The 72,089-nt window shown below is 44.6% G+C and overlaps 1 protein-coding gene across 1 annotated transcript; it reads right to left on the bottom strand.

The window, feature by feature from the left end:
* Positions 1 to 41,867: 41,867 nt before the first annotated feature.
* Positions 41,868 to 53,752, bottom strand: LOC127206117 (leucine-rich repeat-containing protein 53-like). Its single transcript, XM_051165409.1, is given in 6 exon segments — positions 41,868 to 42,960; positions 43,016 to 43,241; positions 43,244 to 43,810; positions 46,435 to 46,950; positions 50,774 to 51,589; positions 53,665 to 53,752. Coding segments are annotated over 6 exon segments (3,306 nt in total).
* Positions 53,753 to 72,089: the final 18,337 nt, after the last annotated feature.

Below are 72,089 nucleotides of genomic sequence, written 5' to 3'. Positions count from 1 at the left end.
TTTTCTTCACAATCCACCAAGTCCAGTTAGCGCTGCCTATATTCACAGCAGTGCTGGTCCACCCGTTGGAGCTTGGCCAGCCTTCCAGTAACCACAGCTCTGAAGGAAACTGGCAAGAGCTCCTCAGCTAGGAGAGGGGTCTCCCTGTGCATGCTGGGATGTAGACTGATTTGACTCTGCACAGGTCTTACGCAGGCAACCACAGCTGCTGTAAGTCCTGATTGCAGCTACCTCATCTGCCCAGAAGACACTGTTGCATGGCAGTTCTCCCCAAACTACTGCTCTTCCCATCTTTCTGTTTCTTCTTCTGAGATGTTTCCTAGCATGCGTGCATGTGTGTGTGTGTGTGTGTGTGTGTGCCTATGAGAGAGACTCACAGATCTCACAGATATCCCAGCTAATTACTCTGTGCACTTTGACTAGTTGTGAGTCTCAGTTTTAACCACTCACTGCGCATTTTAAAAACGAGTTGCTCCAAGGAAGATTGAGAGCCACATAAGTCTGCGTGTATAGAAATATGTATTTAGAAGGCAGTTTGAAGCTGTATCCATATAACAAAATAATAGTAGTAGGGTTTTTTTTTTTTATTCAATTGTATTTCTGAAGCCAGGGTCCAGGTATATGGCATCCTCAGGCTTGCTCTCTCTCCGGAAGGTCTAATTGTTCTGTTATTTACCTCTTCTGGCATCTGGTAGTTTTCATCCTATTTCTCTACTTGCATCTTTCATCATCTGCTCAATCCGAGCCCTCCTCCTGTCCCTCAGAGGAAGGCTTGTCATTGGCTTTACAGAGATCACTGATGATGTCCACTTTACAGAGTGACTTGATTACATCCATGAATATCTTTATCAAAATAACGGAACATTCACGGGGTGGAGACTCCTGCCCCCATTCCACTCTCTGCACCATTCATGCTTTAACAGGTGCATTTCTTCTGAATGATGAATAAGTTCCCAACATGTGCTAGCTTAAGTTAGTGCAAATCACCATGCTCTTGTCACTTCTTGGATACAAGTGCTATTCTCTGATATTTCAAAAGGAAGTATTTTTCTGTGTCTATAACTTAGATACATGGTATGTGTAGTGAGATGGTATAACACATTGTATTTTAGGCTGAAGTTTCATTTTATCAGTAAGAAAACTTTGACAGAGTATTAGTAAAGTAGTATATTGAACAGAAAAAAAAGTGAGAAAAGCAAACTATTGACTCATCTGCTTCCTATGCACACATTTCTGGAATGAACATCATACTGATAATTAAGACGATGAAGGCACATGCATATTCTTGAGGAGTTCACATCTTAGAAGAAGTAGCCACTATCTTTCAAAACAGAAGGTAAAATGTATCCAAAGAGAGGCACATTAGTTACTTTTTAATTTCTGTAATAAGACCAGGAAATAAATTCCCACTAGCAAGGCAACTTAGAAAGGAAAGCACCTAATTATGCTTGAAATTCCAGAGGGTTAGAGCCTGTGATGGTAGTGGGAAGGATGGTGGCCAGAGGAGAAGTTGAGAGCTCACGTCTTGATCCACAAGCAGGAGACAGAGAGCACACTAGCAGTGACAGGAGACTCTTGAAAGCCCGCAGCCTACCCTCATTGACACACCTCCTCCAAACGTGCCATGCTCCTGTCTTAGCTGGTGTTCCATTGCTGTGAAAAGGAAACAGCTCTTACAAAGTGAGGTGTTTAATGGGGCTTGCTTCCAATTTCTGAGATTGAGTCCATGTCATCATAGCAGCAAACATGGCGACACACAGGTAGACATGGTGCTGGAGAAGTAGCTGAGAGTTCTACATCCGGGTCTGAAGGAAGCAGAAAGAGAGAGACTCTGGATTTGGAATAAAACCCCAAAGCCCAACAACCCCAGTGACATACTTCCTCCAACAAGGCCAGACCTCCTAAGGCTTTCAAACAATGCCACTTCCTGGTGAACAAATATTAAACTTTATGAGCCTTTGGGGACAATTTTCATTCGAGCCACCACACCTCCTAATCCTTCCCAAACAGTTCCACCAACTGGGGACCAAGTATTCAAATAGATGGGCCTAAGAGGGCTTTCTCGTTTAAACCACCACAAGAAGGTGAAATAAAGTAGAGAGGAGTTTGGAAAGAGCAATGCACAGAACAAGCTAGGGGAGATACACACTTAACTTTATTTCCTAGACAGGGAAAATGGATGCAAAAAATGTGCACATGACTACTAGAAAAATAAAGATCCTTACAGCTACAAGTCAGCATGTCACCCACAAGATGACCTCACAATAAACAGCATATATCACCCACAAGATGACTTCACAAGAACACAAACATATGTCACCCACAAGATGACTCGACAAGGACAGGACACCTCACACAACCTCGTGGCCTCCAGAATTCCTAGTCAGGTTGTAAAGCAGCTTCAAAAAACTTGAGTGGCCACTTGCAAGGTCAGCTAGAGACAGTGGCCCACACCTGTTACTTGCAGGAATGGTTATGATAACAGTCAGAGACAATATGCAGGGTAACACTCGGAAGTTGACAGTGTATCTTTCAGAAGTATTTGTATCTTTCAGAAGTATTATCATTAGAAGTAATTGTTCACCTTCAAAGGATAAAGCAAACTTTGTGCAGCTGGCGAGATGGCTCAGTGATTAAGAGCTGCCCTTGCAGACAACCTGAGCCCTGTTCCCAGGACCCAGGTCAGGTGGCTAAAAGCCATTAAAAGTCAAGCTTCAGGGGAATCCACACTCTCTTCTGGCCTTTGCAAGCAACTTTCTTCTTAAGCATATACACACAACAAATATTTAAAAATAAAAATAAATCTTTTAAAATGCATCACGTTTATTTGCTATTATTTTTGTTCTCTGTGTGTGTGCATGCGTGTGTGCGTGTGCGTGTGCCTGTGTGTGTGTGCCTGTGTGTGTGTGCCTGTGCGTGTGCCTGTGTGTGTGTGCCTGTGTGCCTGTGTGCCTGTGTGTGTGTGCATGCGTGTGTGTGTGCCTGTGTGTGTGTGCCTGTGTGCCTGTGTGTGTGTGCCTGTGTGCCTGTGTGTGTGTGTGTGCATGCATGTGCCTGTCTGTGTGCCTGTGTGTGTGTGCCTGTGTGCCTGTGTGTGTGTGCCTGTGTGTGTGTGCATGCGTGTGTACGTGTGTGTGCCTGTGTGTGTGCCTGTGTGCCTGTGTGTGTGTGCATGCGTGTGTGCGTGTGCCTGTGTGTGTGTGCCTGTGTGTGTGCCTGTGTATGTGTGTGTGTGCGCGTGTGTGCTTGCATGCTATAGCACACATGTGCATGTTACAGCACAACTTGTGGCAGTCACTTTTTTTTCCCCTCCCACCATGTGTATCCTGTGTAGGAACTGGTAGCCAGGCTTGGCAGCAGTCACCTTTACCTGCTGAGCCATCTCACCAGCTCCATTTGCTTTTTATTATATCAAATAAAGTTTACTTCCATCCACAGTGAGCTAGTTACCCACTTGCTTCTAAGTGGAAGAGCAATTGCTGGGACCTCCTCAGGTGCCTCTGTGGCATTTAAGGCCTCGTCCATCTGTTATGCCTTACGGCTGTAAGTAGAGGCAAAAGGAAAGCAACAAACCACCATAAGTCCCTAGAGGTTTAAGTAGTCAAATCGTCATGTCCTAAAAAAAAGTGTTGACTACCATTATTGATGTGCTTCTAGCCGAACGTGGAGCACGGTGTGAGGTGCACAGCAGCTGTGATACCTGAGGCTTCAAAATCTTCAGGGTGTGACTTCTCATTCAGCCCTTGCAATAACCTGGCAAGATGGTTCTCACACACAAGAGACATTGAGATAATGTGCTGGGAAGTGAACAATCTGAGACAAAGCATTTCTAAAATTATTCATTGGTAGAACTGGACCATAATGAAGACCTTGGATGTCTGAGTCTCCTCCCCTTTTAGTACACAGCATATGCTAAGGGCCATAGCCTGAATTAGAAATAATGATGACTTCACAGTTCAGATGCATTGACTAGTGAGCTGCAGGAATAAAAAGATCAGAGAGGTACTCAGGGGGACAAGTGCTGGGCATTCCAGGTCACACTGTAGCTTCCACCCTGGGCACTCCTTCAGGGAGTGCCTTGTCAGCCACAGAGCCCTAGTGATCAGCATTCTGTGGGCCTCTATTTATCCTGACAAACTTGTGGAAATGGGCTGTAACCTGAAAGTCAGAAAGGAAACAAGGGCCTTTGTCCTAAGAGCTAGGTTTTCCAATGGAGCGGATCCAATCTCTCTGCTCCAGAAAGAGAGAGAGAGAGAGAGAGAGAGAGAGAGAGAGAGAGAGCTGTTTAAACAGTGTGGTTGGAACCATGAAGTGCAGGCTGACTTCATGGAAGACTCGCCCCCTTCAAATGCTTTCCCCAAAGGTGGTCTGTTCTCTGCAAGGTTTTCCAGGCATTCTCCTTCTGGGTACAAGATGCAGGAATCTGCTTGTTTTTCCTATTGTCCCATGAAGACTGCCACTGTTGGTTTGCTTGCCACCCTTAGTCTGTCTGTGAGAAACCATCTAACAGATGCCCAGCCATGGTGTTCACTGTCATTGTTTACCTCTCACTGGGGAGACGTTGCGTGTCAGACTTGCTTGTAGATGTTTGTTCACAAGCATGATTCAGTTCATCTTTACCCAAAGCTACCATATTAAAAAAGAAAAATTTGAAACTTCCTACAGTAATTTCTTTCACAAATTTTGCTATAAACAAAACAAACAACAACAACAAAACCACAAATAAATAAACAGAGCTGACATTTGAACCCAAGTATCCTAAGTCCAGCCCTATCATCTACACTAGAAACTGAACATCCCGATGTAACACCACACATTAGGCCACACTTCCTCATTCAACTCTAGGTCAAACCACCCTGTGTGGACCAGCAAACACACCTGTGAAGGAAAGCAAGTGAATCTGGAAGAAGCCACCTCACTGGGGATGATGATTGGGACTCTGACCGCTTTACCGAGTGTGTGGCTGAAGAAGCATTTACAGATTTTCAGCATCAATTTTTCAGCTGTCAAGTGAAGTATTGACACCACATATAAGATTGCCAGAGAAGGTCTGGAGGCCGACTCATCAGGAAGAGCCCTGCTCTTTTAGGGGATCTGGGTTCCCTGCACCCACACAGTGGCTCACAATCACCTGTGACTCCAGTTCCAGGAGATCTGATAGCCTGTTCTGACCTCCATGGTCCACATGGACCATACCTCCTCCTGAACGGAAGTTCTCTGTAATGTGCTCTTTTCTACAGATGTCTAACTTATAAGTCACCTATAAAAGAGGAACCATTACCTTCTACTGAATTGGAGAAGGCACAGAAAACACAAGAGATTGATGAGAATATCTTCTGTAAACATAATTTATAGGGCGTAGAGACACTTTGTGAGGGGGTTAAAGAGGAGATAGAAGCAAAGGTGGCCTCGTGTTTTCACTTTGTGGCTTGTGGCACCAAGAGATCACGAGCCAGCTTTGGTCATGAGGAACGGCTCAATGGTGTTTTGTGGTATATTGACCAACACACCTGGAGAGACTTAGTGACAACCGTTCACAGAAGAATTTAAGGGGCAGTTGGGAAAAGTGAGACTGTGGTTTGTAAAAGATGCCAAAGCAGAAAAGGCTGCAATAGTATTGACAGAGAAGAAGGAAGTGAATTGCTGATCAGAAGATCACCTGGAAAGGACACAAAGGTATTCTACTGATCATACTGAATGCTTCTTGAGTGGCTGTAATTTTTCTAATCCTTGGATATAAATGACAAGCAGTGGCTTACAAGTGTTTTTAATCTGCCCAGGGAAGTGGGCTATGTTGAGCATAAGATTGGACACAGTAACATACAGTCAAACCATATCCACTAACAGGAAGTACATTATTTGAGTAAGGCTATAAAAAGCAGGCTGGCCCTATGATGGCTGTCTCCTGCACAATATGAAGCCGTAGACTAAAGACAAATGAGTACCATTCAAATATTTGTTCGAGAAATGATGACCGCATACAGATAAGAGTACACAGGGAGGAAATAAGGCTTAAAATCCTAGAGCATTGGAATCACAAATATGAATATTTATAAAAAGCATTAAACCACAATTTGGTCTGAATAGTGTCAGAATTCCACCCTGAGCATCTGTGGATTGCTGTCCATCATGCAGCCACCACACAAAACTTCCCTGGCTTGCTCATGCTTTCCTATGCCGTAGTCCTCCAGCACCAAGGACAGATTTTGATGCAGGCTTGGTGGAGTCTGTCTGATTTCCCAGCTCTTGAGAAGTAGTGACAGGAGTTTAAGTTCATCCTCATCTGCACAGGGAAACTGAGGCCATCCTGGGCTAAAGAAGATCATATTTCACCACCCCCAGATACAGAGTGTTGGGTGACTGTTCAGGCAGTAAACTGTCAGTCGTCTTTTGTTTGTTTCATTTTGGAAACTGCTAACTGGCACTACCGGGTCACTCAGGCATTTAAGTTTTATTCCTGCTCAAGTCTCTGATGGGGGTTGAAGACCAGAGAGTTTAGTCTTATAATCAAATTTAGTTGGTTAGGGGATAAGATCTTTTTATATCAAAATAAAGGATTTAAGTTAATAGAGATGAGATATGATAGATATTGATTTTCATTCAGAAATTTAGACCAAACAAGATAGGAAAGATGTTTACTTTAAGTCTGATAAATACAAATAGCCAAATCACTATGAATGTAACATTTATATAACTCATGATTGTCTCATGGTTCTTCCTGCTGTATGTAGTTTTTTTATTCATGTGTAATAATATAACTGCATATGTTTTAAAAAAGCAATGTAATAAAATAATTTTTAAAATAAATTTTAAATAATTTATTGGCCACCAGTAAGTTCGCTGGCTCAGAACTCTAGCCTATGGCATCTTACTGTATTACAGGTAATAAACAATGAGCTCTGAGAGGCAGGAAGGGAATCAAACCAGGAGCAGAGACCAGAGCAATGTGAATTTTTATTTAGGCGGGAAGATAGAAGTAGATCCAACTTGTAGGACGCAGCATAAGCAAAAGGAAGAAAGCAAGAAGGAGACTAGCAGTCACACACCCCAGCGCTCAGGCACTGCAGCCCTTACCCTACATCCCCATGACTAATACCTCAGCCCATGGGAGCAGACAACCTAGTGTCTGCAAAGAAATCCGCAGTACATCTCCCTGACAGCTGCAGAGACGCTGAGTGCTTCAGCAAGTCTTTAAAGAATAGATTTGTCCATTCATTTTGAATTTTCAAAGTGCCCTTGATGGAAAGCCTGTGAGACTAAGTACATTTTTAACCCGTGTCCGTGTAGGAGTGGGAGCATCGAGCCCTCCCTGTGTTTGCTGAGTAGGGATGAAGGTGAGTCAGGAAGCATCCAGGTCAAATACTCCAATAGGCAAGGAGTTTCAGTTCCCAGACACTAATCCTTGTTGCTGAAGAGCCGCATACAGATTCTTCTGAAACCGAAACTTAAAACCACCTACTTGTGGGGCCTTCTGAGAGGTGCGGAGGTGCTCACTGGAGGGCAAGCTGTGTAGGAGCAACGCCTACTACGGCCAGAGATGGCGCCCTTCCCTGTGTGCCTACAGCAGCTTGTCCAGGCCCAGGCTCTTCACTTAGCACAGGAAACAGAGTTTGTTGATATAGACTAGCTGCTTCCCAACTGCTAATCCTGTGCACCGCCACAGTCTGCTTAGCACAGACACGGTGCCGTATGATGTGGGCTCCTAAGGGCCCAGGGATGGCCTCTATTTCCCCTTCTCCATGGGTTTAAAGAATATGCAGGCAGGAGAAGCAGGGGTTCAGTGTTCACCCACATTTTATTAAGGTAAGCACACATATGCAGCAAGGCACAGAGACAGAGGAAAGGAATCTGGATCATCAAGAGAATCTGAGTTTACCTGATCACCCCTTTTCCCCCAGGGGGATCTGGTCCTTGCTTAAAGGGCCAGTAGAGGAGATAAGAAGTTGTGGAGGGGAGGGAGTGAGTCAGGGGGAATCGTCAGGGGACGTTCACTGCTGTGACTAACTAGCAATAAGGGAGCTCTTTATTTATATAACAAAGACAAACTAATGATTACACAAATGGTACAAATTGTGAGTTTGAGTTTTCATTACATGTCCAAGTTATAAGTTCAGTTACAATTAGAAAAACACAAACAGAACAGATATCGTAGTTGTTCTTGTTGTTGTTATCATTATTTTCCCTATAACTACAATTTAAATAATCTAAAGAAATTTCCTTCACAGCAAATACATTTATTATATGGCATGCTACTTTTTAGTGTTTGTAATCTGAGTGCACTCCAGACAAACAGAAAAGGTCTGAACTGGTCTCTATATGAATAACAAACACTAATACTTAACTTTCTTTACTACATGTTTCATCATACATGTTATGAGACAGAAAAAGCTTGTTTTAGTCCATCTGTCTTATTTACTGAGATTTATTCCTTCAGGAGTGTACCCTGTACACCTCTATGTTTATATTACATTTTCAAATAGCTCTAAGCCTCTAATAAAAGGAGACCTTGAATCTTGTAACCTAGTCTCCTGGCCTGTCAGCTTGTCAGTTCTCTCTGTTTATCCTACAGCAATTATAATGTATAAGTTAACCCAGGGACAGATACCCCAGGAGGATTCCTGGAGTGATGGTCTCATCTAGCTGTGTACTTATCTGTGCTTAGTGATCTACAGGGCATAAGGAAGACTGCCAAATAGTGGCCAGATAAAGTTAATTTTAGGATTTTCAAAAAAAAAAAAGACTCAGACATTAATTTTCTCAGGAAACAAGACATAAAACGAATCAAATTGCAGAAAGTCCCAAAGAATGCAACACACAGAGACCACAAACCAAAAGTCAGAGATAGAATGACAGCAATTGCATCATTTAGCTCGTCTTGCTGGAACTGCATGGCTGTTCTGGCTGCATGACTCATGCAGTTTCCAGCAGCTATGGCTATGCCACCCCAAACTTTCACGTGTTTAGGGATCAATTGTCTTCCCCTTTCCCATCAGAATTGGCCGATTAGATAGCAAGACAGAGAAGGAGAACTTGCTTGGTTCCTACCACAGGAAGTTACCTCTCGTGGAAGGTTTGAAAGCCCCAGGCCTCAATTCTTCCCTCTAGGAGAGGGTGCACCAGAAAATGGGCCATCTTCACAATTAAGAGAAAAGTAAATTGATCTAGCTGTGGCTTCTCTTCTCTGTCTGTCTGCCTTCTGGGATCTGTCTGGCTCCTACTCTTTCTGGTACACTGACTTCAGGATGTTTGGGAGGGACTTGAAGCAGGAAATGTGGTAGACATGACTTCATTAGCATCTCCCACAACACATGTACATGGTTTCCCTTCTCAAGACCGTCTTTCCCTTAGGTCGTTTGACACTTCCATCCATGACCTTGATCCCCACTCCTCATTTCCTTATTGCTATTTGGGGCTGAATTTTAATATATTTTATACCCGAGTACGAAGTCAGTACTCAGAATGTCCCTGGCAAATCGGTGTCTTGAATATGGCTTCTGATCTGCAGGTGAGAAGATCCTTCGAGTTGGCTTCGGAGTACCTATCTCCTCTTAAACTGTGGTGGAGCACAGGGATCCATGGGGCTAAAGGGCCAGTAGGGGGCGCTGAGCAGGGGAAGATCAGTCGCTAAGCTAGAGGCCTAGGGAAAGGATGTGCAAGGTTCTCCTTTATAGAACAAAGATCGTCTAAGAACCGCTGATCTTCTAGTTTCATTTACTTTATTGTAATAGAAAACACTTTGGCAAAAAAAAAAAAAAAAATAGGAAAAAATATTTATTTGGTTTTTATTTCCAGGTCTTGGTCCATTGTTGAGGTAAGTCAGAACAGGATCCTGAAGGTTGGGTCCTCACACTCAGAGCTGCGCTTTTCTGAGAAAGTTGATGTCTTTATTGTTTCTACAACTAGGAGTTCAGAAAGGCAACACAGATACTGTTTCCAGGTCACAGTGAGAGACCACATTTACAAGTTTCTTTCAGCATTTTGGAACAGTGACTTTCAACAATAAGACTGGCTACTTGTTTCTTTTACATAAACAGGTAGCGCTGGTTATTTGGCCTAGGTGCTTTGTGCAAAAAAAGATTCTTCCACATTGGCTGCCTGTGACTCCCAAATTTAGGTCTCCGAGCCACCTACGTGAAATCACAAGTAGTCCCTGTTCATCCATGACCTCAATGCACTGATTTCAGATTGAAGTACGAGAAATCCTGTGTGGCAAACTCCCAGCTGTCATGTGAGGCATTTCCTGACTGATACCTCAGCATCTGAGAATGTTCCATTCGTAGTTTTAGTACCTAAGCGTCCCCATGAGACTAATCTCTACCAAAATTGGCCAAGAAGTATCTCCATCACTTGTTCAAAGGTAGGATCAATCGCTGTTCAAATGATGCTTGCTGGTTGCAGGATACTCGCATGCAGGCTGCTCTCAGCAGGGGCACGTGTGGGGGTCCAGGTCATCTCAGTTAGCATGCTCCCCCGCTTGCATCTCACGCTCTGGGCAGATGTTGAGTGAAGGGGATGTGCTTTCCACATTACCCTGAATAAGCAGGTCGAAGCACAACGCAGGCCTCATAATCTATAGCTTCAATCCCGCTGGCATTGGGACAAATCCAGAGGCTTTGAGGTAAGCTTTCAAATATACTTCTGCTGAGAGATGTTGGTTTGTTTTAGGAGGAGTAGAGGCTCTGCAATCCTTTGCGTTTATTGGAGTGTTCCGTTTCCATGGTTTCCAAGGGTTGGATGAAATTAAGCTTTTTGGTGTTTAGAAGTTCATGGTTCTGGGCTTTAGGAAAGCTGCTTCTCTCTCACCAAGATTATGTTCAGACCCATGCACTGCCATGGCCAGTCAGCTGTGGGCTGCCAGACTCCATTGGGAAACAACGAAGTCAGTCTGCTTGAAGCCAGGCTAAGTCGGTTCTACGCAGTTGCAGAATGATGTTCTATGAGAGGGTAACATTTTGTCTTTAAGGAACTAACGGAGAGACCTAAGCGCTCGTTCTCTGAGGCTTGACAAGAACAAGGCCCCTGGTAAAATAAAATCTAAAGGGAGCCCCATGGACTCTATTTATACTGCAAAAGAACAACAAAGAATTGTTTGGACACAATGGAATTCCTGGAGTACAGAGGTGCACAGTAGGAACCCTGATGTAGTGTTTGGACACTGTAAGAGCCTTTGGGTAGGTAATAGTGAGCTCTGAGGGAAAACATAAAGAGGGATTCAAGAATGGGAACAAAGTTCCAGCTCATTTGTGAAGCAGAGCTCCAGGGTTACCACAGAGTGGGAACCAGGTTCCCAGGAGCAGCCTGCATTGGCTACTTTTCTATCAACAATGGCGACTGAAGGAAGGCGGAGCTTATGTGGGCTCATGGTTTCAGAGGGAGAGCCCGTGATGGCTGTGGGGCGTGAGAGCAGGCTGCTGGAACAAGAAGCTTGGCAGATCGCCTCTCCAACCACAAACCTGAAGCTGAAATAGTGAACCAGAATGGGTGGGGCTATGAGCTCTCTCTCTTTCTTTTTTTTTTTTTTTTTTTTTTTTTGGTTTTTGGAGACAGGGTTTCTCTGTGTAGCCTTGGCTGTCCTGGACTAGCTTTCCTCCAGTGACTTACTTCCTCCAGCAGGGCCCTCCCACTCTCCCAGCCCCTTCCCACCCCCGTCCCACCCCACATCCTGTCCAAACAGCCCCTAAGTGGGGAACAAGTTCTCATTCAAACCACCGCACAGTCCAAACCTGGGGCCACTCCCAGTCACCGCAAAGCATCAGTGAATGTCAGGCAAGTCCCCAAGTTTCAGTGTGCTTCTACATCACCCTAGAGATCAAACCCAGGACTTCTATTAGCTTAGCCACAAACCGAAGGCACAAAGATATCAAAATCAAGCCATTAAAGAACATGTGTTGCTACTAAGAACTGAGCAGACGACTCCAAAATAATTTTTTTACAAAAGAAGCAAAACTACAAAGGTAAGTAGTTGTGAATGGTGCTCATATCAAAGGCTCAGTCAACAACACTCTGGGTTACATGTGAGTTACTGGAAGAGGTTCGGTATATTTGGGTTCTGTCTGAGAGGACAGTCAGCTTGACAGGACCAATGCTCAGCAGGGAACAGTGTGACTAACTGCTGAAGGTCTTCCCCTGTGAGAAGGCTGTTCTTGGAAGAGACCTGCCATCTCGCAGCCCTGCAGGCGGAGAGGGGTGGCGGGCAACAGACCCAGGACACCTCATCTTAGGCTGCAAATGATGGCTTGTCAAGATGGCACTTATAAACTCATGACTTTCACAGTGTGATGAGATTGGAAACCAAGCCTGATTGCTTCCACTGGCTTAACCCTTGGAATGTTTCCAGGCAGGCTGGTTGCCAATTCTTTAATCATGAGTTAATCACCTTCAAGGATACCTCAGAAAGCTGGTCTGTCGCATGTCTGGGAGGCTCTGTGCTGTTACTATGTTTACTCAGCAGTGCAGTCATCTCTCCAAAGAAAGATACTGAGAGGTGTCTGTGGGGCCCTTAAACTGAAGATTTTTAGCGCAACTGATGCAGGCAGATGGCTTTGTAATTAAGAAAAAATTAAATTAATATCTACGCATTGTAACGACTTTTTCCTAAAGTTCGTAATGGCAGTGGAGTGAGAGTAGCAGCCAGTTACCTTGCTCCTTTTTAGACTAACCATGAATTTCAGTCCAGATCTGGGAGGAAATCAGAATTGGGATATGGCCTAATAATCAGGCCAATCTGATTAATAGTGACAATTAGCATTGGGCTACAGCGCACAACCAACTGATTATGAATCATTTGAGCACTTTAGGTAAATTTTCAGTACAGGCAATTACAACGGAAAGATTCCCGATCTTCACAAAATGACTTCATTAAATTAATTCAGTTGTAAGGTTGGAGAAATTTTTCCTTTATGGAAAAGAAACCATAGCAAAGAGAAAACTCTTTAAAAGATCTCTCTCTCTCTCTCTCTCTCTCTCTCTCTCTCTCTCTCTCTCTCTCTCTCTCTCACTCTCTCCCTCTCTTGCTCTCTCTCCTCCTCTGTCTCTCTGTCTCTCTCTCTGTCTCTCTCTCTCTCTCTCTCTCTCTCTCTCTCTCTCTCTCTCTCACACACACACACACACACACACACACACACACACACACACACTGCAGATTGGTCACTCTTTTCCAAGACTGTTACTAGCTAGAAAGCCATGATGTTTAAAGCACAGATTCTGCTTTCAGCTTTTCTGGATGAAGCAAATGTCACCCTGGGGTTACATCTTGTACTCTGCCTTGCTGAGGTTAAAAGAGCCTTGTGGGAGTAATCTGTGAGGGGGCATCTCAAAGACCCAAACATTCTGTTATGTAAACAATGTCCTTTGCTTCATGGTTAAAGACAGAGCTGCTGCCACATCCAGATATCACAGATTCCTTGCAGTTGGAGGGACAAAGATTGTCTTAGGTGAGGTGAAGGCGAGCTTTCAGTTAAAGAAGCAATAGCTTTGCAAAGTCAGACAGCAGGGATGGAATCAGATAATTTTCCGAGCTAAAATAATCCCATAGTAAAGTTGGTTCTCTTGTAAGTGCCACCGTATGTCCAAACACACCCCTTAGCTGTGACATATGAGGCTTTATCCAGGACAAAATGCCTCACAGGTGATTTACAGGCATGGAGGAGATACGGAGTTCCCAGATTTGTCTCTTATTTCTAGCTTCTGATGCTGCTGATTAGCTTCCGGGCCCTAACACCAGATTGGCTAGCTTCCCAGGTCTCCTGCTCCTAGCAACTGCTTTTCCTTTGTCTGTGGGGAGGAGGAGGGCTGGTCTGTGCCTACTGGCTCATACTGGTACAGAGATACACTAGAGTCTCCACTGACTCTTTGCTTCATTATTGATATGAGGTCCAGTTGACTCTGAAGGCTGAAATTTAAGTTCTGGTTGCAGCTGTTGGCAGCAGGGCTGTGGGGCATCTGACTTAGTCCCCCTGTGTGATTATCACCTGCAACAAGGATTTCTAATATAGACTCCTGTGAGACTCTGGAGATGAGGTTGGTGCTCTTTGGTAGCGCTTGCCCACTTCTCACTGTATTGCCTTCTTTTCCACCACTGCCTCTAAGTGCTACAGTGCTCACACTCCTTTAAACATACACTTCCCTGTGGTGTTCAGCTCACACCAGCCTCATTATTGACAGTAATGGCAGCTGAGAGGCCCGGCTGGCTTCAGGTCTTAGCGCACACACATTCTTCTCTGGAAGTACGCAAGCCTGGGTCTGCTGTTATTGGCCATTCAGGAGGCCTCTCTAATGTTCACAATTCCATCCTACTTCTACGCAAATATCCCATCATTTTCTAGTATGTACTCTTTGGTTTAGTAAGTCTACTTTTATCATTCCTCTCCCATATACACAACTCTTGCCATTGCGAAGATCTTCCCAGGATTTGATTTTCTCTCTTCTCAGTCTCTTCTTGCTTGGTCTCCTCCCTCCACTTTAAGCCCAGCCCCAACCTGCCTGATTCACAGCTGGAAACTCTCCAGCATGTGACAAAGTATCAGTACATATTTGTAGATGTAATAGCTGACTGGCTTTAAAAGCCTCCTTCATATCCCCTTCTTAGCCCATGCTATTTTCTTGGAAAACATTCATCTTTGTTTTCACTAGTGGATTATAAGTTCCATGAAGGGGAAAGCCATCACATGTGCATGTACGCTTTGCATCTTCAGGCGCAGCTGCTATCAGAAAGCACGTAAACATCATGCTTTGGGGACACCTCACAAAACACCACTCACGGACTTCCCACTGATTCAGCACCTGAGTTGATAACTAAAGGAAATAAATTCGAGGTTCATACTCTACAGCTCTGCGGTGTGTGCTGACAGGCCAGAATTCTGAGCTTTGCACCCCTCCCTAATGTCTCTCTGCACCTCATCACTCTCTGAATCCTAAATATCCATGTGTAGGTCAATGAACGGTATTTAGCAGGCAGTAAATTATGCCAGGATATGACCTTTACTCTACCAAGTTGTGGCTGTCACCTGCAGGAGTAAGATCCATCTTCAGTGTCACCTGGTTTGCTTATTTGTTCAATAAAAATGTACTGAACATGCTTATATGCAAAACAATACAGTGAAGGTGCTAGGGAACCATCAGTGGAGTAGATCCAACCCTTGCCCTCAGGTTCCCCTTCCCCCTCACCACAATCCCCAGAGCAGAGCATAGGCCAAGCCATTCTCTGGCATACTCCACCCTGAGGCTGGTACTGTTGGCCAGGCATGACATTTATTTCCTGGGAGAGTATTTTTTAACCATTCTGACCTAAGTCTAGCTAGCCGGTATCATTATTCTTGGTAAAATATTTGCATGAAGCAAAGTTTAACCAAATGAACCATGATTGCCCAGTGCCCTACAGCCACAGTTTTGGTTCGGCAGCACGGCCTTGAAGCTTAGACTGGAGAGTCATGGAAAGGTTACCCGTTCCTCCGTGTAGCTACCTCAAGTAGCTGCATTTGCAAAACTATCCAGGAAAGGTTTTGCTATTAAGGACAAGGGTTCAGTTGTTCTTCCCACTCTGTGACTGGAATTAACAATAAAATAACTGGCAACGGCTACCCGTGGTTTTACTTTGGCTGGTAGAATTTTGCTCAACATATATTTAAGTGTTCTGGGTTAATTTTAACACACTCACACCCACTCCCTTGACAGGCCGTGGGCCGTGCTGCTCTTCGAACGAGCCTTGTCATATTTCTATTAGTCTGAGATTTTTTTGTTGTTGTTATAACAGCATTGTCCTCACCACACATACCAGTTTGTAATTTAGGGATAAAAATAACATCTCAGGCCTGCCTGTTTTGACATCCTCAAATATTCCTATGCTCTACCATCTCACTTTAAGCACATACTAAGTTTTAGAATTTACAGTGTATTGTGTCTATGCTCCAAGCTCCTTCACAATGCAAAAGGCTTTCCACATGAATGTTCTCACAGAGTCAAGTAAGCATTAGGAAGCATTGTATAAATCAGCAAGGATCGCCCTGTTCATACTGAGTACCAAAACCAAGATAGGCACCTCCTGACTTGGAAATGCCTCCTCCATCAGCCAAGCACAGAACCAACTCTACATCTAAACCCCTGAGGTATGGTCCTTGTTCAGGTCTTGGTTAGGCAGCCATATTGATGAGATTTCATGCATGTGGCCTTCCTGACCTTTCTAGAAGATGCAGCCTCATAGCAGCCTCCCTGTTCCTCTGGCCTTTACAATCTTTCTGTCTCCTCTTCTGCTATGGCCCCTGAGACTTGAGCATGGGGCATGCACTGTAGATGTATCAGTTGGGTTAGGCGCCATATAGCCTTTACTTAAAAGTTAAAAACCAAGTACAGTCCTCCAGAACAGTGTGCGTCACTCTGTGCTTCTTCATCAGTTGTTCTGTGAGCCAGCTCTCTGTGGGGGGAAGGGGTGACCCAGAGATCCAGCTCTCTGTGTGGGGGAGGGGTGACACAGAGAGCCAACTCTCTGTGTGGGGGAGGGGTGGCTTCCCCTAGGCTGCCCTCACTTTGGTCTACCTAGCAAGAGGTACCCAGTATCATGGAGACAAGATTGCATTAAAATGGTAACTTGGGTCCAGAATATCTTCCATAAAGACTCTTTACTTTAAATATATACATATGTATGCAGAATCATTGTTAATCATTAAAATATGGACTCATATTTTTAGTAATGCAGCAGTTACTCTTTAATAAGCTATTTTTCCAAATAGGCACACAGAGAGACTATGATTTTTTTTAATTAACCTAGAGCACAATACTGAGCAGTAATTACTTCATCCTAAACCTCCAAGCGAGTCTAGTTTCCTCCCATTCAGATTTTCCCAGTAGCACTTGCTTTTCATTCATGTCCTAACTCCCTGTTCACTCCTCCTGGTGTTTCCTGGCCCTCTCTTCATGTCTCAATCTCCTACTTGCTCTCCTCTTTCCCCCACCCCTCACTGGTCCTGGATGCCCCACCCAGTTCTCCATATTGCTCCTCATTGGCTGCTTAGCAGAACAGAGAACAAATGGTGGGCATGTTTACACAACCTTGACACAGGAAATACTTACAGTATACATCACAATGCCATTTTCCTGATTGAAATCGGACATTGGGGCAGAGAAACCAGCATTTGAACAAACAAGGATAAACTCTACACAGTCCACAAAAACATGCCAGCATATTCACATTTATTTAGTGAGAAGGGGGCTGGGAGTGTGCACATACACAGGTCACAAAGCACATGTGAAGGTTAAAGCGTAGCCTGCAGGGCTTACTCATATCCTCCCATCATGTGAGCCCTGGGATCTGAGTCCGGTGACTGTTCTGGACAGCACTTTCACTGCATGCCTCTCTGTGAAAGATCCCCAGGCCTGAGATGCAGCCAGTTCAACCCTGTCTTTCCTACCCAGAGCTCAGTGTTCAAGCAGGACTCCGTGAGCCATGGAGCTTTTCATCAACCAACAAGGCCCTCTGGCCAGCTGAGAGGGGAGGGAGGAACTCTTCACACTGCTGACAGGAGCTAGATCATGACCTCATTTGTAAATCTCTTTTTGAGTCAACAAATACCAAGAGCATCAGAGTTTGTACATTTTATCTCTGTGGAGAGCAAATGGTGACCCGAGACACTAGCTGCTTAAGACTCACTAAAGCCCACACGGTCTGCGTCTTTCCCTGTCACAATATTCTTCTCTGTGAGGACGGCCATGCTGTGGCGGCAGATTTTGGAGGTAAGAGTTCCAGAAAAATACCCACAAATAGCATTCTTTCCTCATTCATACTTGTTGCCTGGTGTTGTCCAATAATCTGGAAACAAATTTCACATCTTTAGTATTTCTGTTACTTAACTTTCAATTTGATCTTGCACTTTGAATGCACGCCATTTGCACTTATCTTTTTGTCTTTGCTGTGGAGGCTGAAGTGAAAATTTGAATAACACAAAGGCAGAAGTTCTGGGCTTTCGAAGCTTTTGCTGTGGTCTTGGACACAGGCTTCTGGACACTTCCTTTGACATGCACATGCTTTCTCTTTTCTCTAGAATCAAGATTTCTGCAGTCCCTGGATAAAGACAACATGACAAAGCAGCCAGGGGTCTGTGACTCTCCTGCTCTTGTTAAGCAATTAAAATATGTAAACTTGTGGGTTGGGGGTAGGGGGTGGGGAGTGGTAGATGGGGATGGGGGTGGAATGGGGAAGGGGGAAGGGGGGGAGTGGCACAGTGGGAATAGCCCTAGCCAGGAAAGGCCTTCTTCTGTGGCCTAGGAACCTCTCCTGTACAGGAACACTGCAGATCACTGGCTGTCATGCAGGGCAACCCCATGTAATGTGCCAAGGATGAAGGCATTTGTGCAGTTAATAGTATGTACCTGATTTCAACATAAGGCAGATTGAATTACCAGAGGCAGCACTACACACAGGGCTTTCCTAAGGATAGTTAAAGAGTGCCTGCTTGCCCACTTGCCCATAGGAAGGTGATTGGGAAAGTTCATTAACAGGGTGCAGAGCTGGGTGACCTCAGAGCTGGAACTCTGGGGAGGGAGAAATTGCCAGGTCAGCAGAAGAGTCAAGTCGCAACTGTCATTTCATAAGGCAGAATCTGGTGCTCTGGCTTTTGAACTGCACAGAAACCTAATTTATATATTTTGCCCTATCACTAATAGAAAGGCTATAGCTCATGCCACCATGTAGTTGAGACTCAGCATGGGGGCGGGTGCTTTGTAACACAGTCATTAGCTTGCTTCCTGAAGCATTGCAGACACTAAAATCATAAAGTTGATCTTACCATACTGGATGGCTTCTCCGTGGCTCTCTCTGTCCTCCATCCTGAGAACACAGTAACGGGCCTAATTTAGTCACTCATTTACTTGGAACCCGGAGACTGAAACAAGGCGAGGTGCCTCCCACAGGGCAACTCGGGCCAAGGGAAGGAACTATTTGGATGACCCTGTTGGTGGGTCTGCTCTGAAGCCTTCAGGTGGTTGGGTGCAGGAAGAAAGAGAGAAAGCGCAGCTACTGCCTCGAAGGCTTTATTTGCCATTAATTGTGGAGGTGTCTTGTAGAGTATGGATTTTGTGATCTTTCCATCGTTTTGTGTTTTCTTGAGAAACTAATACACGCACATAAAGATGTGCTACTTTCATTACATTGGGGGTAGAGCAGAGCTGTGGTAATTTCCTGCCAGTGCTGCCTGAGAGCTTTGGCGAACCTTCTCCAGCGCAGGCTCAGAAGCCAGCTCTGCAGGGTTGTTCTGCGCCCAGTCACCTTTGGTATGTGCAGGACCTGCGCTGGATGGCCCCGGAGGTGTTCACACAGTTCACGCACTACACCATCAAGGCGGATGTCTTCAGCTATGCCCTGTGTCTGTGGGAGCTCCTCACGGGCGAAACCACTTTCACGCATCTCAAGCCAGGTAAGAACCTGCCGCACCGGAGCAGCTCTGGTTCCCTTGTTCAATGTGATCGACAGGAATTTTGTACAACGTCCCTCCCCATAAAGATAATTATTCCTGGCGGGTGGAAAGAGAGCTCGCATTGTTTGAAGGTGAATGTCCCAGTCACAAATGTAACGGCCTCACTTTGCCTTTAGACATAGGTATGTGCCCAGATGTGCAGGGAGCTTTATTCGGGTTTCATTTATCTATTTCTAGTAGAACAAGCAAATAACTGTTGCCCTGAGTGTAGAGGGACAGATTAGGGGAACAATGCTGTCCTTTGAGCGTAGACGTTAAAGATGTCTTTTAAATGTGCACCTTGGGATGTGGAAGTGTCAATGGGGAAACACCCTGCCAAGACTGAAAACACATTTTCCTGATAATTTTGCATTAGGTGAGGCTACATTCTAAAAATCAAGTTTCTTGAGTGAGTCTAATTATCACTGACGGTGTAAAGTATACTCCATTTGCATGTAGAACGTGGAAAAGAGCGATCTAATCAGAGTAAAGTGAGCACAGAACAGAGGACTCAATGTCAACTCTGTGTGTGTGTGAAGTAGTGTGTGCAGACACACACCCAGAGGCCTTCCTAGCTAGCATCCTCTGCCCATTTCCTGAGGCGGCATCTCTCCCAGAACCTGGGCTTGTGTCTTCACTTGGCTGGAGGTCAGGCAGCTCCAGCAATCCTCCTTTTCCTACCCTTCAAGAAGCAAGAAGCTGGACTAGCTGCAGGGGTGCTGGGGGTCTGAAGTCCAGGCCCTATGATTGAAGAGGAAGGGCTCCTCGCTGCTGACCCCAAATCTTCACATTTACCATGTTCTCCTGCCACCTCACACTGAACCTGAAGGCATTTAAAGACCCTATGTCCCCAGAGTTAAACCTGTTTCAGGTAAAGCTGTGTAGTACAGTTGGACATGAGTCCTGAATGAAACACAACACCAGCAGTGATGGTCACCTGCAATGGTATAGCACAGGGCAAAATCAAACTCTGCTAAAAAGCTTTACCGAGGGCGCAGTGCCTACCTGTGCTGATGTACAGAGGGTGTGCTCGTGTCTTGGACTCCTTTTGTAGTGTTTATTATTCACATGTGGGTGAGTCAACTAATGACGTCACTGCCGCTGGTTATAATAGGGAAGTCAGTTGCAAACTGGATGAACAACACCGTTTGGAGGTTGTAGTTGACTGTGGCTGTCTTGGTGACTAAGGGTGAATCCTATAATGACACTTGGGTATTTGACAATTCTTTTCTGATTCTAGGTACATGTGATGTGCTCTCTTAATAGTGACCCATCTGTCTTTTCCTAATCCCATGTACCAGTCCATTCATTTGGTGCAGCTAATACCAACCTTGGAGTTATCTGCCATTTGCCATCCTCCATCACATGCGTAGTTCAAGCCACAGTGTTTTGTTTAAGTGGCTGCTACAGTATCCTTGAAGTCAAGCTTATTGCAGCCTAACGGAAAACTGTCTAACGGAAAGGTTAACAGTCAGTGCATTTTCGTGAATGGGTGTACTAGTATAACCACAGCCCTTCAGGTGCAGCGCCCTCCCACACTCCAGAATGTTCTGTGACATGTCCTTGCAGCAGTGCCTATGCCCCAGCTCTGCAGCTGCCATCTCTGGCCTCGCTTCTGTGTCTACATCTCCCAGAACGCTACAGAAATGGGACCGTATCGTCCTGTTTCTCTGTAACTCATTCTTTCTGACTTCTGTGTGATGACTTTGATGATGCAGAGGCCAACTGGTAACCTTTTTGTGCGGCTCTTGTTTAAGGCTGTGGGAATGAGAATTGCCAAAAGTATCTGTTCGTTGTTGCTTCTCTTATGTGTTTGTTCAAATGTACAAGGCTGACTCCTGGACCTGGTGATAAACACCCCCATACTCTGCATACTGTCATGGAGACCCCTAGTTGAATCTGACAATTTATGCTCAGATACATATCATATTAACCCTTCAAGCTTGGTTATGCTTGGAGCACTTTGTTGTTATTGACACGACCCTAAAATTACTGGCTTTCATAACCTAATGACATGCATATTTGGCATCGCTGCTTCCTCTTTCCTGAAGTGTTTCCACATTGTCTTAGTATTTAGTTGTAAGAAGGCTGTGACTCTAGGTGGAACCTAATGGGAAGCTGCAATGGCATCCTCGCATCTGTGAACTGCTTAGCGCTGCCTTCAAAAAAGACCAAAGATCTGTCATTTCAATAAAGTCCCTCTTATCAAACTTTATTTCATTTTAATGTCTTATCCAAAGTATTCCCAGAGATGTCTTCCTTTTCTGTGGCACATTATATGAAAACCAGACACGCTTAGGTTTTATATCCATAACAATTGCTGTATCTTTATGGTTTACATGTGAGATGATTTTCTATCTTTTACTTAGTTGGTTTTTTACTTTATCCGTGTTCAATTGTTTCAGTATGATTTGTTGAAGTAAACTACACTTTTTAAAATAAATTATTTTAATGTTTTGTTAATAATTGGTAATATATATATAGCAGTGTTCCTGACACTTTTGTGTCCTTGACATTCGTCCACACGTACATAACTTGAACTCTCTCTCAACAGCTGACACCCAGTCAACATTAGGCTTACAACTTTCTCTTTCTTAGTAAAAGTAGTTTTAGTTTTATGAGCTATTTTTGTTTTCAATATAAATTTTAGAAGCAGCTTTTCTGCCATGTAAAAGGAAGCTTGGAAAGGGGGAAGTGAAGCGCAGGGCATTTGGCCCTTAGACTTATGCTCTATAGTTCTGGGTTAATCCATGCTTCATTCTCGCTGTCTCTGCCTTTGCTAAATTCTACTTGAGTTTCTTTCAACAAACTTGTAATGCTATACAAATCTTACACAATTTTTAGATATAACTATCAATTTTTTGTCTCACATGCAATTTTGTTATTTTTTTAAAGTTTTTTTTTGAAAATTCCATACACAAGTACGATATCACATGATTTCCACCTCTAATTCCCCCTTTCAACTCCTTGTATGTCCACCATTCCCTCTCAAATCCATGACTTCTTATTCTGTAATTATTACTACATATATATATATGTATGTATACATATATGTGTGTGTGTACAATAGACATACATGCACTTAGACATGTATGCATACAATTTACTGAGCCCATTTAATGATGCTCATACAAATCTGTGTTTAGAGATGATGACATGGGATTGAATGGCCTATGAAGGGCTCAGCCCCGGCAGAAATGGATTCTCTCTCTCTCTTAGCATCTGTTTATTGCCTGTATCTCTTCATCTAGAGGTGGGTCTCTGTGAGGCTTCCCCCACATACATCCTTTCTTTGTGCTTCTCTTCCTCTGTCATTCCTTCTTTCACTTTAACTTTCCTTTGCAATTACTTAGCTATTTTCATATAATTTCCCAATTTGAAATGTAGCCACTTACCTCCATCTCTACTACACAGTGTATTCCTCATTTTTACATGCAGAATACTTCACAGTATGTGGATTGGTTGTTAGTTCTTGCAAACTCCTCGGAGAGGTATAAGAGTAGAACTCCATTATTGGCATTGATTCTAACACTGTGATAGGGGCATACCTCCAGGACCTCAAAACTAGGAAGAGTCTCTTTCAGTAGCACATGTTTAAATTAAGCTTTTAATCCAAGTTTTAATAATGATTGGAAACCCATCACTTCTAACACATGAGGAGGAGATTGAGCAACAAATGCCTGCAGGGCCAGGGGACAAGTGCACATGCTCGGGCCCTGGGGTGATGACCATGGAACTACATGCTCAAGCCTCAAGGGCAGTTGCCTCCCAGATGCTGCCAGATCTTGCTGAATGTCAGGTAGCACAGATGTGCTTGCTCAGTTATCAGACAAACTGATTTTAGTTAATTTATTTCTTTAGATATAAAAAGGGCTTTTGAATGCTGGTGGTACCAATTTGGTGTTCTCAAAGAAAGCATTTCTCAAGTGATACCACAAGATTGAGAAGGAATCCACATGGGCCCATGTCTGTGACCTTCCACAAGTTGAGGGCTAGAACAACAATTTATAGCAGTAACCTTTCTCTCTCTCTCTCTCTCTCTCTCTCTCTCTCTCTCTCTCTCTCTCTCTCACACACACACACACACACACACACACACACACACACACACACAGACATACACACACAGTGCCTGATAGCAACAGTGTAAGCAGTACAAGGGAGGAAGATTTATTTCACATCATGGTTTTGGTGGATTTTAGGCTGCCACACTGAGTATGGCATGGACAAGTGGCTGCCATGCTGAGGACAGTGTGAACAAGTGGCTCTCTGCATGCATATGGGGAGCAGCATGAACGATGTTCCACGTGCACACACTGAGAAAGTCGTGGGCAGTGACTTAATACACACACAAAAGAGAAAGCATGGACCACGGCTCAGGGCTGGGCAGCAAGAGCATGTGTCAGAGCTTGTTTTCTTGCTTAAATACCGAGAGTAGAGAGCAAGGCGAAGAACCACGGGTCAGGCTATAATATTTGAAATCACAACTAATGACCTGCTTCTCCCAGTTCCCTCAGCTACACTTCACATCCTCAAGGCTTCAGGGACTTCCTCACTGCACCACAAGCTGAGAAACATGATCCGCAGAGGGATCCTTCAGATTCAGATAATAATACCTGAAGGACGAAGGATGTCCCCTGAAGGGGTTTCCTGGCCAGAATGATGGTGGGAATACACCAAAAGGATTCTTAGATCATATCCCATGTGAATTATATATTTCAAAATTACTTCTCATTCAATAAACAATGGAAATGGTGAGAGGCAAGTATTCTACCAGAAAGCATCATGAGCTAAGTACAGAAAAGGCCACCAGCAATTGAGTAGGAAGGAAACAGAGGACAGAAAGCAGTGGTTACAAAACTCATGCTGTCTAAGTAAAACTGGAGCCACATGGTGAAGCTCTTGTCTAAGTTAGGGTTTCTGTAGACATAGAGTCAACAAGAGATAGCCATAGATAGGTAGAAAAAAGAAAAGTAGAAAGGTACATAAGTAGTTAAATAGATAGATAGATAGATAGATAGATAGACAGACAGACAGACAGACAGACAATAGGTAGATAATAGATGATAGAAAAAGATGATAGATAGTCAGATAGATAGATGATAGATGATAAATAGATATTTAGATTGATAGATAGATAATGATAAATAGTTGGTAGTCTATTGGTTGGTTGATTCATAGGTGATATAAGATAGATGAAATGATTGGTAGGAGATAGATTGATAGTAGAGACAGGAAATAGATATAAGGAAAGTAATTATGGAACTTTGGTCACATGATTTTGAATTTTGCAAAGTCCTGCAGTCTACCATCTGCCATTTGTGAAGCAAGTGTATAAATCAGTCTGAGTCCAAAGCACTGAGAACCACTAAGGTGACTTTGCATCCAGCAGGGCAGGAGTGTCCAGAAACCCATGCCCCTGATGTGAAAGGTCCAGAAAGCGCAGATGCCCACTTTTCAGAAGAGAAAGCTAACTCACCTGCCCTCCTCCGTCCTTTCATTCTCCTGGGCCCTCACTAGATTGGACGGCACCGGCCTGAACTGAGAGCGGCTGGTCTTTGCTCCATCTATTTCTCACAATGCTAGTCTCATCTAGAAACACCCTGGGATGCCCAGACACGGCATTTTGTGACCTGGCATCCCATAAGCATGCCAAGTTAATACTGCCGCAGGCTGGTGCATGTCAACAGTGGAAGCCACTGTAGGCTTTTAAGAGAGTTTAGAATGTTCTTTATTCTTACTTGGCAAAATCTGGATTGGAGTTCACACCAGAAGACCAGCTCTTCTTTAGAAATGTGGAAAGTTCTAGCTGGGGTGGTGTCTTAGATGGAAATGAGAAGTTGGTTTGGAAGACGTGAGCAAAAGCTTTTCAGTGGATTCTAAGTCAAAATATGTGGGAAAGTGAAAGCCAAAGGTGCATCCTGGATACAGGAAAAGAACAGACCTGAGAGAGAGATACCATTTGGAAAGGAAAGAGCCGAGATGCTGAGCCAGGAAGAAAGTGAGCTGATAATGATGCCAGTCACCTGGCAAGTGAGAACTTCCCTGGATGTGACTCAGAGAAAGAAATCAACACCTGCTTCCTGGATTTGATTTCTCTCCTGGGCTTCTCGCCTCTAATACATCAGGAGCAACAAAAGAAGGGTGCTGGATCAGTTAATCCAACAGTACATACTTTACCCAATCCTATGTAGTCCCCAGCTACCCAGTCATGCAGATCATCCTGAAACCTGTTAGAGTCCAAAGAAGAGAGTCTCTTGTTTTTCTTTTTCTTTTTAATTTTTTTCCCCCTCTCCAGAGTGGTGCCAGCTGGCTCACAGGGAACTGCAGTTATATCCTAGATTCCTTGATGCCGAGTTCATGCTAAGTCTGGGAGGCACCAGAAAACTAAGAGCATCTGACACTTACTGTGGCCAGGTTTGGGGGAGGGGACTTCACATTGACAGTTTGATTCAGAGTCATAAAGTGGAAATCCGAGAACCAAACGGAGGCTCCAAACCTCATGGGGCGTCTCACACATAGTCTTTGAAAGAATGAATGGCATACACTTAGAGACATGTGTAGCCCAGTTCCATAGTCCTCTTTAAATAATGGTCAATTGTGTCCATCTCTATACATGATCTGGGTCTAAGACACCTTGAAGATAGTAATCTTAGATTGGATAAGCACACTGATGGTATGAACAAGTAGCAGGGAAATCGAGTGGCCCATGTCCCATGTTTGCTGTGCTAATCTTTATCAGTTTATTGCTGAAATGAGTGAGCCAGCTGATCACTGCTCACATGCCAGAAAGAATTGCACTGGTCCAGTAGATGCTGACGCTTGCATGACTGTACCTGATGCCAACACTCTGGTACTTCATTGTGCAGATGGAGATTGCATGGAGAACAGACATCGGTGCTGCTTAATCTATCCCTGACTGTTCTAATGAGAACAAGATGTGGTTCTTAAAACCAAGGCATGTTTACTACACTCCAGGTCTGCAGTCTTAGGCCCACCCACTCCCACTGCTGTTCACTCCAGAGGCATGTGGCTGAAAAGCACATCTTTAATAAAGAATGTATCTTAACCTTTCTTGGGATTGTAGAGCACCAACGTTGCCTTAGCCTGCTCCATTAGAAATTATGGCATGCAATCATCTGCACTTTGAAGAACACATGCACACAATCTGTTGCCCCATATTTGACCACCTCTCCTTGGTGGGGAGGCCTGGAGGCACTCAGAGGAAGAATAAGCAGGCTACGAAGATGAGACTTGATAGCTTGTGACCATATAGTGGTGGAGGAGGTCTCCCTCGGTTATAGATCTAGGGGAAGGGGAATAGGGTGAAAGCAGGAGGGAGGGAGGAATAGGAGGATAGAAGTTATGGGATAACAATTGAGTTGTAATCTGAATAAACTAATTTTAAAAAAAGATCCTAAATAAACTACAACATGAGACCTAAAAAAATTAAATATTCTATAAACTTTACCTTGGTCAACAGTTACTGACAGATACTTACTTTTACTTTCCCCCCTCCTACCATCATGTGTGAAGATATGTGTTATGTACCATGCAAGGAGGCCAAAGAAAGGCAATGGTGTCTTTTTCTGTCATTCTCCATCTTGGTTTTGAGACAGAGTCTCACTCACTGAGACTAAAGGTTACCATTTTGACTATATTTGCAGACAAGCAAGCTCCTGAGATCTGCCTCCCCCCATATTACACAACAATGGGGATGCAGTCATGTGTGGCCATACACAGATAAGGACTAGATGATTCGTTTTATTGTGGAAAGCTGTGGTGACACTCTTGCCACAGGGTCACATTGCATCATAAGCTGGCACTGATGTAGTGAAGGTAGTTGGTGGCCTTGAAACTCAACTCAGCAGGCCGTAGTGATGCACACCTGTAATCCCAGCACTCAGGGAGGCAGAAGCAGGTGAATCTCTGTGAGTTCAAGGCCAGCCTGGTGTACAAAGTGAGTCCAGGACAACCAAGGCTACACAGAGAAACCCTGTCTCAAAAAACAAACAGAATACAGTAACTCAGTGTGACACTTGACTTTCTATCTATACACAAAGATGTCCTTAAAAGGACCTCAGACTCCTCATGATCTAAATAAGGCAATAAATGATCAGTGATTTTTTTAACATTTAGTCTTCTGGGTTCAGATTAAAACAATCACATGAACAGCAACAGCAGCAGGCTGACACTTACCAGGAGTCAACATCATGCCAATATGTGTCAGTGAGGACTGAGCTCTGTACTTTGGGTTCTGTTAGGACAGACATTGATGTCACATTGTAGTGAAGGCACAACCAAGATCCTGAGCCCATAATTGTCCCCATCAAACTGGATTCTCTGTGCCAAATCTCACGCTTACCAAGAGTATTCCTGCTAATTCGCTCTCCTAGAGAGTTTAGAACCAGGATAGCCTCGGTTAGGCCTCCAGTTCCCCACGAAGGTCGCGGCCTCGCAGCCATGATGCTTGCAGAAGCCTTGGATGAAACATTACTGGGTGAGTTTGCCACAAGGTCTAAACAATTCTCTTGATGATGTTATAATTTAATGGCCCACTGGACGTTGTATTCATCCCTCAAGGTCTCTAGATGATAGGCATTGGGCTTTCCTCTGAAGCGTAATAATGATTTTAATGATCATTAACATTGCTCCATCCTTTCACTCATTCAACAGATATTTGTGGAGTCCAGTGAGACTGAACCAAGCACTTGTGGCTAAATATCATTCTGAGTCCTCATGTCTGTTCTCATATTCCTCTATCTGCTCAGTCCACACAGTGAGGAAGAGATGTAGTCCCTGGCCTCAAGAAGTTTGTGATGGCCACAAAGATGCTGGCAAATAACCAGGCAATGAAGTGTTACTCGGTTAAGTCTCTATAGTGTGAGGTGCTGCACTGCAGAGGTGTTTGGGCAGGGTCCAAGACAGTAAATCTATGCCAACATCCAGAACAACACACTCCACAAAGGAGAAGCAGGTAGGTGAGAAAAGCCACACTGCAGAACTTTTAATACCCAAACATGAAAACATTGGCAAATGCAGTGATTTATTTCTTAATGATCCATTAACATCACATTTTATTGAAACTAATGATATGAGATTTACACTTAGACTGTTACACCTGTGTAGACCAGTCAATGCATTTTAATTTTTATTACTATTGTCTCTGTGTGTGGGGTGTACAAGTGTGTTAGCATTGGCATTTATGTGGGGGACAGCGGATAACTTCTTAGAATCAGTTTTGTCTTTCCATTGTGAGTTCTGTTGACTTAACTCGAGTCACTAGGCTTGTGTGGCAACAGCGTTTATGATCTGAGTGACCTCAAGAGCCCTATGAGTACCTTTGGATACAGGAATTTTGGACAAGGGTTGTTACCAGTGGTATGCGACCTGCTTTCAGAGATGACACTGAGGAACTACATCAGTGTCTTCTCTTCTCTTGAGAAAGTGGTGATAGCCATAGAACAAGCTGAGTCCATGACACCTTAGAGGTGACTTACGATCTTATCTTAATATCTCATTACTCTGAATATGTGAGCAGGAAAAATATCTTTTAGAATAGTGCTGTTCAATATAGAGACTTCTCATCATGGCTATTTAAATTTAAAACTGTTAATTGGAACTAACAAAACTACAAATTCAGTTTCTCAGTCACATTTTCATGTTAAAAGTGCCCAGTAGCCTTCTGTTCACACACTGAATAGTGCAGAATGACATCATGTCATCACTGCACAGAGGTCTGGGGCAGCTCTACACAGTGCAGAGTGACATGATGTCACCACTGCACAGAGGCCTGGGCAGCTCTACACAGTGCAGAGTGACATCATGTCACCACTGCACAGAGGCCTGGGCAGCTCTACACAGTGCAGAGTGACATCATGTCCTCGCTGCACAGAGGTCTGGGCAGCTCTACACAGTGCAGAGTGACATCATGTCATAATAGCACAGGGGCCTGGGGCAGCTCTACACAGTGCAGAGTGACATCATGTCCTCACTGCACAGAGGCCTGGGCAGCTCTACACAGTGCAGAGTGACATCATGTCCTCACTGCACAGAGGCCTGGGCAGCTCTACACAGTGCAGAGTGACATCATGTCCTCACTGCACAGAGGTCTGGGCAGCTCTACACAGTGCAGAGTGACATCATGTCCTCGCTGCACAGAGGTCTGGGCAGCTCTACACAGTGCAGAGTGACATCATGTCCTCACTGCACAGAGGTCTGGGCAGCTCTACACAGTGCAGAGTGACATCATGTCATCCTGCACAGAGGCCTGGGCAGCTCTACACAGTGCAGAGTGACATCATGTCCTCATGACAGAATTTTTAAACTTCAGTGAATTGTTGCTTATGGCAAAGTTCTCTTTTCAAAAGCAGACACCAGCATTTCCATAGATCATTTAGCATATTTTCTGTAACTGTCAGAGGAAAGACTTGATGAGTGGGCTGACAGTTGTATCCCTGCATCTGAGTGCCAGTGACGTTCCCAGCTGTCAGAGCCGTCTGCCACAGGCAAGACTGACCAACCACCTGAAAATGGCAACTTGCAGTTTCACCACCTCCCTGAAGCCACAGCACCCACATTCAGGTGGAGGTGATGACGGGAACCCGCATGCCAAGAAGAGAGCAGACGGGACTCCTGCGGCTGGCAGAACCTGCTTTGAACAACGAAGAGTGAAGGAATACTCACCAAAATGGACTTTTCACACACACCACCAAGAAGCAAATAAATTACTCTCGTGTTTGTTCTCACATCATGAAAGCACTTCTAAAGGAGCTGCCAGGGACAAGCATTGGTTTAACCCTCTCTGAGGACAGTCCCTGTAACTGAACACCCTCACTGGACTGGTTTTTTTCTGTACGGGACCTGACGCTGGATCAGCACCATCCAGTCACCAGGTCACAGAGCACAGCCATGAGATTACTGATAAGCAGGCATCTGTTGAATCCGTGGCTCTGACTTCCTCTATCCTTGGAGGAACTGAAAACAGTACAGAATAACCAATAATGGGGTCTGGCACCCTACTTCGTGAGCCAAGAAAGATGCTTTGATGAGTACGAACACAGTCTAAATGACAAGGAGCCATTTAGCTGCCTTTTGAAGAGTATTTTCCCCAGGTGCAGCGGTGGAGATAACAATCTTCACACTCCCCTGTAAGAGCATCAGTTAACACAACTGTTTACTAATCGCTCACTAATACGAGCCACTTGCCATTCATGTCATTTGACATGCTATTTTCACCCCTTAATACACCATAAATGTCTTACCTATAATATACAGAAATTCCCATTAAAAACACGCTTTGAAGAATTTCAAATAACCTAAAATTGAGACGTGATTAAGTAAATCACAGTAAACACAGTCATTAAATTGGGTTAACACATAGTTTTAATAACATGGGAAATGCTTAATTGCTTAATGCTTAATTTATGAAAAGAAGGAGCTACATAATCATATGTCAACATAGGCTCAATCATAGAATGAAAAGAGAAAATTTCACAATATTTTAACAAATATTTTGTTAAAGATCATTCACCTGTAATTGATTTTACAGACTCACAGCAAAGAAGCAGTCACTCTCTATAATTAATAGGAGAACCTAAAATGTCAGAGTGAGGTGGCTCCGATCAGTTTAACTCATTTTATGGACAGAATAGTCTGTTTCTTAGTAAAAATATTTTATATTTTCCAATTTTCTTAATTTTCTCAATTTCTACAAGGAATGATTATTAATTTCACAATTGGTAAAATTAAGTCTTAATTTAGAATAACCACAAAAGCAATTAACTTAAAGTTACTTTGAGAGTAACTTCACTGGATCTGCTGGGGTTAGATGGATAAACAGAATTCAGTGGATGTGGAGCTTAGTTATTGAGAGTCATATCCCAAAGCCAGCAAGACACAAGGCAATGGCGCTGCACCACAGAGCCAGGGTGTAGAGCGGACTTGAAATCCTCCTCCTCCCTTCAGAGTGGAGTGGTTTTTAACCATCAGATAGAGCAGACCTGTTATTTGTCACTTTCATCAGCATGTGTATGGAAGAAGGATGGGCTCTGGAATCAAAGCTTGCACCAGCTAGGAGTTGTCTTTTAAATGACGGGAGGCAAACTCACCCCAGGCTGAGATGTTAGTACCTGCTCTGAACGATTGTCCAGAGGACTTGTATTTATGTCTACTATCTATCATGAGTCTTGATACAAAACAAAACAAACAAAAAAAATCCACTTAATTAAAAAAAAAAAACCATACACTTAGCTTTCAGGGGAAGTGAGAATCAGTGGTTGAAAACAGAGGAGTCCTATGAGCATATATAGGGGGAGGAGGTCCCCCTCAGTCACAGTCGCAGGGGAGGGGAGTAAGGGGAAAAATGAGAGGGAGGGAGAAATGGGAGGAGACAAGGGATGGGATAACAATTGAGATGTAATATGAATAAATTAATAAAATATATTTTAAAATACATATGATAAAACCAAATATATATATATATATATATATATATATATATATATATATATATTTAAAGCAATACAGAAGCCTTCATATGTGTCAAGTCCAGGGATAATCCGTACATCACAACAAACGTACATCAGCCTTGTACTTATGATATTTTAAAGTCTTGAAGATTTGGTGTTGCATTTATTTTTTTATGTGAGCATGTGATGGACCACACGGCAAAGTCAGGGGACGTCTCGCAGGAGTCAATTCTCTCTTTCCACCTTGTGGACCTCAGGAATCAAAGTCAGATCATCAGTGTTGGTAGCAAATATCTTTACCCACTGAGCCACCTTACTAACTTGACACTGTGCAGCTTTGTCCAGTGTGGTCTGCCATCTGTTTCCTATAGGGTTGTGTGCATCTGTGTAATTGAAACAGCCTGAATCACATGCTTCCTTGTTACTCTATGATTTGCCTCTGCCCGCTGCATAGACCCAACTGTCAAATGGATGGGAAATAAGACTTTTTAGACTTTTTGATCTTTCCGGAATAAGCTGGTGAACTTTGTTTTGCAGCAGCTGCAACAGCGGACATGATGTACCACCACATCAGACCCCCAATTGGCTACTCCATCCCCAGGCCCCTGCCGTCTCTGCTGATGCGGGGCTGGAATGCATGTCTTGAAGTGAGTGGGTCTGTTATCTTGTATAAAACGTGCGACATCTCAGTTCTTGTCACAGAGTGTGGCTCCAACATCCATTTCTGGCATGTGTTGGAGCAGGAAGACCAGCCTGCCTTAAGTGCTTCAGCCTCCCATGGCCCCAGGGACCCTGAGCAACTCAAGAGTTCTTTGTTGCTGATCTCTGGCTTTGAAATGCTTCTCACAGCTGATTAGGAAAAGAGAGACCTGGGTTTGAGGGGCGCAGACAGCTCTATCCCAGCTGCAGTTCTATTGGCTGCACTTGAGCCACACTGATGAAGCAAAGCTGCAGGACACCCCAGGTAATGGGGTTTTCAGCAGTAGCCTGAATCCAGCAACAGCAGCTGCTGTCCCTGGTAACTCTGTGTCTCTTGCATTCTCCATTTGCTCAAACCTGTTCATGACATGATGGGTTCCCCTGAGTGAATGGCAGTGGGGTGAGTTCCAAGTTCCTCATTTATAAATACCCAAAGACTCACTTTTAAATATGAAGCATGAGCTACAGAAAAAATACAGTTCATCAAATGGGAAGGGTGCCTCGGAGAGGAAGATATAATACAGTTCATCATATGGGAGGGGTACCTCGGAGAGGAAGAGAGAAAAAGAGGAACCAGAGAAGCAAGACAGGTGGGGTTTTCCTTTTTATAATCTTGGGGAGGGGCACACCTAATGGCAGGCAGGCAATGATGTCATAGGTTGCTAGGCAGACTGGGTGCAGTATGTTAACATTACTCTCTTTTCATATAATTAAAAATGAGGATGTTAGATTGCTTTTCATGTAAGGCAATTACAGTATATAAATATAGGTTTATTGAAAGCAGCTTTTGGCTACTATGAAAGGGAGAGGGGAGAGAGAGAGAGAGAGAGAGAGAGAGAGAGAGAGAGAGAGAGAGAGAGAGAGAGAACAATAAAATGTTCAGGTGAAGGAAAGGAAAATCTCTGTCTTGGAAAGTTCAGGGTAGAGGGCAGAGTATGTCCCCCATGTCCTGCAGCAGAAAGGGACGAAGGGTGCTGTGAGATCCTGGAGCTGTTTGTCCAGCTTCTGAAGCCCACCAATTCAGCCTTTTGTAAATAGATAAGGGATGAAGAAATTATTCATCTTTGACTGCTGACAGTACGGGGGCGACAGGGTTAAAAGGCTGAAATGTTGGCCACCTTTCTGCACCCAACCCTGGCTGATTGAATGAATTCCCCTTTCCTTGTCAGCATAAACGCTTCCCTTTGTCTGAGAGACTGTCGACACCTCACTGGTTCACCTCACTCCCTGTGAACAAGTGAGTTGCCCAACCCTGGGCTGCAGGACAGTGGCTTGTCCTTCTCGCTGACCTACAACGAGGTACTTCCCATTGAGAGAGGCTGCCGACACAGTCCCTTTCCTGACCGCAGAAAAATCATAGTGCACTAGGTGACCCTGTCCCCAGGCCAGCTGATCCACCTGAGCTGCACTCTCTTGGTCACTAACTAGCACTGATGACTCACTTGGACAGTCTGTACCTGCCTTTTTGAGTCACGATACATTTCTGGGGACTCCCTAAGGGATTACTGACTTCATCTCCCCATGGGAAATAGTCCATTCGCCGCCTCTCCAGGCTCCTCTGGGGTGCCTTCTGGAGAATTGAAATCCCTACGCCTACATGAAGGGCTGCAAAGCTTATACACCTCTGCAACCAAACTTGGACAGATCCATACCAGACTTTTTAACTATTGCCAGCAATTGGGTAAAATGGAAGGAAGCTCCCCATGCTCACACCTTTTCTAAGGTAAAAGGAAGTCCCTTACATTCAAGCTTTTCTCTTCTTTGCTCCAAAACTTCTGTCTCTGCTCACTCTCCTGAAACTAAGGTTGGGGGGGGGGGTTCCAAAACCTATGAAAGAGGGAGGAATCCCACCCTATGAATTAGGTGATAGGTGAGAAACTTAAGACTTTTGATTGGCAGTACTTCTCTGGGTTCCATTTGACCTGAAAGGTGGATTTTCTGTACTTTACAAGAGCCCTTTTAAGTTTGCAAAAGGAGATACATTTTAGACACATTAGCACCACCATTGTTTACAATCTATAGTGTACATTGTAGAAAGAGGCAGTAGAGATATATCATAGCAGAGGCTTGGGAAAAACCTTTGAGTTAAAAGCATGAATACTCTTTGAGGTGAGCTTAGGAAAGGCAGGAGCCTTACGGATCTCTCTGACATCTGTGAAACAGTACACATGGGGAGGACGAAAGCCTCCTGCAGAGCAGGAAAGCAGAAGCTCACTTGACCTTAGTTTTCAGCGTCTGTGCACATCATGACAGAGGGGTGCTTCCCTCTGTTTAGAAGACTGCATGTGTACAACTTAAGCACAATGAGAAACATTGTAAGGAAAAGACAAACCAAGGATATTTAAAATCTTGAGCTTGCAACTAAGAAGATTGTATAGTGGAAGGTTTTAACCATAATTAGATTAATAAAACAGAGCTTCATTGATTAGTGTCAATATTCTGAACAGTCTCAAAGAAGCAGTAGCATAGCAATAGGAGGAAATAAAACCTCTTCTTAGACATGTTGACCTTCATAACGTGCACTGACCAACCTTAAAACATCTTCTTAGACCTTCTAACATTCATAGCTTGTATGTAACAACCTTAAAACACCCTCTTGGACCCTCTAACATCCATAAAACACCTTCTGAGACCTTCTAACATTTATAAAACATCTTAGACCTTCTAACACTCATAACTTGTCTGTATCAACCTTAAAACCCTTTCTTAGACCCTCTAACATTCACAAAACATCTTTTTTGGAAGCTTTAAGACATAGTGTAATTTCTGCAAGTATTCACTGTTCTTTAGCTGAAAGAAAGGTAAGGGTTGTGTCTGAGACATGTACTTTAAGTCTGGTAACAAGGTAGACTGTACTTAGACCGACAGTCATAGCTCTAGGAGTGAAACTTAAAGCCTGGTCTCCTACATATGAAGAGGACTGAGAAGGTATCTGAAGCCTCCCATGATAGAAATTGGCAATGTGACTGTGTAAACCGATTATGAGGTTTAAAACAGCCCTGCAAACATTACCCTGGGTTTGCTGAGGTTGCTGAATCTAGGAGCCATCTTACTCTGCCAGGTCAAGGAGTTTGAGGGCTGGAGTGTCTATAGCTCTTGTGCTGGTTGACCCTCCAGTGGCTGGGCACACGGAACAAGCCTGCACGGGAGCATTTTGACTTCCAAAGGCCAGTCTGCCGCCTGGCAGGATATGGCTTTTAGGCAACTGTGGACCGGTGTCCCCTTCTGGCCGCATCTGTAACAGGTCCTTGGCAGAGCTGCCTCAGGCTGGACCCCGGGGCGGAGGGGGTATTGCGGAGGGTCTGTTTTCCTGTCTCAGCACAGCAGCTGAGGCCTGGAGCACAGTTTTTCTGCTGTAGCTGAGCCTACCAGGAAGGCTCCTCTTGGTCTGTAAAGATTTTATTTTTACCAGCTCCTATGTGGGGGTTTAAGGACCATCCTCAGCCTTTTAGTTAAGATGGCAGCGCGACTGTAGTCTGTCTTAAGAATATTTAGATAGACAAACGTTTAATTTTGAAGCTATGTATAGGATGCTAAAATTTTAAAGATACATAGTTTATCTTAATCATTAAAGACTAAGACTTTAGGCTTTATCCCTGTTAGTTGGAGTGTTAAAATTCATAAACACAGTCCATATTTAGAAAATAAAGCTAAACATGTTTTAAACCAGTTATTTTTAGGCTTTGAGAATGAAAGTAAGGCATAAAAATAAAGTTTTAACATTGTAAATAAATGAATGTCAGTACAGCAGAACCCTTTAGAACAATTTAAAAACTGTGTCAAACCCATTAGCCAGGAAGCCTGTAGTTGAATCCAGGGCAGCTGATGACAGAAGGAACAGCATTTATTTGTCTAGGAATTAGTAAAGACATAAGTTAGAAATAAAAGCATTTGAACCAGGGTGAAACTATAACCTTGAAAATGTAAAAATCAGAAATTAGGTAAAACTGAATCCTATAATTAGTTGTATCAGGAGACTGAGCAGTAAAAAGATTAAAAGACAAAAGCTGTATTTGGCCTTTGGCATGGATTTGAACAGGGTTGCAGCCCCTTAGTAAAGATGGTGGATGTAGCCATGATTTTCCCAAAACAAAGATGGTAGCTAGCCACACTTGATCTTCCTCAGCCAAGATGCACCTGTTGTGAGCAGCCAGTGGTGGGCAGATTTTCAAAGTGCTAGCTCTGGTAGCTGTGCTTCCCCCGCCCCCCAGACAGGGTCTGTGTAACTGCCCTGGCTTTTAGGCCCGATGGTGAAAGTAACCTTATCCCAGATTTTGCTTTGTAACAGCTCCTGGTTCCATGATCAGCACAGCAGGAGGGCTCTAGCCACAAGACTGAGCAACCCAAATGCAGGTAGATGTGGATCTCGAGATGCTACCCAAAATTCCCCAGTGCCTGAGAAGCAGCGGCAGGGACAGCAGGGGAGCTTCATCGGTGCCACAGCCCCGCCCCCTACACACACACACACACATACACACACACACACACATACACACACACACACACATACACACACACACACACACACCCAGACACACACACCCAGTGCGAAGCTCTCCCTCTTGTGTTGTGTTCGGGCTGCACTGGGACTGACACTGCAGGGGGAGGTGGCAACATAGTGCCTGCTCCTCAGGCTGCAAGGGTTCATTGGAGAGACAGAGAGCTAGGGAACCCTGGAACCCTGAGGAGCCCACTGTGGAATGCTTCAAGGCTGAGGGGGGAGGGGTGGGGCAGGCCTGTGGAGGTGTGAGAGGCTTTCCCCAGGAGCTTACCCGTTCTTGATGGAATGGAGCACACAGAAGCCATTGTCAGCTTGAGAGGGTAGCAGCATAGCATCACAGATCAAGAACAGAGTTTACAGAAAGCAGATCTGTTGAGTGCAGGTGGAGAAGGCTTTACCTGTCCAGGACACCAATTTTAAATATCAAATATGAGCCACACAACAGATATGATACAGAGAGTTTTATTATATGGTAGGTGTGCAAAGAAGAAGAAGAAGAAGAAGAAGAAGAAGAAGAAGAAGAAGAAGAAGAAGAAGAAGAAGAAGAAGAAGAAGAAGAAGAAGAAAGAAGAAGAGAGAAAGAGAGGGAGGGAGGGAGAGAGAGAGAGAGAAGCAAACGAGATAGGAAGAGAGCAGAACAGGAACAAGAGAGAGAGGTGCAAGAGAAGCTAGAAAGGTGGCTTTCTCCCTTTTCTAATCTTGGTGAGGGGCACACCTAGTGGCAGGCAGGTAATGACATCATAGGTTGCTAGGCAATCTGAGACAGTAGGCTAACACTAGTGGCAGGCAGGTAATGACATCACAGGTTGCTAGGCAATCTGAGGCAGTAGGCTAACACTAGTGGCAGGCAGGTAATGACATCACAGGTTGCTAGGCAATCTGAGGCAGTAGGCTAACACTAGTGGCAGGCAGGTAATGACATCACAGGTTGCTAGGCAATCTGAGGCAGTAGGCTAACACTAGTGGCAGGCAGGCAATGACATCACAGGTTGCTAGGCAATCTGAGGCAGTAGGCTAACACTCACTGTTCACACCAGCACATCTCTTCTCTTTTCTTCAACAGCCTTGATTTTTCATTCTTCGTAAACATTTTAACTCTCCCCAACAAGAAAACAGACAAAGGGAAGCTGTTACTATTTCAGAAAGTACCCCCAAAGACAGACAGAGTGAGCCCTACTTTAAGACATCCAAAAGAAAAAGTATGATTTGGCCATATATATATTTCAAGACATCACCCAAATCAAGCCATTGCCCACCTCACTATGCCCATTGTGTGTGTGTGCAGTCTGCGGTGTTGGTTGGCACAACTCCAGCCTCAGAACCACACTTTTTAAATGTTCAAGGTGTCGTATCTGTGGAGTAAGTGAACAGACACCCTCATCAGCGCCTTTCATTCCATGTCTATATTTCAGTTTCTGGAAGGTTTTATATTAAAAACTGTGTCACTTAACATAGTTTGAGGACACTTTTGTATGTGTGGGTTCCAACAGAACCTTGAGAGCATTGTCCGGAGACAAATGTACTAAGCATCTTACCCAGAATTCCCTTCTCTCTGTAGGAAAAAATTAGTGCCAGACTTTCACTTAAAATATCAATCAAGAGATATATTTACTGTATACGTGTGTGTGTGTGTGTGTGTGTGTGTGTGTGTGTGTGTGTGTAGAAAGAGAGATAAGGATTGTTTTGGGGAAATTTGTATTAGTAAGGAATGAACTGTATCAGCAGAGAACAAAGACTTAGGCAGAAAGATAGAGCAGATACTGAGCTGTAGTAATACATGCTTTCACTGACCTGAGTCCTGCCTTAACCCTGGCATCTACCACGTGGTTTTGATGTTCTTCTCTTTTTATTGTCTTTACAAACGCCCAGGAAGGTCATTACCGTGTCAGTACGGTCAGTGATAAGGTGAGGGGAATGAGGGACCAAGACTCTGATTTTTCTCTTCAACACTTAATTTGCCAAGTCCCTGCTGCTCAATGGAGCTGAGGGCTTAACCATTATGTGGAGATTAAATAAACATTAATAAATTTAGAACTTCAAGCCCGGATTAAGGAAGGGAAAACTATGAAAATGCACACTAAATCAATCCCAGAAAGTTTGGGGACAAAGAGAAGATGTTAGACCTGGACATGTTCCCAGAAGGGACAGTTGGGCTGAGATCAAAATCCAAAGACAAACATTCACTGAATAAAGGGTTGGTGAGAGAATGAAACTGTCCAAGCAAAGAGAAAATGTGTAAATTTATTGTGAGCAAAGAGATGAAAGGCTTGCTGTCCTTGACAACACTGAAGCCAGTGATAGTTTAAACCTCTAGGCTGGGTACCGTTTGATAAAAGATCTTTATACACAAAAGACTTTTGCCATGTTATTCTGCCCAATGCTTTATTTTCATACTCATTTGTTTTTTTAGAATTTCAGACTTGAATACTGTGTTGGCATCATTCTCACTCCCCTCCAGCCCTTCTGAAACTTCTTCTGTGTCACCCCAAGACTCCATCTCCAAATTCATGACACAATCCAAACCCCCACTATTCCAGAGGCTGTAGTACTGGCCTAAGTGTCTGTACAGACTAACATGTTTCTAGACAGTAACAGAAACATAAGGAAATATGCTTTGTTGTTTCAGTTTTTAAGATAGAGTCTGTGTAACCATGGCTGGCCAGGAACTTGCAATGTAGACCAGGCTGGCTTTGGTAGGTAAAGTCAGGTTTTGGAAAGCCTTGGAAAATGCAACACACATCTATGCATGAGACTGTTGATCATTTTAACATTACCACCAATGCAGTGAAAGATGTATATCAGAAATATGTCCTTAGAAATATATTTGTTAGGTATGAAGGCTTTCTCGTCATTTCCTGAAATCATTACATGTAATTCTGTTCATTAAATAACTGGTGAGTTGTCTTTGACTGTGTGGCTCCACATCACTCACTCCACCCTTGTGTCTCTATGGAGGCACGGATTCTCCAGCCCCAACCTCAGCCTCAGAAAGAGCATCCCTGGGAGGGAGCCTAAAACTAGACATTGAACAACAAGAACCCTAGGAGAATGTGGCCAGGAGAGACAGATCTAAAGTGTGGAAGCTGAAGCAAAGGCTGTGAGGTCAGAACACCCCCCAGGGAGCTGCTGGCACTGTGATCCAGCTGATTATAACAGGCACTTGTATGGTTGCCATAGGGATTTCGGGGCTAACATAAACCTGATGACTATTGCAAAGGACGCAACCTAAGGAAGCGAGGATAGTGTTCAGGGGTGTCTGCTGCCTTCTGAGATGCAGCCAGTGATGAAGAAGAAGAGGTTTTGGGCCTGCCCAGCTAGAACACTGGTGGCAGCAAGGAGAGAGAACAAAGCTAAGCCCCTGTCATTACAGAGACAGCAACTTTTAAACATTAGGAAAATGAAAGATATAAAAACAAAACCATCGCTCCATCTCCTTTCCAAGAGAGCTGTCAGTCCGGAACGGAGGAAACTGCCCGTCCAGGACAGCAGGAAGATGTTCCTCTAGCCTCAGAGTTGCTTCCCACATAGAAGTGGAGGAGGCGGGGGGGGGGGGTGTAACATGGGAATGGAGCCCAGGCAGAGAGGCCAAATGAAAACAGGTAGGGCAAGAACTAAGCCAGAGACATCTGCCTCTTGGTAAGACAGAGGGAGGGGCTGAAGGGCTTTCAAAACTAGAATTGTCCGTCATTTGCTATCAGCTCTGCATGGCAAATAGAAGTGAGGCCCCAAGCAGTGTCTGCAATGGCTGAGCAATCCCTTATGCTTGTTTAATATTATAAATATCAAATATACCTAAAAGGACATGGAGGCCAGGACAGACAGAATGATGGGAAAGAGAATATTTGTTTCCACCCACCCCAGCCCATGTGAAGGATAGATTCTGTTCTGGGAATGTACACACCAAGCATCTTACTGGGGTATTGGTAATGAATTGCCTGGCTGGACCTGTAGTTTCCGAGTAAATGTGACTTTCAATGGAAGAGGCTTATTCACCGTTGCTGTTAAATCCAGTATTTATTAGGACATTTGCTTCCTTTGTGCAAGGACGGGTGTCTCAAAAAACAGCAGAGGTAATCTCAACTGCAGAGATGGAACCTCATGCTAATGCTTATTTGGTTTTCAAAGTCTTATACTAATAACAATTGGTGATAAAGCTCGTTAAAATTCCTTTGTTCTTGAGCCATTGTGTTGCTTCTGAAACCTGTTTGCCCTTCTGAAAGGAAAGAAGCTGAGATCGCCCTCTTCTGGACTTAGAGGACTTTTCAAATTTTTACAGTTGGCCTAGAAATCCTCATTTTTTTTTTTTTTCCTCCTAGAGAAATAGCAGGTTTCTAAAGACTTCTACTTAAGATCTAAGAAAATTATCAACAGAAGGATTACAAGTGGGTAAAATGTACCACTGTGCAGTACAGTTAACAAACACGACTGAATTTTCATTACAGCATAATTAAGGAAACAGATCAGGCACACATGGATATATAATCATCGATGTAGAAAGCAAAATTGTAATAGCACTAATTGAGAAGTGCGTAACAATTTCCATAAAATATACATCAGATGCAAATGTTCATCCATGTTGAAACTTTTATTTGTTTGAGGCTTCTTGGTTGATTTTTCCAGGACTAGGCAAAAGTTTCCATCATCCTATCCCTTGAAGGAGCATCACTCGATGGGTGAACATCTTCAAGCAGGGTTTTCAGCTTCATTTTCTGTTTTAGGAGTTAGAGTTCTCCCCCCTCCCTCCTGTTTTCAGCCTCAGAACGGATGACATTCACCTCCTGTGAAGGAGGGGGGAGCTCCCGGCATCCCCAACTGTCCTGGCAGCTTCCCTGTGTTCACTGCCATCTCTGGCTGCTTGTTCTCTCCAGAGTCTCTGCAATGAGACCTGTGGTTGTGAGTTTGAGGGTCTGCCTCACTCAGGTCTTTAGTGGAAACTATCATCCAACTTACTGCACTAGAATTTGTTTTCCTCTCATCAAATGTCTGTTTCTGCTTTTTCACCTCTGCCTGTGTCCCTGGGGGATCCCCACGGTTATCTCCTCGTGACGCACTTCCGCTACTGCCTAGTTGGTGTAGAGTACCATGTGGCGCCACGAATGGCAGGTCGCTGTGTGGTTGCGTCCAGGCAACGGGGGAGGAGCCACCATCCTCTGTGCGGGCAATTTTGTCTCCTGCTTCCATTCTTTCCTCACCTGTAATACAATTTCCCACACTTTCAGGTGATGGCTTGAATTTATTCATTAATGGTTTTTCCTCACTTCGAATCTGTTTGTGGCCTGGTTTTTGCTCTTCCTGTGGTAAAGCTTGATTTTCATCTAAACTGTGATCTTTGCTGACGGTGTCAGTTACCTGGTCACCAAGGGACAAAGCAAACTGGTTTAACTCATTGGTCTTTAATTTATCCTGGTCCATGTATTGAGTGGACACCATTGCTAAGGGGTCAGAAATGCCCCTGGAGTGTTGAGATGGTAAAACTCTACTCTCTCCGTTTCCCAGGCAGGCTGGGGAGGGACCCAGAACTTCTATTTGTGGACCAGTAGCATTTACTATTAGCTCAGGTGAGCAAAGAGGGTGTGAGCACCCATGCTCAGCGGCCTTGACTGTAGGCTGAGGCAGTGCTGATGAGCTTCCATCAGCAGTGCGGCCCACTGGGTAGCTGCTGCCCTGCCCAGAGCCCCCTCGATCGCCTACAGACAAGCTTTCAGCTCTGAGGGTGCCACTTGGTTCGCGATAAGGGGTCTGCTCTTGGGTGCTTGCCAGTGGTTCCTTTGAACATGTGGGTTTAGCATGGCTGCTTCTCTCTGGCGGTTGAGAACTGACCAAGGACAGAGGTTTTGTTTGCATTTTCCTTCAGACGTCCTGGCTGTCTTCTCAGAAGATAATCTTGTTCGTTACTGGGGGACTTCTGTGGGGATTCCTCAGGGTGGACCCTAGTTTTTCCAAAGGGGTGCAGATCTAACTTTATCCTTAAATTCTGTCTCTTTGTTTTTTCACTCGGAGGACATGGCTTGGATCTCCTCTTTTTCAGAGCCTGTTCCTCTGGAATCCTTTCTCCCCCTTCCTTGTCTTTCTCTAGGTTGGCATATTTTCTGAGATCCAAGGAAGTTGGGCAGTGGGTTTCACATCTAGCTGTCTCCAGGGGACTGGTGTTTCTGCTGAGCCCACCAACCTGTTGGCCCTCACTGAGTCAGGATGCTGGAATTTAACCCTCTTTGTAGAATATGCCTTCTTATTTTTTGCTGACAGCCTTGATTTTTCTTTGGATCCCTGGCTCCTGAGGAATTTTTCTATTGCTCTGTTAATTTGAATTTGCTCTTTTTCAGATTTTGTGTGCTCTCTGCGATCTGGCTTCTTCTCTTTCATGAAATCTTGAAATTCATCCCAGGACACATACTTGCAGGTGAAGGAAGTATTTGGATGAGCATGTGTAGGCCTGCTCTGCTTTAAGGACCCATGGTGTTTGTCATACCCCACTCTATGTCTGTGGAGGGTCCTGTCTGCAGCACCTGCCCTTGGCTCCCAGAGCTTGGAGGATGAGCTGGTGATGAAAGCGCTCTGTCTGGGCGGTGGTGCAGCATTGTCTCCTCTTCTTATTGGAGGCTGCCATGGTTTGTTTGTTAAATGTGTCCCAACACTCTCTCCTGCCAAGGTTGAGGCAGATGTCCCATATCTGCTCCTAAATGTGTCACTGCTCGTATCTGCTGAACAACAAATGCAAGAATTTACCACCAGGCGTAGTCGTAGTGTCCCAGCCAACCGAGGTCTAAGAACCTTAGGAAAATTGTGAAATGACTCCTTTAATTATGAGAATTCGTGAGTATTTCCTAATTTTCTGCAGACACCAACAAGGAACCTTGGCTATTTGATGTGTTTGCAGCCGGGTTCTTAATAGCCACCTGTCAGACAGCTATGATGCTGAGTTAGACACTGTGGCATTAGGAGTGTAAATAACATTCACGTTAACTCGTATTCAGATTCCGTCATGGTTATGTTAGCTTTAAAGTTGAATGGCATCTGAATCCTTTTCAAATGGCATAATAGGTTTTTCTTACTCATTTTCCATCTTGGAATACAAATTTGGAAGAACGTAGATGAAATATTAAGCAATGTTCAGGCCTTAAAGAGAGTAACCCAGACAATAGCGACAGCAAAAACACTTGTTGCCTTAGCGAAGGCCTTTTTATTTTACTTTCTTCAACTTAATGTAATATCCACTAAAGAGTTATTTTTAAGTGGGTAAGTTATTTATAAGTGCCTGGTAGCAATATCTACCTTTGACTTTAAAATAGTGTAGGTAAATATATTATTAATAGTACACTTTCAATAATATCTCTAATACTAATTGTCCTCATAAGAAGAAGTACACAATGTGATAAATATTATAATTTATAATCTCATTTTATTTTAATAAGAGCTACATTCTGTTGTGGATGCTCTTCTATCTTGGGACTTTTAAGGGAAATTTATTTAGATGTTTGACTTCCCCCAGTTTCTCATCAGTGCTCAGAGCACACTATCAGGCTCTTGTCCGCGAGGGAATACCAGCCTACTTTCTCTTGTTTCAAGTAATTGTTTTCTTTAGGGAGGAAAAAGAGGTTAAGCACACCCCAGCTAGAATGTCACTGTGCCCTCAGGCACATTTGTGGGTGACCCTGAGAAGCTGCTCGTGTGGAAAGGCTGGATTAAATGGGGACTGTGTGAGAGTGCCCTGAGGGAAAGAATGATGGACTTTATTGGACTTTCAGACTTTCAGAGAGTTCTAGAAAGGAAAGGTAAACAGCAAGGACCATCCAACTAGATAACTCTGGCACCTTCTCTCTCCCCAGGCACAAACTCAGGCTTTTCTTCAGGACCAAGTGTGGCCTTGACCACTTTAGTGAATTCTTCCCTCCCACCCCAATGCTGCAGAACTGCAGGTGTGTCCTCAAGGTCACCTTGGTGTGACAAACCAAGGAGCCATTGCTACAAAAGGTTAATCAGCTGTGTCCTCTGGTGTGTAGAACTCCCCCACAGACATACCAAGCAAGGCTTTAGGTACCACTAAATCTAAAAGGAATGAAAAAAGCTAAGCCCTTATTTCTTATAAAGTAAAACCAATCTTTTCTGATTTCTATAGAAGCCCTTTTTTTTCCCCCTTTTTTCTTGGCCATCTTTCTCTGGAGTCAAACCATCAGCCCCAAGGAACCAGCAAGAAGAGCAGTCAGATAAACTCACATCCTGCCTTATGCCACATAGGAAATAAAATACAGTTTCATTCTTATCCTGCGGTGCCCGAATCCAGCCTTAGGGCCAGATCCCCACAGTAAGTGTGTCACATGATTCCTCTGTCATTCATTTTTCAACAGAGAATCTTTCTTCTTCCAAACTGGTTGAAATAAGCGGCAGGGCCTCGTTTCGGAACAGCTGTGGGAGTCTGCACTGCAGGGCTTGAAAACATTGCCCTCGCATTCAGGAAAGAAAGGAGGACGCGTGATTCATTGCCTCCACATAAATATTGGCATTGCCTGTGGACAGCAGGTAGGTGTCATGGCCAGGTCCACTGGGCTACCAACATGGGACAATGAATTAAGCCTTGACTTTCCCAGAACTGAGAAGTTATCATCCTTGACAGCTCAGCGAGCAAAGTGTGTGTCTTGACAGCGTTCCTGAAATGAATCACTGGCTTAGGAGGTCATTCTTCTCAAATACTACACTCCAGGAAGGCTGTTTACTACAGATCGCATCAGGGCTCAGAGGATGTTGAGATGAAAGCTGGTACCCACCCTCGCAGAAATCTGAGCAATATTGCTATTGAGGCTTCTCTCTCTCTCTCTCTCTCTCTCTCTCTCTGTGTGTGTGTGTGTGTGTGTGTGTGTGTGTCTTTCTGTCTGTCTGTCTGTCTCTCTCCTGTCTCTCTCTCTCTCTCTCTCTCTGAAGCATTCTGAGGTGTCAGGTGCACATAAAGTTACACATTCACACAGAGAGACTATGCTCACACTTACACAGGAAACACACTCCCACTCACAGAGACAAATTCACAGGCACTCATATACAGATACTCAGACATGCATACATGCAGATTTACACACACACACAGTACTCAGATATGCACACATGTGTGCTTATACACATAGACACAGACTGGCACATGCGTGTGCTTATATACACACACGTTCTCAGAAACTCACTTGTGCGTTTGCATACATACACATAAGCACTTTTCAGAGAAGGAAGAAACAGATTACAGTGAATTTTATAGTACTTGTCTGCTGGAGACATTGAAAAAGGGGCTTCATCATCCCAGAAACTAAGCAAAGAAGAATTTCCTAAAAATCAAACTCACCTATTTTTCTGCCTCCATGATATGGCAGGATTTGAGACCGAATTTCTCCATTTTCCAGGCTGCTTAGCTTCTCAGCTGTCTTTGGACAACACCCTGTAACTACGTCTGCATCATAAGGAGCTTTCTTGTTCCCGGGGGGCCCCAAGCATCCTGTCTGTAGCAGTTCATCACCCAGGCAAGCCTGAGCCCCTTCTGCCCCATAGCCTCTCCCTTTCAGCTCTCTGAACGATGCATCCAGGGCTGTAGACTTGGAGGCCCACACTGCTTGATGGCTGTTTTCCTGGCTAAGCGGCGCTTCCTTTCTGGAGCCCACATCAGACATGACCTCTGTCTCATTTCTTGGAGTTAAGTGGCAGTTACAGTAGCCCACGGCATGGCCTTTTCTTGCTTCATGAGCACACAGGGATTCATCGAGGGTTCTGCAACAGAGGGTTTTGGATGGGCGTGCATTTGCTCTGCCTTGTTGAAGTTTCCAGTTAAATATGACTAACCCTGCACATGTGAGACCAACCGCTCCTGTGGCAAACAAAAAGACAATTAGAAGGGCATCATGGGAAAAGTATAATGCTCACACAGGCGAAGGCACAGGAGGCATCCATCAGCACAGGAAAACCATGAGAAGAGGCTTCCTGGCTAATAGGGCTTTTTGCACAAACACTGGGGCTTGAGTTCAAATCTCCAACATTCATGAAAAAATCGGGGTGTAGTCACATGTGCACTGTAACCCCAAAGCTATGTGAGGCAGAGGCAAGAGACTCAGTGTGTTTTGCTGGCTGCCAGGTTCAGTGAGAGAAGCCTGTGGAGGCTGATAGGGTAGTACACCCCATCCCCCCCCAGCCATCATGTACACACAGCGACACACATATGACATACTACACCACCACACACACACACACACACACACACACACACACACTCCAATATATTATTTAAAGATAATAACACTTGGGGTCTCTTTAGTTGGAAATGGAGATTTTTTTTTTCAGAGACTGTAGTTCACTCAGTATAAAAGGACTGTTTTCAACTTATGAGAAAAAAATTTTTAATTCTCCATTTGTTTTTTGGACAGTCATAGATAATAAGAAAGGTTAGACTCTCCAAAAGTCTCAAGACCCTAATCCTCAAAGACAGGTGGGCCCTACATGCTATGGGCTTATCTTACCTGATCCCGAAGACCCGCCATGTCTGTGTCCAGCCAACAGGAAGGCTGAATTCCTCAGTTACCTCAATGTTTCCTTCTCCTCCTTCTCCAAGCTCTGTGCTCCAAGCCCTTTGTTCACTCTACTCAGGGAGCACGGCAGCCTCCGCTGTGTTCACAGAGACTCTGCTTGCTTATTTAATTGTCCTCTAAAGTCTAAGTCAGCACCTCCAACTCCTCAAAGTTTTTTTTTGTTTGTTTGTTTTTGTTTTGTTTTTTTTTAAGGTGGGGGTTGTTTGTTTGTTTTCAAAGTCTGGCAAAAGGATGCTTGCTTTCTCTGTCTTGTACAAGGATTCAGTGTTTCCTCTGAACTCTATGTGATAATATCTACTTTGGAGGGCCTGGCCGTGACATTTCCTGTACCAGGTAGACACAGGTTGGCTCAGTAAAACAGGAAGAGGTCCGTATTTCCAATGCTGTGGGAAGTCCTTCTCTTTCCTACCTCAGTTTTTCATCTGGACAATGGTGTCCCCAGCCACTTCGATAGCCAAGCCAATCTCTGAGTCACACCCTCCCTAATTCCCCCCTCCCAATATATCTCCTCTGTTTATTCCATTATGACACTGAGTCAGTGGTATATACACTTCCTTTATTTTGCCTGTTCCTCATCTGGCCCTCTTTCAGAATTACACATTGTGCATAAAACAGAATTTTCAGCCTTTTTTTTTTTTTAAATCACCATATCCCCAAAGCCCAAAGCTCAGGCACAACGTTGGTACTGCAGAAATGTTTGTTGACTGTAGCAGAAAGAATTCTTCTCCTGCGTTCTGAGAGCAGCAGCACTGGGTTGTCTAATCTAACAAACCCCACTGTGACAATGGGGACGGCAGTGATGATGGCGTCAGTACAGGCTGGACAGAGGGGTCTGCCTCCTGCTGTGTGGCTTCGGGCAAGTGTGTTCCTCACTCTTCAGTAAAGATTGTGGCTGAGACTAAGCAGTTGGCTGCACGTGCCCTGTTGTCTTCCCGGCAACACTATTAATGAGCACACCCTTTTGAACTTGAAAGAAAGAGGAGGGTGTCAGGGAAGATTGTTAGAGATGAAGATTAAAGAAAATCCAAAAATCTGGCAAAAATCCCCCAACTAGGCAGAGCCGCTGGCTCTGTGGATAAAGCTCCGGCTGTGCATGTGTTAGGACTGGAGGTTGAGCACCCCCTCCCCTACCCCGAATCCGTGGAAAAGCCAAGCAGGTGCCAGTAATCCAGTAATACCAGACACAGGGAATCCCCAAATTCTGCCTGGACTCCTTTCTCGAGAATAATAAGATTTCAGAGCCAGAATGGACCCATATATCTTAAGCTCCCTGTTATTTTGACAGAACTTTGGAATCTTTCAGATCTGTGCCCGTCTCTGTGCAGACAAAGAGCCATTCCCTTACAAAGCACATCTCCAAGTCTCTGGTTCTAAAAGTCATTGTAGGAGACACTGTGCTGTGAGGTCCCCGAGCAGTGCCTGGTGAAGCTCGTGTGTAGAACTCACTGTGGTTGGAAGGCCTGGCTATGTTCACAGGATCCCTTCCTCCTTAAGGTTGAGAACACTCACTGGAAAGTGGGCGGCTACTCGTGTGCTGCAGTGAACATGCCTGCACTGCCCGTTTCATGCTCTGCGCCCTGGCATGTCCCAGTCCTGTTTGAACCCCAGTACCTGCTACTTAGCTGAGCAGCTGCGTTTTCTCTGGAATATCTGTTAATTGTCCGGCTCTCAGATTCTGGGTAAGAACAGAGAAAATCTGCTGCTGTTGTGATTGTGGTGCTTTTGTTATTTGTGGTAAATAGCTTCTTGGCGTTTTTTTATACTGATTTTTGTTACACAGATGTTAAAAGAATCTGTGTTTCGGGGAGTACAGATTCCCTTTTGAGGGGATTTGATGGCTGCCTGGTGGCCACTCTGTTGTCTGATTTCCATGAGAAGAGCAATCAGGAGTCAAAGAGCTCATTCACCTGGAACCTCCCCTCAAATAACGGTCCGTGGCACAAAATCCACCACTCAGTCTTGGAAGCCATTGGGAGCCCTCTGTACTCCAGATTTACAGCCCGTTCATGAACACACACACGCACACACACGCGCACATACATGCACAATTCTATACATTACATGCACATGGGCACACTGACATACAAAGAGAGAGAGAGAGAGAGAGAGAGAGAATTTGAAGCAGACAGACACATATACAGACACACACACAGAGGAATGAATGCATGTACACACACACACACACACACACACACACACAATTAAAAACACATATGACCCTCACTGTCCTAAATATATTTTTCACCACGTACCAAGACCATTCTAAAACACACAGAGAGATGAAAAGAATTTCAATGATGGCAATACTATGTATCATTTGTCTGGCAAGCTATGATAGCCAATGCATTTTAAAATTCCATTATTATTAAAAATTGATTGATATCTGCCCCTTGTTTTGTATGGGCCACATATATGAAAGAGATGAAAAATATAAGTCCTCAAAAAAATTCAAAGCCCTCAAGCAAAAGAGAAAATAGAGGTGCATCAATGACTTGTAGTCGCTTGCTCTAAGTCACACATCTGCCTGCACCCCGCAGGTCACGCATGTGAGGCTCCCGAGGTTTTCCTGCTGGTACTTTTTCATGGAGGTCAGAGGACGATGAAGGAGTGTGTCTCTGCCCTACGTAGGTCCTGCAGACGGAACTCAGGCCGCCAGACTTGGGAAAAGGGCATTTACCCACTGAGCCATCTCTCCCGTCCCCATTGGTGACTTTTACAGGGAGAAAAAGTGCACAGATGTGAATGCCCCAAGGAAAAAGCCTACAGCTCACCGTGTCTTTAAACTTTGTCCTAGGAAATATTACAGTACTGTGTGGTTGCGGAAACAGAGGAAGTAGTCCTGTGTTGCAGTCATGATAGAAGGACAGTCTAAGTAACAAGACAAGTTAATCGTTCCAGATTATAATACTAGTTCCACTGGGACCCTAGCCCTTCATTCTCAGGCTCTTATCTCTTCATTGACTACTCTTCTAAAACAGAAAGTTCTAGCAACCCGTGGCAGGTTGCTGACACCTCTGCACCACTCATCTCCCTAGACAGGTCTCACCCAAGAACTCCAAGAATATATACTAGAGGGAGGAAAGTGGGCCCTACTGTCCCATGGTCTACCTGCAAAGCCGAGCACAGTCAACAGGGCCACATCCTGCCCTGGGAGGAGGGGACGCCTGTCCTTTAGCGCCAGAGTGAGGTTATGCCCCTTGGAGTCACAGTTGGTCTCAGATAACCGCAGCATGCTCTTTGCAGCGGCCACAGCTGGGGGGAACACCTGACAGTTTAAATCTTTGGTATTATGGAGAGTGCGAGCCGGAGACTTCACAAAGTTTCTTAAAAAGCGGGCTAGAGGGTAGAGGTCACAGGTGCAGCTCCACTGGTTCCCTTCCAAGCTCAGGAGGCTAAGCTGCTTCAGCGGGGTAAAGGCATCCGGCATGTAGGCCAACATGTTTCTAGAAAGGTCCACTTCCTGCAGTTGGGGCAAGGGCTGGAAGGCATCCTTCTCGATGAAGGAAATGAAATTGTTGGATAAGTCCAGATGCCTGAGCCTGTGAAGGTTTGCACCTCTGAAAGAACTCCCGGTGAGGTTGGTAATCTGATTCCCATCCAGCAGGAGTCGGTTCAGAGCCTTGGTGTTCCGGAACCAGGCTGCTCTCAGGGTCCGGAAGGCGTTACTGCTAAGCACCAGGACCTGGAGGCTTCGCAGCTTGCTGAAGGTGTGGTCCGACAGAGAAGAACTGGGGATATGGTTGTTGCCCAGAGACAAGGTCCGAAGCTTGGTGAGGCCGTGCAGAGAGCCTTCCTGAATTCCGTAGATCGAGTTTCTGCTCAGAGAGAGCAGGGCCAGGTTAGCAAGGAGGGTGAGGTTGGTGCTCTGTACTGAGGAGAGGCATCCATCTGTGAGGATTAGAACCCTGGTGGTCTCCGGAGCGGCTGTGGGGAGGAAAGCACAAGCTACAGGCAGGTACAGGCACAGGGTGGAGAGCAGAGGGAGCCTGCGACTCAGGTGGGAAGAAACAAAACGGAAACAATTGCAAGTTTGAAGAAAGCCAGCTGTAAGAATGGTGGATTTTTATCTCCCTTCTCTGTCCCTGGAACGTGCTCGGTTAAAGAACATGAGACCCTCAGTGTGCAGAGCTAACTGGTTTGGGGGCTCACCCACACTGAGATCGCTCTAAAGGTGGCTTTTCAGGCCTTCCTTGGAGGTTGAGTCCTCATATGAGCTAGCTCTGCTCTCCCTGTGGCTACTACCCCCAGGGATGACTTGACAAGGCTCCCTAACCAGATTTTTGTCAGCAGTGGATATATATGCCAGAAAGTCAGTCACCTTTTCTCTCCAGCATAAAGCTGTGAGTCGGGGTAGGGAGTGATGAGAAACTCAGGTTGTTGTTGTTGTTAGTATTATTATTATTAATTATTTGCTCCAGGCTCATGTTGTTAACATGATCAGATCCATATTCTCTCCAGACAACTGGAAGATAGTCAGCAGAGGTATCATTAAGGGGAGGCCATCTTGGCCTCCTGTCTAATATCTATTCCTCCAATGAAGTCCATCCTGTGATGACAGGTGGTACCCAAGGTTTCCAACTGTTAAATCCCTTTCCATAATCACCTCTGAGCCACTGCTGCTCTGTCATTAGAAGCCAACACATTTTTAACTCAATAAAGATGCATTGTAATCAGGAGTCATTGTAACACATCTTTATCATGCTAAAGTTGTTTTGACTGTAGATGACAGGGTCATGACAATGAAGGAGCTCACTGTCCCCAGGAGGTATGAAGGTGATATTAGAGCAACAAGCCATGGCAGAAGCAAATCCTGGTTCCCCTGGGAAATTCAGACGACTCCATGGTTGAAACAAAGAGATAAAAATATAAAAGACAAAGGAAGCACAGAGCGCCTTCTCTTGGAAGAATCCTTTCCCTCCGGGCAGCACATGCACACTTAAATCAGGGCGCTTTCTAAGGCATGTGTTATTGATTATTTAAATTCCCTTAACTCTGGCCAGTTTGGCACTGTGTCCCTCTCACTGCTGTGTCTGAGAGCTGGGGGAGTCCTTTGCTGGGTGCCTCAGTGCCCCAGGAGCTGCAGACTCTAGCAAGCCCTGGTTTCTCTTCTTATCTGCAAGGAGACACAAAGGCTGCCTGGTGCCTTGGTGCCTTTCTGACTCTGTGTTCATGAAGTCTGGCCCCACATGTGTGGCGTCTTGTGTATAAGGACACAGGGCAGCACAGCTATGTAGAGGGGCAGCAACTCTCTGTCTTGCACACATACACCATAAAGGAGAGTGTGACAGGAAGCCTGCTTATGGGGTAGGAGCACACTGTGGCTGCTTCCAGTGCTGACCAGGAACAGCGCACTCACCAACTAACAGGAAACCCGTCCTTTCAGACAGGATGAGAGGGTCTTCCTCAGAACTTGAAATTTTTCCATCGACAGAACTTATAGCTTGCTTGTCCCTTTCAGGAATATCAGGATGTAAATCACATTCTCCTCAAATTTGTTAATAAGGTGTCTTATTAAATTGTTGACTTAAGCAAGCAATATGTAATGAATACAGGCAGTGCTTCTTGTTAGCGTGTCTACAGCTCATTTACCACTGATGAGAAGGGGGAGAGACCAGACTTTCAAAACGAGATGGGCTTTGATAATAATCGGTTTTGCTGGTACATTGCTTAATCTTATGAATGCTGAACCATTGCAGCTCAGGACTCAGAACCGTTTACATTTCTTGTGGCTGATGGTAAGGATTAAATCTGCACAATGCACTGACAGAAACAGCTTCAGGTATCCAAGTTCTCCTTTTTGTTTTTAAGCAACTTCATGGGGTGCAGATATTCTTTTGTAATAAAAACAATCTTAGTTGGCCCTGAAGATATTGACATCTTATTGGTTGTGACACAACGAAGGACAGAAAATAAGGCCTGCTCCTTTGGTGGCTGCCTTTCTGAGCGCTCTCAGAGCCGGCTACACCACTCACTGCTGTGTGCAAATACGAGCTTCTTACCTACGATGTAGGTTAGCTGGTAACACAGGGTGACATCTTGGGAGCACACCACACAGGATGCAGGGCAGGCTGCTGTTACCTGCACCATGCAGGCAAGGGGTAGGAGCCATCTGCCTGAAAAATGAGCAAAGTGCAAGGACCTGTGAAAATGTGGGGTCCATCAGAGTGCCTGTCTCTATGGACTGCAGCTTTGTGATGGCGGCTGCTCTTAGTGAGCGCTATGGTGTCCTCACAAGAGAGAAAGGCTCATGTTCTGAGTCTACAGTGAACTATCAGCACATTTTCTTATAAACTCAGAGAACTCACATCCAATGTCCTCCACTAGTGAGTAACTAAGCAACTTAGGTGCTTGGGAGAGCACTTTAGTGTTTGCAGTACTTTTGCCCCAAATACCATCCTATTATTTCTTTTAATTCTGCATCTTCTTTGAGGCTTTCAGCCATACAGAGTCAGATAAAGTGCTCTGTACAATAAATGTTTAAATTTGTCATAAAGTTGCCTTTCCAAACCTCCCCAGTGAAACATTAGCACCATTCAGTCCTAACTCAGAGGGGACTCTAAAGGAATTCCTCAGTGGATAAAAGAAAGAAAGAAAGAGAAAAAGAAAGAAAGAAAGAAAGAAAGAAAGAAAGAAAGAAAGAAAGAAGAAGCAGACTGTAATGAAGTGTATATATTAGTTTGAGTACAAAATAAAATGTAAAATTATTAATTTTTATTTTTTGTTTTTTCAAGACAGCGTTTCTTTGTGTAGCCTTGGCTGTCCTGGACTCACTCTCAAAGTGATCTGCCTGCCTCTGTCTCCCTGAGTGCTGAGATTAAAGTCATGTGTCATGGCTCAAGAGATAGCTCAGAGGTTAAGAGCACTGGCTGTTCTTCCAGGGGTCTTGAGTTCAATTCCCAGCAACCACATGGTGGCTCACAACCATCTAATGTGATCTTGTGCCTTTTTCCAGAATGCAGGCACACATTCAGGCAGATACTATATACGTAATAAATAAATATAAAAATAAATAAATAAAGTAATGTGTCACCACGCCCGACTTACAATCACTAACTTAGTTATTGGTTCAATAAGAATTTTAGCAAATACCCTTTAGAGGTGGCGATGTGGGTGGAGCCCTGCCTCATTAGGTGCATTATATGCAGTGACATAAGCAATAACAAGTGACATGAAAATGAATATTCGGTCACCTGATGATAGAATAAATACAACAACAAAAAGAGTTAGACAAGGAAGGATTCTCTGATAAAGCGCCAATTAAACATATCCCTGCTGGGGATAAAAACAATCGAAAACTGCCCAGGTGTGCAGTGGACTCCACACTATGGGTGTGACAGGCCTCACCTGAGGGTGGAATGGACCCCATATGAGGAGTGTGGTGGGCCTCACGAGGGGCGTGGTAGACTTCACATGAGACGTGTTAGAGATTGAATTTGAGGATGGCATGAACCCTACATGAGGGGTGTGGTGGACTATATATGAGGGTGTGGTGGACCACACATGAGGGGTGTGGTGACTGTGTATGAGGGTGTGGTGGACCACACATGAGGGGTGTGGCAGGCTGTATGAGGGTGTGGTGGACCACACATGAGGGGTGTGGCAGGCTGTATGAGGGTGTGGTGGACCACACATGAAGGGTGTGGTAGACTGTGTATGAGGGTGTGGTGGACCACACATGAGGGGTGTGGCAGGCTGTATGAGGGTGTGGTGGACCACACATGAGGGGTGTGGTAGACTGTGTATGAGGGTGTGGTGGACCACACATGAAGGGTGTGGCAGGCTGTATGAGGGTGTGGTGGACCACACATGAGGGGTGTGGCAGGCTGTATGAGGGTGTGGTGGACCACACATGAAGGGTGTGGTAGACTGTGTATGAGGGTGTGGTGGACCACACATGAAGGGTGTGGTAGACTGTGTATGAGGGTGTGGTGGACCACACATGAGGGGTGTGGCAGGCTGTATGAGGGTGTGGTGGACCACACATGAGGGGTGTGGGACTGTGTATGAGGGTGTGGTGGACCACACATGAGGGGTGTGGTGACTGTGTATGAGGGTGTGGTGGACCACACATGAAGGGTGTGGTAGACTGTGTATGAGGGTGTGGTGGACCACACATGAGGGGTGTGGCAGGCTGTATGAGGGTGTGGTGGACCACACATGAGGGGTGTGGTGACTGTGTATGAGGGTGTGGTGGACCACACATGAGGGGTGTGGCAGGCTGTATGAGGGTGTGGTGGACCACACATGAGGGGTGTGGTGACTGTGTATGAGGGTGTGGTGGACCACACATGAGGGGTGTGGCAGGCTGTATGAGGGTGTGGTGGACCACACATGAGGGGTGTGGCAGGCTGTATGAGGGTGTGGTGGACCACACATGAGGGGTGTGGCAGGCACACATGAGGGTGCAGTGGACATTATTAATTTGACTAGTGGCTCAATAAGAGTCTTAGTGAACTTTTCACATTCAAGGCCCTGCTCATGGACCTTACACTGTGGGGATGGAGATGTGGGTAGCGCCTGCCTTCTCAGGGTGCATTCTTGCAGGGGCATAAGCAATGCAAAGTCAACACAAGAAGAGGCCATTTCATGTGGGTGACGGGTGTGGACCCACATGACAGTGGACTGGGCCCAAACATGGACCACACAGCGTTGGATGGATGTGGTGGGCCACACAGGTTGGTGTCACTGGATGGGGTTGTGCAAGAGGAACAGTAGGTCAGAGATCACATGACAGGTTGCCATGGATCTTAGAGAACAGCACAGGAGCATTGTTTCTCACCTATGCAAATTCGATGGGGATGTGATTACAAGCTTTTATGAGAAGCTTCGCTTGATCTAAGGTGCACGCTTAAATGCTAACCTTGACTGCCATCTGCATCATCTGTTTAGACAAGCACAGAAGCTGTACTCAAAGAAGCCGGTTTTAATAATGTCAGCAGAACTGGTGTGGCTCTGACAGCAGAGAGAGAGGAGGTTGAGGCTTGAATTTTTTATTTTAAATGATATAATTTAACTTAACAAAAGTGAGCTCAAATCCATCTGGTAGACAATGCTCAATCTACCAAGAGAAATTACACCCTGCTCCCCTTCAAACTACCTTGTAGCTAATCTTCCAAAGGACCAAAGCAAATATAGCAAACGATGGAGAGCTAGCAAAGGATGGATGAACTCACTTGGGCGTCAAAAGGATGTGGTTTATTAACTGTATCTGCAGGATGTGGCAGTTTTCTCTAGGCTGAGCATAAAAGTCAAGCATTCTACTGTGAAGAAATATTCACAGCCTTATGAGCCATGAGTGTGAGCTCCGCTCACCCCCTGTGGCCTTAGTAGGCATCAGAGAGTAACCCTGAGTGAGTGTGGAGTAACCCTGAGTGTGGAGTAACCCTGAGTGTGGAGTAACCCTGAGTATGGAGTAACCCTGAGTGTGGAGTAACCCTGAGTGTGGAGTAACCCTGAGTGTGGAGTAACCCTGAGTATGGAGTAACCCTGAGTGTGGAGTATCAGGGCTCATGCAGGGATTTAGAGAGCTCACACAGGATCTTGGAGTTACCTTCCTGAGGATCTCTTTGATCTCTACTGTCTGTTTGTCACAGGCATGCTTCCAAAATGGCCCATATGATTTTCACCTGTTCTACATGTGTGCATAACCTTTTCTAGGGAGGGACAAAACATATAGAGAGGAGGATGCATCTATCTATGATTCTCTTTTGTCATATGCTAAAGGAAGGTTGTCCTGTGGGGGACTACCCACTCCGGTGAAGAGATTATTTCTAGCTGGTCAGAGAGGAATCAGGCAGGGACATGAGCCCATGATGGCCAAGAAAAAACCAAGCACTCATCTTGTGAGCTGCCTATGGCAGGCTGTGGCATCCTCTGAAAGTTTAGGGCCACTCATGAGCAGTATTTATTACAAACTCAAGCACAGGGAGATGCATTCTACCAACTACTTGTCATCTTGGATGGGACCACTGAAATTCACATAAGAGTGTCAGCGGCACGCAGCACCTTAATTTCAATATGATGAGACCCTGGGGAGAGGACCAAGCCAATCTGTGCTGGGTCTATGACCATAGAGACAACAAGCTGAAAACAACAGCAACCAAACATACATTTTGCCAAAGACTCCTATATATGAAATCATCTGTTACACGGCAGTGGATATTTTGTCACAGTGGCTCTGAATTTTGTCCTCTGGTTACTCAAATAAGCCACAGAGGTTCCTGTGATGCATTCAGGGTGTGTAGCCCCAGAATACATGTGATTACTAAAAGGACAAATGTATAAGATTTCTTCTGTGTTGTTTCTGTTTGCCGAGTGACTGCCTGTGCTTCTACAAGGCTTGCCCATGTTCCTGTATCTTCTGTACGTTTCCACAGTGGATCCAGTATCTGTCTGTAGGCAAATTCATCTAACACAAGCCCTGGATCATGGAGGTTGTGGACGAACTTTGAAGGAAAATCTTTGCAACTTCACAGTGCACAGTAAAGAAAGAAATCAAAGGTCATTCTGTGGCTTAGGGTCCCAGTATGTCAACATTGCTGTCATTAACTGAACCGGGAAGGTCACAGCTGGGGAGACGTGATCTACAGGTAGAAAACTGGGAATCGTTCTTGGCAGGGAGGGGCGGAGCCAGTTCATCAGCAACGACTCAAATAGGATTGTCCTGGGACAATTAAAGATTTAGAGAGTGGGAGGAGAACCGAGTAATCAAAACCAAAACCGAAAACAAAACCAAAAACAATGACTTCAATGGCAACCGAAAAGATGTATTTGGGGGCCAAAGGGATGCATTTAATGCTGTGACAAGTAAGATGAACATTGAATCTTGACACTGAGTTTAGCAAAGAGGAGGGGTTTGTTCTCCACTCAGGAATGATTTTAGGAAGGAATCAGAGGAGAAAGCATGGTTGGGGTGAAGGTGTGGTAGGCTTAAAGACAGAAAAATTAGACAATTCTTAGGGCATCTTGTGGGCAAAAGTGAGTAGATAAGTTGCGTGGAACCTTGAAAGACAGTCCACATACTGTTTCTATTTTCTTGCTTAGTTTTGAATGGGAAGACACACTGTACATCTGTAGGCTGGTAGTGATGGACACTATGGACAGACATTGTTGGGTAAAACAAATATTGGGGAGAATTGCTGGAGGAGCAATCAATGGCAAGAGCTAGCTAGAAGTGGGTAGGTGGGGAGATGCCGTCCTGGGAGCTGGAGAATTAGGAAGGGTTTGCAAGCTGTGACAGAACACAAGCCAGGAGTAAGTAAGAGGCTTGCTTGGCAGGGTAGGAGGCCAGGCTGGGGTTAAAGTGTCAAAGACAAGGAAGAATAAGGAAGTTGGGGCTTTGTGGGTGATAAAAGGAAGTACCTGGGGAAATACAAGACCATGGAAGGGATGAATAAAGTGGGTAAGACAAACAGACTGGACACGGTGAGTTATAGGGACAGTACTGTGCCTGAGGACCAACTTAAAAGTGTCTCAATAAGAAACCTTTCTCTGAAGATGGCTTCAGAGAAAGAGGTGTTGGAATTAAAATTCTGTAAGTGAGGGACACAGAGGAGGTGGTGCAGCGTGGACTGTGCAATGATGGAGGAGGATGGAAAACAAGGAAGAACCCACAGGCCTTCTTATGGGACTCTGGCAGGATGTAAGAAAGGCTGACCATGTGGCCGGAGAAGGCTGGGGAAGAAGAGACAAGGACCCCACAGGCCAGGATGTGGGGGACTTTCTGCACATACAGCAAGGACAGCAAGAGTACAGAGCTGGCCTGCAAGCCAGCCACTGGAACTCCAGAGAGAGGAGACTGTGTGGAAGGGGGTGATATGGAGCACTACAGGGAGAAACCCTTAGATATAGCAGCGAGGAAGACACAGCTGGTCGCCCACCAGCTCAGAGGATCAGGGCTGTGCTGAGCAGCCTGGCTCCCACTTGTGCGGGCACTGGAGCAACAGTGTCCCCAGGGAGGAATAGATAGAGACAGAGAAATTGTTCTGCTAAGATTCTAAATTAGCTGGCTGTTGAGCCTGCACATTCAATCAGCCTCTCACCCTCCTGGCAGTGAAATTCTCATAAAGGGAGAAGTGGTAGGGTTCACAGCCCTTAGTATCCGACACGAAGAAACATATTATTTCTTTAAAAGAGACCAACATTTTCTAAGATTTTAAATTTTTTCCTCTAGGTTATCATTCATTTTTATATCCCCTGTGACTTGAACAAGGCTTGAAGTATAAAAAAATAACACAATAACCACTTAACCAAACTTATATGACATTGCAGTTCGTGATAACCATATCTTTGATGGCAATTTTTGAAGCTAAAATTTTAAACTCAGAAGTAGGGCAGAGTTGTGGGGTTCCCTAGCTTGGTCTTGGTTGTAAATCTGAAATGCCATCCCAGAAATGAAGCTAAGTACAAAGGGAGAGCCGGTGACTCTTTCCCTGGGGTGTGGACAGCACATTGGAAGGCATAGAGATAGTTAATAGTTTTCAGCATTTGAGTTTATTCTTTCATTTTGAAGAACCTTGCCATTTAAAAACATGCAAAGCTAATTAAAGATTTTCCACTGTTTCATTATCTGAATGCAGTTCCAAATTCTGAGTTAAAACTCTTATCACAGAAAGACTCTACATCCCTCCACGAACAGTAAATGAACATTCAATTAGCCCTTCAATACAAGTGCATTTTAAATAAAAATATACTTTATTGCTAATCTCATTCTTTATAAATGCAAATACTCAATTTTCAAACTCAAAGAATTTCCTTTCTTTTATTCTTAAGGGAGGAAAAATAGTCTTTTCTTGTTTTACAGGGAAGACCCGAGTTTTCTGAAGTCCTTAGGAAACTGGAGGAGTGCCTGGGCAATGTCGAGGTAAGAATTTGACCTTCTGAAGTTCCTGTTTAAAAGCCCAGAGCAACCAAGGCATCACAGGAACTATGAGGGCCAAAGACTAGGTCTTAGAGCCTCTAAGAAGCCAATTAAATATACAAATAAAGGAAAGCTACTCAGAGTGATTCACGGGGAGGAAGAAAGATCCAGTGACACCCCTTATCCTAGCTGCTCTTCTGCCCCATAACATGAAGCTCAAGTGTAAGCACAGCACAAGAAGTATTTATCTCTAACCCGTCGAGGGCGAGGCACCACCCCAGCCATCATCACTGTCCAACGAGGCAATCTTACAAACTGTCAGAATTGTCTTGAAATATCTCTCCTCCTTTTGGGATCCAAGATCCCCCTTGGCTGGTCCCAGACTTCATAACTTCCCTTCTCCTGGCATGAGGTTTCTGGGAAAATACCGATTTCCTGAGGTACATTTCCTCAAGAGTACAGTAGACAATGGAGAAGAGTCTCTCTACAATATCTTCATCCCTGCTAGGGAAGTCACAAAGGCTGTCAGGGGACACAGTGAGGTTGTGCTTAAAGAAGGCAACTGCGTGTATACCCATTGGTACAGACCCTGCTAATGGAGCCCATAGGAAGAGCAGACTCTGACATCATATACCCATTGGTACAGACCCTGCTAATGGAGCCCATAGGAAGAGCAGACTCTGACATTTTGCCAAGGACAGAAGCAAATTCATAACAACTTTTGGTGGTTCCAGAAATAATCAGGCCAGAGAATGGTTACAGTCATGCAGAACTTAAAAATAGCTATGTAAAATATTGAAAGAATGGAGGCTGGGCCAGGGATATAGTTGAGTGGATAAGAAACCTCATTGCTCTATCAGAAACCTAGGATATAGCTCACACACACACACACACACACACACACACACACACACACACACACACACACACACTGTGTGTGTATCAGAGCAAATAAATACACAGAACAAATCTTTATTAATTATAAGTATAACACGTATATTGGAAGGCAAATATTTGATAAAAAAAATTTCTACATATTTGTAGACAAGTGGTGAGCCAGTTAGAATGCTATTGCATTGTCCATTCATGTTCAACACAAAAGGAAGACATTGTCTCAGACAATGCACAAATCTGCTGGAAGGCAATGCCTTTCAGGACATGGACTGATAGACGCTAATAATCAAGCTAATGAAAAAATTTCCTTAATATCAAGGAGATGTTTGCCTTAATTTTCTCTATAATTTGCCTTAATTTGCTAACACCTGGTCATGAAATCACATTTAAAAATAGACACAGGAACTAAAACAGGAGCATCCATCCAAATAATATATTTCAAATGCGTAGGGGGACGTAAGGACTGCACACAAGATTGTGGTCCATGTGTGCATGGAGGTAAGGGGCAAAAGCAAGGAGACAGGATCTACCTGAGCCTTCACAACAAAAGCAGGAAGAGAATTCCACAGGGAACAGTTTCTTCCTTAAAGCAAATCCCAGATCGGGGTCCATGGAACCTGGGCTATTGGAGAATGCTTCCAGGCCGGCAGGCACTAGTGATTCTGTCTCACTCTCCACAGAAACTTCTGGAGAGGGAGAGGAAGCCTTCCATTGATGGAGAGGCATCCTTCCATCTGATGAAAAGCCTCCTTTCCCTTCCCTTGGTACAGAAATTTATGGCTATGGGATGAGTAGCTGCTCATGTTGGGGAGACATCAGGACTGACCGCTGACAAGAGCATCTTCCACGGGACGTGGCTGTTACAAGGCACCTTTGGGGCCTGAGCTCCAAGTATTCCCTTATGTGAACCTTGGAATTTAACTAGACAAGGTTGTTCCTATCCTGGGATTATATCTCACTTGATAGGAATAGGAGTTACCTCGTGTGCTGGCTAGCCTTAAGTCAACTTGATTCACAAACTAGAGTTAACAGAAAAGAAGGAACCTAAATTGAGAAAATGCTTCCACAAGGTCCAGCTGTAAGGCATTTCCTTAATTAGCAATTTGTGTGGGAGAGCCCAGTCACTTGTAGGCAGTTCCGTCTCTGGAATGGTGTCTTATATTCTATAAGAAAAAGGTTAAGCAAGCCATAGGGAACAAGCCAGTAAGCAGCACCCTTCCATGGCCTATGTATCAGCTCCTGCCTTCAGATTTCTCCCCTGTTTGAGTTCCTGCCCCAACTTCCTTTGATGATGAACAGCAATGTGGAAGGGAAATCCAACTAAACTCTTTCCTTCCCAGCTTGCATTTTGGTCACGGTATTTCTTTGCAGCAGTAGAACCCCTAACCAAAACAGGTTGGTACTGAAGTGGGGTATTGCTGCGTCAGACCTGACCATGTTTGGGGAGGATTGTGGAAGGACTTTGGAACTTAGAAAAGCCACTAAGTGTTGAGAGCTCAGTGAGATGTTCTTTCAAAGTTCAGAAGATTGTGAATGGGTTCCAGATAATTAGACATTGAGTTATTCATATTGTCGGATTTTGGTTTTGCTTGGTCATACTGTGCTGTGCTCTGGTTCTTCATTCTTAAAGATCGTATTTAATTTCAATTTTTACAGAAGTCCATCATTGAAAGACTTTGAACTTTTTAGAAGACGTTGGAATATTAGAAGATTGGATATTTTAAAAAAGACTGAAATTTTAATGTGTTTGAATTGGAAGAGACTGTAGGTCTTTGAAAGTTATTTATGTTTTTGATGTGAGATCTTAGGGATAAACAAGAAAGGAGAGATGTGGCTTAACAGCGACATGTTCGTGTGTCAAGTTGACAAGGGATCCGTTGTGCTGGCTGGTCTTATGTCAAGCTGACACACAAACTATGGTCATCTGAAAAGAGAAAACCTAAATTGGGAAAATGCCTCCCTAAGACTCAGCTGTGAGGCATTTTCTTAACTAGTGATTGATAGGGGAGGGACAAGCCCATTGTGGGTAGTTCCATCCCTCGGCTGGGGATCCTGGGTTCTATAAGACAGCAGGCTGAGCAAGCCAGGAGCAGCAGCACCCCTCCACGGCCTCTGCATCAGCTCCTGCCTCCAGGTTCCTGTCCTGTTTTGAGTTCTTCATTCCCTTCCATGGTGAACAGCAATATGGAAATGTAAGCCAAATAAGCCCTTTCCTCTGCAACTTGCTTCTTGGTCACGGTGTTTTGTTGGAGCAATAAAAAAAAACCTTAAATAAGACACCCCAGAAATAAGGACAATGGGTAGAAGGATGGGCCAACAAGCTTGGTTTGTCACACTAACCTGTACTTGTGGGACATTCTCCCTGAGGAGAGAAGATATGCAAAGAGAATTCACTGGACATTGTTAATTATGATCCATGATTGTGGGATCTCACAGGGCTCTATTCTCCCCCACTATCCAACTTTTTCAGTCAGATTGACACCAAGGTCAAGAGGGACCTGCTGGTCACATTGGTGAATTTGACAATGTTGAGAGGGCCAGCAAACATCTGAAGGAAAAAAAAAATCTAGACTATCTTGGAAAATGAAAAAAAAAAAAAAAAAGCATATGTCTGCCAAGAATAAATTTGAAAGGAATAACATACTGTTCTTCCCAAGGCCATAGAAACAATAGTAAAAGCATGAACTGGAGATGTGGCCTCAAGGTCACTTTGTTAGTGCTATAATAAGCTCAGAGGCAGCTACAACATGAGAAGGCTCTCCTGTTAGAGAACAAAAGGACTGACCATCTCTACTCTGATGTGACCAAACAAAAAAAGGGCCCAATGGAACTCTCTGTCATTAAAAGAACAATGAAAACCGTCACTTGCATTATAGCGGGGAGTGATCAGAATGCTGAATACACTGATATCCTATATTATAAAGAGCATTTGAGGAACGAGGGATTTTTACCAAAAGAATAAGAAAATCTCCATGAGCCCAAAGGACCAGCAGTTAGCTGGTTGGTTTTCTTCTCTTTGGAAAAACCGTTTACCAGATATCAAACCATGCTTCATCTTACAAAATGAATGTATTCTTACAAAAGTGTGTGTGGCAGTTACTGTTGTCAGCTTGACATGACCCACAGGCACCTGGGAAATGGGTGCCTGTGAGCCGCTGCCTTGATGACCTTGGTTACGTTAACTGATAAGGGAGAACCCATTTTGACTGGGCCTGAGGCCCTTTCCTGGAGACAGATACTAGAGGGTATAAAGAGGAGGAGACCTGGTGGCACTCAGAGGAAGGACAGCAGGCTACCAAGAAGAGACTTGAGACCCTATGAGCATATAAAGGGGGAGGATGTCCCCCTCAGGCACAGTCATAGGGGAGAGGAGTAAGGGGAAAATGGGAGGGAGGGAAGAATGGGAGGACACAAGGGATGGGATAACCATTGAAATGTAACAAGAATAAATTAATTAAAAAAAAAGAGGAGGATGTGAGCAGAGAGGACGCATTACTCCGTTTCCTGATTGTGCACTCGATCTCAGAGTTGCTTCAGGCCCATGCTGCCCTAAATTCCCCACCAAGATAGACTTGAACCGTGAACTAAAGAAAAACCTTTATCCCTTATTTTATCACAGCAGTGAAAAGGAAGTAAGAGAGTGTGCAAATCTGTTTTATGTCTGGGGAAACCACAGCTACAGTTGAAAGGAGCTCTGCCGTGGATGAATCTTACCACCACAGTGAACAGTGTGGTGTATCTTTTGATCATCAAATAATAATCATATGAAATAGATTTTATAAATTTAATTTGGGCTTACTGTGTTTTGGGGAAGATAGGAATAAGAATTACACCAGCTCTCAAAATAGGAAATGTGTTAAAACGTAGATTAAACTGAGCAGGTCTCACCACCAGAGGTCGAAGGGAAAAGCGAGTGTCCTCACATAGAAAGTGGCAGTACAGTTGCCTGTTACAGTAACTTACTAAACAAGGCGGTCCATGCCTTCTCCATCCAGCTCATGTCTCCTGCATCAGGTAACAGCAGTGGTTCTCTGTTGCCTTCCTCTTCCTCTGATTGCCTGGTGGGCTGCAGAGGGCCTGGCCGGAGCCACGTGGCAGCACTGCGGAGTTGCTTTGAGTTGGAATATGCTCTAAATGGAAGGTCCTATGCTGTGTGGTCCCAAAGGTAAGTGGTAATGTCAACAAGGGTCTTATTTTAAATCCAGACCTCAGCTCCTGATCAGGTCAGTCTCCCGGATGATGCTGTCTAGAAGAGTTGGAACGTCCCCCCTGGAAACGCTGAAAGAGTTTTGATTCCACTTTCCTTATATTGTTTGTTAGTTTAGGCTCTTCTCTAAGTTGTCAGTAATAGCAGTGAGCTAAGAGAAATGTCTGCTGTAAAGTGGTGAAGTATTATAAATTATCAAATGTATTTTATGGTGGATTCAAGGAAAGTTTCCTATATATGAACCTAAAAACAGTCCTGGCGATAGAGCACCAGACATTCAGAGCTGCACACATCTTCATATCTCTCTTAGCAGTTCTGGTCCTGGGATACAGCCCACAAAACTGAAAACAGATCTGCAAATAAACCTTGTACACAAATGTTTATGGCAGCCGTGGGCATGATAGACCAAAATGGAAACAACTCAAGTGTCCATCAAATGATAGAGAGATGATGTGTGAGAGGCACCACGCTCTACAGAGTTGTTAAGCCTTCAAAAGATATAAACTATGGATAATCATTGAAACAGAGTCCCTGTTCTTGTATGACCTCACTAAATTGAGGACCCAATAAGTGTGTAAACAACAATGTGTGACTTCAGGAGCTGGGTATATTTCCTTACAGGTGTGCAGCGGGGGGTATGACACCAGAGTGCCTGCATGGCTGAGTTCTGGTCCTTCGTGGGGTGGGGCATATGACACCAGAGTGCCTGCATGGCTGAGTTCTGATCCTTCGTGGGGTGGGGGCATGACACCAGAGTGCCTGCATGGCTGAGCTCTGGTCCTTCGCGGGGTGGGGGCATGACACCAGAGTGCCTGCATGGCTGAGCTCTGGTCCTTCGTGGGGTGGGGCATGACACCAGAGTGCCTGCATGGCTGAGCTCTGGTCCTTCATGGGGTGGGGCATGACACCAGAGTGCCTGCATGGCTGAGTTCTGGTCCTTCGTGGGGTGGGGGCATGACACCAGAGTGCCTGCATGGCTGAGTTCTGGTCCTTCGTGGGGTGGGGCATGACATCAGAGTGCCTGCATGGCTGAGTTCTGGTCCTTTGCGGGGTGGGGCATGACATCAGAGTGCCTGCATGGCTGAGCTCTGGTCCTTCGCGGGGTGGGGCATGACACCAGAGTGCCTGCATGGCTGAGCTGTGGTCCTTCGTGGGGTGGGGCATGAGAGCATCAGCACTCTCCTATAAGAGCATCACCTTCCCTGACTCCAGACTCCACCCTCAGAGCTCCTTCATCTTCATTACCTTTCCACAGACACTGTATTCAATGCAACTGTGTGAGATGTTGGGGTTTCAACAGACAGGGGAGACACGACCTATCCATATGAACCAACAGGTGAATCTATTTAAAGGGAAACAAATAAACAACAACAACAACAACAAAACAGATTGATGCTGCCAAGAACTTATGGGAAAGAGAAGCTTTGGAGGAACTTCTTAAAGGGAATCATCAGCTCTATTTCGGACAGTGGAATCTGGGAGCTATACTTATAGGTCCTTATAAAACATTATTAATGCAGCAAATGCCTCTGAAATTCTCATTTTAAAATTCTTACATTATGTTAAACATCAGAGAAAACATACTTATCAGAATTCCTCTTTCTTGGCCACTCCAATCACATGACCCAGTTTCCTACAGGCAGGCATTTCATCCCTCGGCCTCACTGTAGAGTCAGGGAGAGCTTAACAGGCCATCTATTGTTTTGTGATGTCTGTGTAATTGTTCATCCCAGAAGCCAGGACTGACGGCCACACCCAGTCGTTTCTAGCAGATGTCCACAGGGCTGGTTCTAGGAAAACTTGGCAGCAGACTAGACTGTACCAAGGTCTGCTCTGTGACTCTCATCCTCCTCAGATGCACATCAGAACATGCTAACGGAAGCATGCTGCCCCCACTAACAAAGACATGAGTTTCACATGCATGCTTCAAGCCTTTCCTCATGTTTCAGCCTCTGGCATAGGCTAATCACAGCCAACAGTCCCAGGGTCAACAAGGGGAACAGCGACAGTTATTTGCCATCATGGAGGAATATAAAATCATAGGCTGGCTACCAAGGGTCTTACTTACACTTCCTCCTACTATTGCTTTCTAAACTTGTATCCATCCTCTGAAAAAGAAGTTGCAGAAACAGCTAGGAAGAGACATACAGGTGAATCATGACATCTGTAATCTACTGAACATCCTGGAATTAAGTATGAGCAGTTTTGATGGGTATCCAGGCCTATCCGATATTGTTTGTTATTGGATTTCCATCTTTGGCATAATTTCATAAGTTCACTGACTTAATCTCAGGATGACATTTGATTGGGTCCAGCCACATGACCATCTTCCAGTTATATCTGTGTTTCTCATCCCCCACATGTGTTTTTTATCAACTAATTCTCCGAGCAGTCTGATCATGATATTTCTGCCACAGTCACATGATGGTTAGTCTAGAGTTAAGAGGCTAAGCTACAGAATGGAGGAGAGCTGCTGCTCCGGCAGAGAGTGCTTGACAAATACAAGCAGGCCCGTGCACAGAGCACAGGTCTGCTGCTGCCGGTGACTCAGAGAACGACGACACAGAGCAAGAGGCACAGCAGCACGTGGGGTGAGGCAAATGGACTGGGAGGCACAGCTGGTGAGGCGAATGGTCAGGAGCTTGCTTCTCCACACAGCAAGATCCTAAGGAGACAGGCCTCTGCCGAAAGCTGACACGAGCCAGTGCACAGCCCAGTCGGTTCTTTGAGCAGCTTCCTTCATTTTCCCAGGGGCCTCTTTTTTATTTGTTGTCCCTTTGTGGTGGTGGTAGGAATCTGTTTTGTTTTGTTTTGTTTTGTTTTTCTCCCTGCACATTTCTCTCAACATCGTAGGCCCCCATTTGCAGCATGGGTGAATTGGAGGTCAGTTAGTTACAGCCCCACCCCTGGCAAGCAAAGTCCTTGATTTATTTGAGATCTATGATATACATATCCAAATGAGGTATTTAAAAATGTACTGAGTCAAGAGAAGAACTGCTACACCCAACTGTCAATCAGTCTGACTGACATAAGGGCATCAAGCAACAACTATTTGTGTAGCAGATAAAGAGTGAAAATGGGATAAATTGGCTCGATATGTGGTGATTGTTATGGATTTAGAGTGGAATCAGTGAACAGGTTCTGACTGTTTCTCCATTATTCTATTTAAATATCTGACACCCTGGAACACCTGTGAAATGCAGGACACTGTTTTAAATACTGTGAATAGTCATGTAATTAGGCTTTGTAAGAGGTAGACATTTCAGTTTATTTAGATGAAGAAACAGGCTCAGAAGTACAAGCAATTCTCCCGAGCGAACAAGCAGCAGGCTGAGCCGGGCTTCTGCACAAGCCCTCTCTGCTGTGCTTTATAAATTCCCCTGGCGCAGGAGGCAGTGGGTTCCAGAAGCTGGTTGTGTTTTGACAATGCTTGTGTTTTCTGGCCTTCTCCCATTTTTTTTTTTTTTTTTTTTTCTGGAAGTGGATCAAGGAATGGATTGAAGCACTCTTTGCAAGCCTGCTTTTTCAGCTTGTTTCACTGAAGACTGAGGAAGGGAGGTGGGCAACCAGTTCTTAAAGTGAAAGAGCCCAAGGATTCAGGAATGGATGGACTAAAGCCAGCAGGGCCCTGGGCTAGACGCCCTCGGGCGGTTCTCAACTTTGCATGTTAGAATCATCTGGGAAGCTCAGAAAGGGCCAGTGACCAGGATCAATTAGAGCTTGTCAGGGTTAGGTTCTGAGGAGCTCCAACACAGCAAAGCAGGCGTGGTGCTAACCTGCAGGTCACTCTGTGGGAGGAGATGTAGGTGCTGGCACAAAATGGAAGAGGAGATCTTGCCAGCCTCCCATTTTGATCAAGGCTGCTCTAAAGGGTGGCTGAGTCCTTGTCTACTTAAGTCTGAGCACTGGGCCTTGTAACTAACTCACTCAATTACACAGGAAGTATAATTTTGCGTGTGTGTCACTATGATTCTGAAAAAAAATGTATACAAGGCTTGGCCTGTAGTTTCCCATTGACATATAGATTTGGGCTTCTCAACGGTATACTGAATAGCTGCATAGACATTATGCAAACTTCTAGTTATGATGTCAACAGCCAATTAATGCAGGTTTCCACTGTTTGTACGCATACTTATCTCTAGTTAGTGTTATCACTTTTCCAGTATAAAACAAATTTCAAGGTGGGAAGATGTCAGGTGTTTCCTCCATGAAAAAAAAAAAAAATAGGAAATTGCTAATTCTGACTGAAATCACAAACTGAGTTTAAGGAAACCATTTGTGAAGTTCTGCCTCTTTTAGAATATTTTGTGTCCAGATATATTTAGAAACTCGGCATGTGGCACTTGCTCTTCCCACGGGGTCTGAAATCTCCCATCTTGTGCATGGATTACATCATGTTAAATTTAGAAATGACAAAGTGATGAACAACCTTTCAGATGAAAAAACCAATTAGTGTTTGTGTGGCGCTGAGCTCCGGGAATAGCACTGCAACCCAGTTAGCTGTCCAGTAGAAGACACTGGGGATCCAGACCTCAAAGCTTTGAAACAGACTCCCTTGGGATTAATCCAAACAAGGACTCTCTAAGTAGCTTCCCTAGTGCACTGAGAACATATTCAATTCATACAATGTAAAGATAATGTACAGAAGTCTCAATTCACACATAGTTTTCCTAGAATACTGGAATTGTGCAATATCGTGGCTCCTCCACTCTGCAATCTTCCCTTCTCCTTTCATCTATAGAAATTTCTTCAAGACCTCACTTATCTCTTTAACTTCTAATCATTTCTGTATCCCCCAAATTTTCCCTTGTCAACTCATAATTATTTTCAGAATCCTCTCCAGGATGGTTTTAAATGACTCCATATCTTGTTTCTTTTCTCCACTTCATATATGCCTTTTATGAAGTCCCTGGTGCTACTTCTGTCTCTCTCTCTCTCTCTCTCTCTCTCTCTCTCTCTCTCTCTCTCTCTCTCTGTGTCTCTCTCTCTCTCTGTCTCTCTGTCTCTCTCTCTGTGTTTCTTTCTCCTCCTCTCCCTCCCTCTCTCTCTGTCTCTCTTTCTCTCTCTCTCTCTGTCTTTCTATCTCTCTCTCTGTCTCTCTCTCTGTCTCTCTCTCTCTGTTTCTCTCTCCCCCTCCCTCTCCCTCTCTCTGTCTGTCTCTGTCTCTCTCTCAGTCTCTCTGTCTCTGTCTCTCTCTATCTCTGTCTCTCTCTCTACACACACACACACACACACACACACACACACACACACACACACACACACACACACCGGATAGCAAAGAGAGGGAGAAAACCTCCGTCCACAATCCAACCTTGACCTCTTCAGCACGGTGATGTCTTTAACTTCTCTCCTGCTCTGCCTCTCCATGGCCCTCTCCCACACTGTGTACCAGCATGTGCTTCCTCATGTAGAGCCTTTGAAACTGTCACCATTCCTCCATTGCCGCCATCAGAGGGTGGGGCTTCACCCCGGTCATTAGCAAGCACATTTCCATCCCGCATCCCCTGCAGTTTCACACCAAGAGGTCTGAGTCTCCTCACGTACACTTTAGTTTGCAGAAACTGTGTGAGGAACTTATAGTAGTTTGAAGGACTAGAGATAGTTACTGACTGGGGCCAGTGTTTGGGTAATCCTACACACCTCAAAATGACCCTTCACAAAATGCCCTGAAGAGATACACTGTAGACATCCTGGAATAGACAGGATATCCCATAGATTCACAATGCTGAATCTGCCAGCCTAATTGGCTTTTAACCTTGCCCAGACCTCATTCTTGTCCAAACAGGGGCCAACCACCCATACTTGTTTCACTATTAGTCATTGCAGCTTGAAGATGGCCTCCCTGTGGCCATCCCCTTCCTGGCACATGCTGCACAGATGATCACGTGCTGCCACTCTGTGCCACGGTGTACACTTGTTTCATATCACCATACAAGTATGTGTCCTACTCCCCATTGATTTATAAATACTTTGAGATCAGAAATTCTCTTTTCTTCTGAACTTATTCAGATGTCTACAATGTCTCATTTATAATTTAACTCTGGGGGGGGGTGAAATACTAAACATTTTAATTTGTAATAAATTAGAACTATCCTGAGTTCTGCTATCACATTCAAGCAAAAACACCCTCCTTAGGATAAATGTAACTGCCACTTACTTTATGTGATGTGAGTACGGAAACTGCCATATCACACCGTAAGTGTCCTGTAAAAAAAAAAATAAATTGCTTTGCATGGAAATAGCTAGGAAAGATTGTATTAACGAGGCAGGAAGGGTGGCCTGGAAGCAGGAGAGCCTGACTGATTATAAATTGCTCCTTTTCTTCCACCCTCCCTCCTTTTAGGTAAGAACAAACACCCCCTTCCGATGGTAGCTGTGCTTTCTTACATGAAGGCTCATCAGGTACATCGGGCCAGTTTATGCTTCTTCTGTTCCCTATCCTGGTCTCAAAGCCAACGGCC

Source organism: Acomys russatus, chromosome 23 (genome assembly GCF_903995435.1).
Source record: "Acomys russatus chromosome 23, mAcoRus1.1, whole genome shotgun sequence".
Lineage (NCBI taxonomy): Eukaryota > Metazoa > Chordata > Mammalia > Rodentia > Muridae > Acomys > Acomys russatus.
This window is presented reverse-complemented; position numbering and strand designations above follow the sequence as displayed.